Source organism: Urtica dioica, chromosome 2 (assembly GCF_054948205.1).
Source record: "Urtica dioica subsp. dioica isolate 48M chromosome 2, U.dioica_male_clone48M_v1_H2, whole genome shotgun sequence".
NCBI lineage: Eukaryota > Viridiplantae > Streptophyta > Magnoliopsida > Rosales > Urticaceae > Urtica > Urtica dioica.
Window position 1 is genome coordinate 19563369 of NC_142757.1, and position 71610 is coordinate 19634978.

A 71610-nucleotide genomic window follows, 5' to 3' on the forward strand; every position below is an offset into this window, starting at 1 on the left:
GGCCTACCATGAAGAGAGATGCTTATGACTGGGCAAGGCGCTGCGACAAGTGCCAACGCTTCTCAGAAATCCCGCGATAGCCGCCAACCCCATTAAGCAGCATCGTCGTCCCGTGTCCCTTTGCTAAATGGGGCGTGGACATCATTGGCAAGCTCCCTAGAGCACCGTTGCAATATGAGTATGCCATAATTCCATAGACTACTTCACTAAGTGGGTAGAGGCCGAGCCACTCGCCAGAATAACTGAAGCAAACACGAAAAACTTCATCTGGAAAAGCATCATATGCAGGCACGGTATCCCCGCCTTGATTGTGACCGATAATGGCGCACAATTCGATAACACGCGAGTAAGACATATCTGCGATCAACTAAAGATCAGCAAGACCTTCTCCTCGCCGAGTCATCCTCAGGGCAATGGCCAGGTCAAAGTAGTCAACAAGACTATCAAGAGCAATCTTAAAAAGAAGCTCGAAGACAGAAAAGGCGCTTGGGCTGAGGAATTGCCGTTCGTACTATGGGCTTACAGGACAACCGCGCGAAACGCCACCGGCGAAACGCCATTCTCCCTCGCATATGGGATCAAGGCCGTGGTTCCGATCGAAACCGAGATCCCTACATTCCAAGTCGATACATTCGACGAAGCAAACAATGACGAAGCCATGCGCCTGGAGTTGGATTTGATCGACGAAAAGAGGTCAGAAGCGCAAGGTTGAATGATATTACAACTCCAAGATCAAAAGGCGAACCTTTGCCGTCGGAAGCCTTGTACTCAGACGGGTGTTTCAGAATACACCAGTAGCTAGCATTCCCCACGTTTTATCGCTTTCATTTCCCATTTTCAATAAGGCATGCGAGCCAATGTTTTAGGATTTTAAATTTTTTGCAAACGTAATAAAATTCTAGTTTTCCCTTTCAAAATTCGTTTCGTGCAAGTTTTCCGGTTATCAAAAATAAAACTAATAACCCTAAAACTTGGGGGGGCTAGCAACGGTAAGAAAACCCTCAAAAGAACACGCTCCACCAAAAATTCTTAAGACGCCTACATGGCGCACGTAAGACGCCTACATGGCGCAACCAAGCTGTCTCTCGAGACGCACCTAAGACGCCTACATGGCGCACTTAAGACGCCTACATGGCGCACCGAAGACGCCTACATGGCGCACGTAAGACGCCTACATGGCGCAACCAAGCCGTCTCTCGAGACGCACCTAAGACTCCTACATGGCGCACTTAAGACGCCTACATGGAGCACCGAAGATGTCTACATGGCGCACGTAAGACGCCTACATGGCGTAACCAAGTCGTCTCTCGAGACGCGCCTAAGATGCCTACATGGCGCACTTAAGACGCCTACATGGTGCACCCAAGACGCCTACATGGCGCAACCAAGTCGTCTCTCGAGACGCACCTAAGACGCCTACATGGCGCAATTAAGACGCCTACATGGCGCACCCTAGACGCCTACATGGCGCACGTAAGACGCCTACATGGCGCAACCAAGTCGTCTCTCGAGACGCGCCTAAGACGCCTACATGGCGCACTTAAGATGCCTACATGGCGCACTTAAGACGCCTACATGGCGCACGTAAGACGCCTACATGGTGCAACCAAGTCGTCCCTCGAGACGCCTTTAAGATGCCTACATGGCACACTTAAGACGCCTACATGGCGCACCTAAGACGCCTACATGGCGCACGTAAGATGCCTACATGGCGCAATCAAGACACCTACCTAGCATACATAAGGTGCCTACGTAGCATGGCTGACTCGCAGTTGAAAAAACTTACAGAACGCAAACCATCCAAGCGGCTGGTGCGTCTGAAGTGAGATCCTGCTGAGATAAAAGAACTGGCAAGACCATTGACACAAATACTTGCCTATCAAAGCATGCCATGACAAAAAAAAAATGATGAGCAAAAACGTTCATAAAAATAAATAATGTTTCATTAAAGAAAGGGCAACTGCCCCGAAAATCCTAGAAAGCAAACGCTAAAACAAGTGCGCTGAAAGGTAAAACCTAAAAGAAAGCATGCGCTAAACACTTGCGCGAAAAAATAATAATAAAGAAAATATATCACTCGGCGGGATCTTCGCCAATAGGATCGGCCCCGTCGAGTGGTGGGAACAGCGAGTCGAAGAAGTGGAAGGTGACCCCCCGAGAAGCATTCTCGGTAGCTGTGGCGTCCTGACACTCCACTGCCGCCGCATGTCTCGCCTCTTCGACCCCGACGTAAAAATCGTCTTGAAGGTCGGACACAAGCTGTTCCGCTGCAGCTTTCTCCGCGGTGACCCGAGCCACTTCCTCCGTCAAGAAGTCGCGCTCACGCTCCGCTCGAACACGGGCAGCTTCGCTCGATGAAAGTTGGCCATGAAGAATACCTATTTCTTCTGTACGCGACTCCAACTGGCGTCGAAGGTCCCGCACCTCGCTCCGTAAGACCTCCGTCGATCGATCGCCACTTCGAGAGCTTGACGTTCCGACGTTAGCTCCTCAGCCATTTTCACCACGACCGACTGAGCAGGGTCACACTTGCCGCGGGTAACCCCCAACTCCACGCGGGCCTCTTGAAGCTGCTCGCGGAGACTCGCGAACTCTTCCTTTGAGTGAGAGCCTCGCTCGACACGGTCCAGCTGAGACTTCGCTTGAGCAAGCTCCTCTTGGGCAAGGCCCATCCGTCGAATAAGGTCGTGAAGGATCTTCACGCCCCGGGTCGCTCGAGCAAGCACCTGAGAAGGCGGAGAGACAAGTCAGCAAAAAACAAGGCCTTAGCAGAACAAAGTAGGAGGGTAAAAGCGAGAGAAACTTACTCTTTGTGCGTCAGAGACGCCATGATGAAAGAACTCCACGTCGCTGCTGGCCACGACGCTCTTCCACATCTTCATCGAAGATTGAGCGAGGCCCAGGGAACATTCCCCTCTAACCTCCGCGGCCTCCACTTCGACCATCGAATTTACGCACTTCGAGTCCGAAGACGTGTCTGGAAGAGCCGAGGAAGAGGGTCGCTTCAAAGAAGCACGAGGGCCGCTCTCCGTCGGATAGCCGGTATCGGGCTTCTCTCGACCATTTCGTGCCGCGATCCGAGAACGGATTGCCGCCAAAGACTTCGGGTCCCGAGAGGCCATCACTAAGCGCGCCCGAGCCCTCGCCCTAGTCGAGGAGGCTACAAAAGCAACAAAGTCAAAACCCTAGACTAAAAGCAAAAAACAGAAAGAGCAAAAGTCGAAATACCTGGAAGACAGCTGCTCGAGGGGGATGACACAACGATGGGGGCGCTCTCCGCCCGCTGACTGTCGTCACGGCCAGGAGGAAAAGGCGGGAACCATCCGGTAGAAGCCATCAGCTCAGGTGAACAGAATCGTTCAACAGTCTTCCGAGCCTCCGACATTCCCCGGATCTCATTCACGAAGTTGAGATCATCGGCCACCGCGTCGGCAAAAAACTCGGTCAAGGGACCGAACCGAAGTGGTGCATCGCCAAAGGCCTCGGCCTAAACCCACACCCACGGTCTCCGATTATGCTTCTCCGAGTCCGTGATCAGCTTAGTGTTACGGCGATCGCGGCCCATGAAGAAACTGGGTTGCCCGGGCGCGGGAAAGACCGCGACGAGATTGTGGAAGTCACTCACGGTCATCGCCCGCTCGGTCTGACAATGCCACTACATGTGACACATTGCCACGATGCGATAAACGCCAGACTCATCTGACAGGCATGCACCCCCAATCGTGCGAGGAGCTGCTGAATGATGGGTTGGAACGGCAATCGCAACCCGCAGTTGAGACTCGCAACCGAAACTGCGGCGAATCCACGGCGAGGGCAAAAAGGACGATCACCCTGTAAGGGGCGGAGGAGCGCCACGGACGATGGAATGGCAAATGCCTCCCTGAGACCGATGAATGTCCGGTACGTGAGCAAGCTCAAAGCATCGACCCCCAAACAATCGAAGCCCTCGGGAGCAGCAAAGCCTTCCTCGGGATACCACTCCGTCCTAGCAAGCGACCTCGCCAACACTATCACCTCTGCGTAAGGGGTCTCAGGCTGAGCACCCCCTGGCTCCAAGGAAGGGCCTTCACCCTCCAACACGGCCGCAGCAGTCGCCACCGGCCCCTCAGGACGCTCCGGTGCAAGGCCCTCGGCCCCCGGACATGTCTCTGAATTACGTCTGGGATCTTCCGACTCGGGACCAAATTCGTCCACGCAGTCAATCTCTTCGAGGACCGACTCTAGCGGAGTCATCTCATTCGCACCCTCAACGTCTCCCGGTGTGCCATGAGAATCCAAGTCGGACTTTGGCACGTCAGGACGGGGCTTGTCGTGTGCCCCCTCGCCGACCAAGTTGATCACAAGGCGAGGTGCAGGTTCCCCGGACGTAGGAGGGTCGGCATCTCCATCTGTGCCACGCCCAGTCGGCACGCACTCATCCCGAGGCTGAGGAACGGGTGCAGTCGCGCCCGGCTCGCCTTCTTCAAGCCACTGCTCCACTCCACTTGGATTCTCTTCCACGTGCAAAGGAATTTCCCCCAATTCCGCGAAGAGGTCATCCTCTACATGTTCAGAGTCCTAAAACAAGAGAGAGAAATCAATCTCGGGATCCTCAGTTGAGAAAAGGGAAGGGATATCCATAATGCGAGCGTGTAGAAAAAAAAAAGTGTAGAGAAAGAGAGAAAAAATAAAGTGGAAGAATGAGGGAGGGGAAGGGCTTATTTATAGGCTCCTAGGGGGGTAGGAGTCCAAATCCTACTCCCACAAGGAAAAAAACGGAGGAAAACCTCCAAAAAAGTCGAACTCCCCGCGCACGGGGCGCGCCGCGCACCACCAGTGCGCGTCGCGCTGTCCAGGGGGCGCGCCGCGCAGTTGCACAAAAAAAAAAAGAGAGAAAGAATTGGAAGGAGAAAACTTTCCTTGGGTGACGGGGATTTTGAATAAGTTTTCCTCAAACACCCAACAAAAAAACTTAAAGTTCATCGCCAGGGACCTCCCGGCAACAAACTTGGGGGGCTAATGTTGTCGGTCATTTTCGGAAAACCCTAAACGTCAAGAAAGGCACGCCGCTTGAAGGGCCGATGGTCAGGCCGGAGGTCCTGGAAAGCGGCAAGCCCTCCATCACGTGTCGACCGGCAAGTCCTCACGCCGAACTCTTAGCCCTTTGAGTCGAGCTTAGCCCCTCGAGTCGAGACTTGAATCAACCCGTTGAGTCGAGCCTCGCTCCTCGAGTTGAGACTTGAGTCAGTGTCCTCGAGTCGAGCCTCGCTCCTCGAGTTGAGGTTCGAGTCGGTCTCCTCAAGTCGAGCCTAGCTCCTCGAGTCGAACCTCGAGTCATTCTCCTCGAATCGAGCCTCGCTCCTCGAGTCGAGACCGGAGTCGATCCCCTCGAGACGAGCCTCGAGTCGGATCCCACCCTTCAAATGGGTACATTCGTGTCGCAAACGCGGGATGCAAAACCCATGACGACTTGACGGGCCCGCTAGAATGACGGGTCCCGCCGCGCGCCGCGCATGGCGCGCCGCACACCCCTTGTGCGCCTCCACTTGATGAGGTGCACGCCTCTAGTCCCACATGGACGCCGAAGGACCCTCTCAAGGCCCTCAAACACCTATAAAAACCCCCTCCCACTGAGGGGAGAAGCAATCCAATTTTCTCCTATCGATACTCTCGAATTCTCACTCTCCTCTGCTTCTTTTGATGCCAACTTTGGCCTGAAGCATTCCCACAAGTCTCTCTCGTTCTCAGAGGTTTTGAAGCACTCTCGGGGACTCCCAGACGTCGCTCCCTCTGATCGAACGCCCTTCAGTGCCCAGGCACGCTCCTAAGGTTCTCAACTAGAGTCCCTTAACGCGTCTAACACGCTAGACGCATACGCGATCTCCGAAGTTCTGAGATGTCTCCGAGGACTCCTCCGCACACCGTCTCCTTCGTCGAGCACGCTTCTCCATCAAGGCTCCGCGCCTCACGTTGCGTCACGCACGCCCTGAACTACGTTCTGACCTGATCCCACACACGGGTACGTAGGCAGCCTACACCACAAAGGCAAGGTCACCCATCCTCCTCACCCTTTCCCTCTTTCGAGGGACGGGTTGATCGGAGAAAGCCTAGCTCGAGACTTTCGAGTTCACACTTTTGGCCCGGGTGCGATCACTTGGTCCGGCCTTGGATCGAACCGCCCGAGGTATTCAATCGTTGTTCATTTTCGTGCGACAACATATATAATAAACATACATGAATGAAGTTTATTTTAATTCTTGTGTTTTGAGTATTAATGTGATTTTATTTCATTATTTTAGGTGCTATTGTAATTTTGTATTGTACTCTTATTTTCTAATATTAATAGCATGTGTGTTATGTTTGTTTTTATTCATCCACTGGTATATGTTTCAATTTATTGAATTAAAATGAATCTAATCAAAACAAATTTGTCTTTATGTACCAAAAATAAAATATTGTATTATATTTTAAAAAATTGGGTCAAACTTAACAACTTAAATGAAAAAGAGAGATTACAAAAATTGAAAATAAAATAAAATGAAATTTTTTAGGGTCCAACATCGCACCCTAAAATTTGAGGTTCCATTATAGCACACCCTCAAAACAAGGTATAGAGAGTGTACGTGTGAAGCCTTTAAATTCTCAAGAGGATAATTTAACGGTCTCTATTAGAGATGCCCGTAAGTTATCAGGTGGCGGAGATCCTCATATAGAGTATATCAAGTTTGACATTTCATCGGCTTGTAAACCCATGCATTTTAACAATTAGTTTGCAGTGGATTATTAGAGATTTTTCTCGTAACATTATATTGTTAGAGCTACTTGGTATGATATGTAGTGTTGCTCTCGTTTAGTTAACTGTTTTCCTCATTTTTTGACAACTATTAAAGAACCAGGGCAGTTTGATCCATGACTCATAAATTCCTTACCTTTCTCTCGGACTGAACGGTCTATTTATAGATATTAGACATCGCACTCTAGAGTTTTGGAAACCCTTCATATTCAGTGTGGACGTAGTCATCCACGTGGCCGAGGCATGGAGGCCAGCCGGTCATGGGCAGGCGGCCGAGAGGTCAGGACCTATTCAACCCAGAGACCGGAGGCTGAGACCTTCTGGCCCAAAGTCGGAGAGGCCCGGACCTGTCCGACCCGAAGACCGGTCGTCGCGGCCTCTCTGGCCGAAACACCGATGACCAGAACTTGGTGGACCAGGAGACCGAGAGACCTTGATATGTCCGACCCACAGACAGGTACCCGGGACCTTTCCAGCCCAAAAACATGAGGCCGAAAGGACGGGACTTTTCTGGCGCAGAAACCGGAGGCCAAGACTTAGTGGCCAGGAGATCTAGAGGTCGGGACTTATCCGGCCCAGAGACCGATGGCCGGACCTATCCGGCCAGAGACTTGAGGCCAAGATCTGGTGGGCCAGGGGGCCAAGAAGGAGAGACCTGTTTGGCCCAGAGACCGGTGGACGGGACCCTTCTGGCTAGGAGACTCAAGGCTGAGACCTTGTGGGCCAAGAAGCCAAGACCAGTGGCCGAGACCTGTCCGGCTCAGAGACAAAGTCCGATACCCGGACGACTTAGAGACTGAATACTGCCCGGCTGGGAACTTGGCAGCTGAGGCTTGGACGGCCCAGAGGCCTGATCGTGCCCGGTTGGGAGCTTGGCGGCTGAGGCGGTAGGTGGATCCTGCTCCGCTGGGAGCTCTCGACCGACAGGTGGAGGCCTTCGGCCAGGAGTACGACGATTGAGGCCTGGAGGCCGAGTCCTGTTCGGTCGATAGACCGAGTGGTCATAAACCTGGCCCATTCGTGTATGGATCTTCGCAGGCCTGCCCGATCATGTCCCGATCCTCGTGGGCCGAGGCCTTGTTGCGATAAAATCACACACACAAACATACGTATCGCCCAAGTAATATAGACTTGTAAGTAAGGATATCGAACCCACGAGGACTAACGAAAATTAGCGAAATACTCTAACTTGGTACGAATTTATTCTAAGGACAAGAGTAAGTGGTTTGGTACAATAAAAAAATTCAACAAAACAAATAAATAATATTCATGAGTTTTCAATAAAGGGAAAGTGAGAGTCAGGATTTCACCGAAACTAACTAGGTCGGGGGTTTCGGGTTTAAACAACAAAATCTACTCATATGGATGCTAATCTCACTCTCTCAAAGATATCCACTAGCCTCTCTCGAGTGTTCCAACAAACCTATGTAATTGACAGATTGTTATCCTCTCGGCCTCTAATCATATTCAAACAATTACATGCAATACGACAAGGGTTCAAACGATACATAAATTGCCTAGGTTTTCAACTAACCTAGGTCAACTATGAAGACATGGATAAAAGCATGATAATTTTACTCTCTCTCGAGTAGCAAACAATCCAATATAACAGTTTTAATGATGATCAAGCTCTATAAAGCATTAAACACAATTCATATCAAGCAATTCATAATATTGAAGCAAACAAGCATAATCTAATCTTAACAAACCCCAAACCATTATCAATCCCAGCAACATCGCAACCCCATAAGAAACCTAGCATCTAATGGTATTCATGATCATCAATAAACATAGAACAACAATTGAAAGCATTAAGATAAACAAGGAAAAGAAGAAGAAATCCATATTAAATAAAACTAGGTTCAATAATAATCTAGAGCAATAAAATAAATCAGAGAAGAGAATAAAGAAGAATGAATGAAGTCGGAGAAGAAGCACTCGTCGGGTTGCAATTCCGTTGAGAATCCACTATATACTCTTCCAAAAGCTTTCAAAAGCTAGCAAATACTAATGAAAACAAAAAATAAAAATAAAGGAAAGATGTGTTTTGGAGGTCCTAAATTCGTTTATATAGGGCTTAGGGTAATTTCGGAGCTATTTGGACCCTTATACGAGATACTAGGGGAAAAAACACTTAAAAATTGGGAAAATTGACCAAAATAGTTTTGACACCGCGGAGCGCTGATGGCCGTGTTTTGGCGCAGTTTGTGTCAAGATTTCAGCGCGCCACACTGAAAGTAAGCGCAGTGCGCTGAAACTGTGTAGCTACGCAGTTATTTTGAATCAGTTGTAACTTCTTGCTCCGATGCTCGATTTTTGCAAATGAACATGCGTTGGAAAGCTAAAAAAACACTCTATCCAATGGTAAAGAGGAATATATCCAAAATCTTCACTTCAAAATCTTAAATCATGCAGAAGAAGACGCCATGTTTCTTGATTAGCTCTAGCTTGTCCGAAAAGTCTTGAAATCATCCTAAAATTGCTCCATTGCCCTAAAAACACTTGGAATCATGAAAAACCTATAAAATCGAAGAAAAATAAAAAAAATGATATAAAAAAACATCTAGGATTCACTTTGATTCAAGCCCGGGAATGAGCGATTCGTACTCATTGAGCCTTGCCGGGCATTTTTAGGTTTCATGATTCGTGATCAGAGCTGAATTCCGAAGAGCCGGTCATGATTCACATCGCGTATTTCTGCCGTTTTAAATAGCCCAATAACATTAACTTCTATTAGTGTTGAACAATGGTATAAAAGTCAATAATTTGAATCAGTAATACTCAACCCTGGACTAATAATCCCGTTGAAACTCTTCTTCATTACGTTTTTCTGTGTAATAACGCCAAATGTTATGAATTCGTAATCTTGCTGTATTATTAGAAAGTTTAGTTTGGTCTGGGATTGAATGGTTTCTATGTTCGGTAATATTCTTTGAAACCCTCTCTGGCAAGTATGAAAATGACGAGGGACTCAACAGGCGTTTGGACGTGAACACAGAATTAAAAGAGACAGCACCGAGACTAGATTTCGTCCCAAAACTCACCTGCGCAGATATTGGCGAAGAAAATCAAATCTGTAAAGTGAGAACTGAAAATGATAACTGAACTGCTAACAGCAATACGAATGTAGCACCAACAAAAAAAAGACGAAAAAACAAAAAAACAAAAAAACAAAACAAAAACTGGAAAAAAGGGACAGATTTTGTTGTCTTCTTATGAGCTCCTAGAGGATGATTCTTTAGCAGAAGAGGGAGCCATTCCAAGGCATAGTGCCTCAGCCAAAGGCCCGCCTGGAGGCGAACCATTATCCCATGACTCTGAGTTCCATTGAGACCTCATCAAAAGATCGCTTTCGATACCGAAACCCATACGACCATTTTCACGGCTCTCTTCGTCGCCGTGGATGGATAGAGAGAGCGCCGACGGGAATGGAGCGCTCTTTGCAGAGCCTCTGAGTCCGCTCGCATGGTCTCTCTCTGTCAGGGCAGAGTCAGACCAAGTATCGATGTAGTGTCTAGTCTCGTCAAGAAAGAAGTTCTGAGGACTGAAATCCTCCGGGGTCCGGATTGAGCCTCCTTGTTGTGGCTTGGTCTGGAAAATCTGGTGCCAGTCCTGGTTTGGATTCGCCGCTGGATTGTGGCCTTTCACGAACCAGTCCAAACTCCTTGAGATGGGTGGATCAAAGGACAAAGTAAGTCACCCAGAAGAGCATTGAAAGGCAGAGGAACAAAACAAAGGATAATTTGATGTTGTGTTTACTCATTGGACGCACCTGGGTTGGTCATGTGGTGTGGCAGAGAAGGCAGGTTGGGGTTTCTCTCGCTGCTCTGCGAAGCTTGAGGGCTTTGAATATGGAAAGTTGTTGGTTGTGTTGTTGAAGTGGGAATTCTGTTGTTCCACATGCTTTCTTGAACGGGGACGAGTCTTGTGAGAGTGTCGCTCGCAGTACTTTTGCTCAGGAATCACGTTTCTTGAGCACCTCCATTTTTTCCCATCTGTTCTCTTACATCTCCAGGGCTCCGAGTCCGAGCTGTTGCTTGAGATTCCCAGTTCCAAAGACCCTGCTAACCCATTAACAAATAAAAAACATTCAATACCTTTTAACATGTAACAGAAAAGAGGAGAATAAAGAAACAAAATATAATAATAAATAAATAAATAAAAACATACTGTTGGTGAAATTCGGTGTGGTCTTGGTGATGGGTATGAGTAACTGAGGAGGCACAGGAACTGAGGCCATCATGTACTTGTATATCATTGTCTGTGTCTCAAGCTCTTGCTTTTGAGAGGCTGTGAATGGAATGCTGTGTCTCACATTTGCACCACTCACCATAACTCCTGCTCAACCCCAAAACCACATTAGAGAGAGAGAGAGAGAGAGAGAGAGAGAGAGAGAGTTTTGATTTACCTGAGGAATGATAGGACAAATAAGTGTCGGTGCTAGGGAAGAGAAGAGAACCAACATCGTATATATCGCTCATGGAAGTAGCGTTGTTGCTTGTGTTGCAAAACAATGGTCCACCACCACAATGTTGTTGCTCTTCGCCGAAGCCTCCATTGCTAACCAGAAGACGGCTTGGATCATCATGATGATCCATCATCATCATCGTCTTCTTAGTACCACCCAATGATATGTTTGTGTTGGTGGTGCTGGTTTTAGTTGTTTTTTGCATCCTCAGACCCAACCCAACATCACACTCTTTTTCTGCTCCCTTCTCTGAAGCCACAAACCCAATTCTTGTCCCCATGAACTCAACCACACAAATTAAAAATGATGATAGAGAAATCAAATAAACAAATACAAAAGTTGAAAAAGAACTAACCTTTCCCACTACCCAACCCAGCCCCCAAAACAAAACAAATACACCAAAAAGCAAGGAAAAAAAAAAAAAAAAAAAAAAAAAGAAAAGAAAAAAAAGCACGACCTTGGCTACAACCCACGCTATGTATAGCAATAGCTATATCCCTCACTATCCACTCCTTAGACGCAAGAATGGCTTCTATCTATGTCACTCAAAAAATAAAAATCAATCTCTCTTTCTTTCTTTTTTTTTCTCCCTTTCTGTTTCTCTCAATTGTATTAAGGTGGGTTTTATTTTATGAATTTTGAATTGTAATTTTATGGCTAGGCCAAGGCGGTGCCGCCATTTTAAGCCATGCGTTTTAGCCTCTTGCTTCCTAAGCTTCCAACATTCGTTCCTCTTAAGGAATATAGACAAAAACAAAACCACTAGTTCTGTACCACACCACCCAGCTAGCTAAGGTCCACTCTCTCTCTCTTTTTTTCATTTTTGACGTTTTCTTCACGTCAAGAATCTTAACAGTGTTAAAACCCGAACGTCTCAACCTTTGACTTTCCTTGCTGACTCGCTTTTTCAACCACAAACACATATCCTATATATGTGACATAGGCATCCATTGGCCGAGTGACTCGTTTCCAGTTCCATGGCTTAGGTGACTCAAAAGTCAGGTTTTCTTTTGCTCTTTGACTTTGTTGACTGACAGTCTCCGTCAGGCGTTATTTTGCTTTCTAAATGATGTGTAATATTTTTATTTGAAAAAACAAATGTCTAAGCATTGGGAACCGTGATTTGGGCCCACTTTTGGTTTCGTGTGAGGATGTGGAGGGACCACTAAAATGGTCCTCTCTCTCTCTCTCAAAGAATAAGATGTAGTAACCAATTTTTCCTCTTCTCGCTCGTATAATTTCTTCTTCTATTCTTTTGTTGCTTGTCCACAAAATTAATTTCTTTTATGTGTTTTTTCCTTGTTACCGAGAATGTTGGTGGGTTTAATAAAAATATGAGACGGTGCTAATAATTGGATTATATTTATATATACGATGTTGACCCTTTGAAATGTATCGGATTTTTAATTGGATTCGGTAGATCCGTAGAGGCAAGCAAACCTCATGTTTTCCTACAATACCCTACTACTACTATCGACGAGTGGTCGCCAGCTTACACTATGCAATATATATGATAAAGCAAAAAATGGTTTTGCAATAGAGCCAGTTCTATGGTTCGTAAATTCCGATGCATCGTGTGACACAAGTCAAGCTACCTAAGGTTTTGGTAGGTTTTAGGTTCCACACAGGCCAAGTGAGAATGTAAAAGGCAAAGGTTGTCCATTTATCTAAATGTATGCCATTTTTATATAAATTATTTCCATATAAACTGTCCATATAAACTAATATTTGACGTTTCATTTGAACTGTTGTTCAGAATCTTATGTAAGCAAGTGCACTCCATCTCTGTCTTTTGAATCTTCATATGAATCTTCATTATCTTCATTATTCCGATACAAAAACAGGAATAAAAAACACATTATTGTTCGAGCACTCATCTATCTCTTTTAAAATATCGATAATGGTTGGTAGATGACAGATTATGATTCTTAATATATGGACTTGAAACTTTTTTTATTTTTGTCTAGAATTTTATATTGTTATTTATGATTAAAAAATGATTTTAAAAGTTATTAAAACACTTTTGTTACAAAGTAATTTGTTATTGTTGTGATAATTTTCTTTTTTGTTCAATATAATAACAATAAATTAGTTAAGACTTAATCATTATTATCATAATTTAGGTTATTTTAATGCACTCCATCTCTGTCTTTTGAATCTTCATATGAATCTTCATTATTCCGACACAAAAACAGGAATAAAAAGCACATTATAGTTCGAGCACTCATCTATCTCTTTTAAAATACCGATAATGGTTGGTAGATGACAGATTATGGTTCTTAATATATGGACTTGAAACTTTTTTTTATTTTTGTCTAGAATTTTATATTGTTATTTATGATTAAAAAATGGTTTTAAAAGTTATTAAAACACTTTTGTTACAAAGTAATTTGTTATTGTTGTGATAATTTTCTTTTTTGTTCAATATAATAACAATAAATTAGTTAAGACTTAATAATTATTATCATAATTTAGGTTATTTTAATGCTTGGGTAATTTCAATATATTAATTTAAACTAATATGTCTGAGTATTTTAATACAATTCATTTCAATACATTCAATCTAATATGCTAAATATATAATTGAATAATATGTTTTGAATGTTGGACATTCTCAATGTTCTTAAATTTGTTAAATATAGTATAATTAAAAGAGAGAAATCAGACAAAACAAGACACTTAAGTTTAAGGCATTTTTGTAATATAGCTAATGTTTCTTTTTTGTTCAAAGAACAAGACAAATTGGCACTTAAAGACGAGACGAGCATCAACAACAGCTAAGGGACTTGCCCCCTCGGTTTCAAGAGGCGGCCGGACACGGCCCCTCGCCGGGGATAGGGTCGCCCTCGGGGATGATGGGGCCGATAGCCGAAGCGCTCGCTGGACAATCCGGCCAATGGCGACCTCGCCCCGCCAAGCGCCGAGTGTAGACTTGAGAGAGCGCCTAACGGCGCAGAGAAACTCCTGAGGGGAGGATCTCCGCCAAAGGCTCAACTACCGGAGAGACGCACTCCCCGCCACCACTCTTGGCCGACCTCAGGCCAATGCCGGGGACCAAGCGTCCAACGAGCGTCAACAGGCGACTCCCGCGGTCCCGGCGATCAGCGCGGCTAACGGGCTCGACATGGTAACGATGATCCAGAGCCTCCAAAACCAGATCATCGAGATGAGGGAGTCGGGGAGGCAAAGGCCTTATGGAGGGATCGAGGAATCATACTCTCCCTTCGCCGCTCAAATCCTCGCGCAGCCTTGCGTTGGGAATTTCAAGTTACCATCCATCCCTCCTTACGACGGACAAACGGACCCAAACTTCCACATCCAACATTACGAGGCGTGGATGACAATGCAAGGACAGTCGGACACCACCCTGTGTCAAGCCTTCAGCCTGACCCTCACAGGGTCGAGATTCGAATGGTTCCGGAGTCTAAGACCGGGGAGCATCTCGTCCTTCTGGGCCTTGCGAGAGGCATGCCTTGCTTGTTTCGCCACTCTCGTGGCACAAAAGAAGTCGAAAACCTACCTCTTGTCTATCCGGCAGGGGAGAGACGAGACCTTGAGGCAATACCTCGCTCGCTTCACAGAAGAGTCCCACAAGGTTGAAGGGTTCGACGACAAGGACGCCATCACGGCGATCACAGAGGGAGCTCGCATGAGCGACTTCCTCAAGTCTAGTGTTGGAAAGGTTCCGCGGGACATGGCTTAGCTGATGTCGAGAGCCTGCACCTACATGGGGATCGAGGACTACCTCGATGGCTGAGACGGCCGAAAGACTGGGGGACAAAGCGGTCCCCGTCGCGACGATCAGGACGAAGATCGTTCCGACCCTCGAAAGAGGAGGAACAAGGGAGGCCATGCCCCTAATGGTCGTTCCCTCCCCGGGCCAAGACCCTCACATGCCGATAGCTTCCGAAAGTTTTCGGCGTTCTCCCCCCTGAACACTCCGCAAGAGCGGATCCTGGCTCTGCACCACGACAAGCTAGGAAGTCCCGCTCCACTCACGAAGGATCCCGCGAAGCGGTACCGAAGTAAATTCTGTGAATACCACCAAGACCATGTGCACCTAACGTCCGAATGTTACCAGCTCAAACGTCAGATCGAAGCCCTCATTCAAGATGGGAAGTTGAAAGAATACGTCCTTAGAACGATCGGGACAGCCGTGGCAAACGGAGAACGCTCGCGGCAGGAAAAGAAAGGTCCGGCGACGGTTACCGTCATAGATCGGACGACGAACCAAGAGCCGGAGAGCTCGCAAATGCACGTCGTGGGCTCGATCATGGACGGCCTGGAGTTCGGGGACTCGAGCACGCAAAGAAAGAAATACGTGCGAGAAGTCTCCCAAGGGAAGATAGCACACTACATCAACCACACATACGAGGCTCCCCCTCCGGCCCCATTCGACTCCATGTTTTTCACTAGCCAAGAGGCGGTGCAAGTGCTCCACCTGCACGATGATGCGATAGTCGTCTCGGCCCCGGTCGACAATCTTGTCCGGAGAATCCTGATCGACAACGGCAGCTCTGCCGACATCATCTTCAAATCGGCATTGGACAGGATGAAGTTGACCGGGCTGAGACCGACCCCGATCTCGACCCCACTCTTCGGCTTCTCCGGGGAGAGGGTCATGACGGAGGGCACCATCGACCTCCCGGTTACCTTCGGAACACCGGGGGGGATCGAGGTCACCCACATCGTGTCGTTCGTGGTTGTGGACCAGCCCTCGGCGTACAACATCATCATAGGCCGCCTGACTCTCAATCGGTTGAAGGCCATAACGTCTACCTACCACCTGATGATGAAATTCCCGACCGAGAAGGGGATCGCCATAATGTTGGGAGACCAATCAATGGAAAGGATGTGCTATATCCAGGGTGTGGACGGTAAGGCGAAACAGAAGATGGTGAGCACCATTTTCCAGCTCGGAGACAAATTCCCATGCAAGATCGAGGAAGGGGGCACGTTCGAAGAGTTGGACCAGAGGGACGATGTCGAGCGTCGGAAGGTGGAGACACCGGATGACCTCGTTCCAGTCGTGCTGGACGACGCCAAGCCTGACCAGGTAGTCAACGTAGGCTCCCAGCTCCCGTCCAAAATCCGGCTCCAGCTCGCAACCTTCCTCCGCGAATTCAAAGACGTCTTCGCGTGGACACATGCTGACATGCCGGGGATCAACCCCGAGATAATGGTCCACCGCCTCAACAACGACAAGAGGGTGACCGAGCGCGTCCAACCAAGACGGGCGTTCAGCGGAGAGAGGTACCAGGCCATTGGTGAAGAAGTTGACAAACATCTCGCCGCCAACTTCATCAGGGAGGCGGAACACCCCAAGTGGGTGTCCAATGTCGTCATGGTAAAGAAGCCAAACTGGAAGTGGCGGATTTGTATCGACTACAAAGACCTCAACAAGGCCTGCTCGAAAGACAGTTTCCCTCTCCCAAGAATCGAGCAACTCGTTGACGCTACGTGTTGTCGCTGTTTTTCGGACAACTATTTAGAAGCCTCAAACGGTTCGACCCAAGGTCGGACCAAGTGGTCGCGTTCGGGCTTGAGCGTGTCGGACTTGGTATCCCGAGTCTTCCCTTAGCTGTGATTGGTGTTTGCTTCGTTCGTCGTTCGTCCTGCAAGAGAAGGTAACGATGAACTACAAAGGGAAAACAGAGGGGTTGCCTCTATTTACCTCTCCGACGCTCAACATTAGTAGGGTTGAGGTAGATTGTAGAGAGTTAGGTGTTTAGGGGCCGAGACTTGAGAGAAACGAGCGAGGTACGAGTTCGACAGCGTTTCAGTACCCAAATTCGGATTACCTGGACCAAGGGAAGGACCCCGGTATTTATAGGCGACCAAGGGGTGTTTTGGGCATCCCCTTGCCCGAAGGCCGGCTCTGAGCCGGCCATGGAGGCGAAGGCCGGCCCTGGGTCGGCCATGGCCGGGCGAAGGCCGGCTCTGGGTCGGCCATGGAGGCGAAGGCCGGCCCTGGGTCGGCCGTGGAGGCGAAGGCCGGCCCTGGGTCGGCCGTGGAGGCGAAGGCCGGCCCTGGGTCGGCTGTGGAGGCGAAGGCCGGCCCTGGGTCGGCCATGGCCGGGCAAAGGCCGGCCCTGGGTCGGCCGTGGAGGCGAAGGCCGGCCCTGGGTCGGCCGTGGAGGCGAAGGCCGGCCCTGGGTCGGCCGTGGAGGCGAAGGCCGGCCCTGGGTCGGCCGTGGCCGAGCGCCGGCTCTGAGTCGGCCGTGTGCCGGGGGAATCCTAGGACGGCCGCTATCGTGGCCGTCGCCCCTTTACCAGGCCGAGACGGACCGGTAACATTAGCCCCCCGAGTTTATCATCGGGCGTAAGTCGCGTGGTAAACTCAAAGTTTGTCGTCGGGCCATTGGAGTAGCCCGTCGCCGAGAGGTATGTTCCGACGTCTTTTAATAATATTATTATTTTTTTGTCGATCATTTTAGCCTCGTTATTCGCGCCCATGGACCCAATTAACCGCCTATCGGGGTGTGGGACCATTGAAGATGACTTGCTTCACTTGTTCGGGGATAACCACGTAGATTTAGACAATTTTTGGGCCCAATTTTTGCCTCCTTCAACGATGTCCGACATACGACACTCGTCGAACTCGAACCACGCGATTGAGATGACCGGGGAAGACCTCTCTCTAGTGGAGGCGTGGCTGACCGGCGAGGGAGAGGACGCGCGTGCCGGAGATGGCCAGCGCCGGCTGGTGGACGCTGAAGATGGCCCGCGCGCCGGAGGAGGCGCCTTGGCCCGGGGCGGCGCCGGCAGTGCTGGAGGTGTCGGGGAAGACCTACCCAGACCGGGGAACGACGCCCAACCACCTACAGGCGGCCTGGGTGGCGCGCGCGTGTTAGAGGAAGCCGCGCTGGGAGCGGCCGGTGCCGGGGGAGACGCGCCGGGGGGAGCCGACGCCGGGGAGGACATCCTGTCCGGGGGCGGCGCGATCTGGGTCGACCCCAGCGCCGAGGAAGCCCCCACTCGACTGTGTGGGGTCGTCTGGGTGACCACCAGGCGCGCCAGCGAGGAGGAACGCCCGGGCGGAGCGAGCGAGTCCGGGGCGGCCGCGCACGGCGAAGCCGGTGCCGAAAGGCATGCGTAGGCCGGTGTCGACGTCCTCTGGGCCGGTCCCAACGCGGGGGAGGCCTTTGCTCGGCAGGGTGATGCCGTCGGGTGGCTTGCAGATCGCGCCCAGGAGGAGAGCCCCCCGGGCCTGGCCGCGCCAGCGATGACGCGTGCTGCCGGAGAGCCGCCGGCGTCGGGCGACGTTGCCCATGGGGGGCCGGCGCCGGGCAGGAGGTGGCACCGGCGAGGGGGAGGCGGTCTGCCCTACCCCTGGGCAAACCCTAGGCCCAACTGGGCCAGGCCTGCGTGGTGAGGGCCCAGCCGGCCAGGAACCGGGCTGGGCTGCCGGCTTGGGCGCGCGCGAGGAAGGCCCAGCCGGCTAGGGGCTGGACGGGGCCGCTGGGCCGGGCGCGCACGAGGAGGGCCCAAACGGCTGGGAGCCGAACCAGGCCGTCGGGCCGGACGTGCTTAGGGTGAGCGCTGGGATGCTCGGGCAGGGCCCACGGGCCGGTGATGTTGGAATCGATCTAGGGTTTAAGAAAATAATTAACGCTTCGGTAAGCGGCGGAATTTTAAAAAATTTCTTTTACAAGTAAAACCAGTTTTTACTAACCTAGACAAAAGAGCAAGTACACGTAATTAAAAACTATTATAAGCTAAGAAGTTTACTAACCTTTCTTGAAGCTTGATCTTTGAGAAGCTCTTAGAAAGTTGCAACGCTCGTCTCCCCTCGCCGCACGTCCCTCTTTCTTTCCTCGGCACCTTGAGCAACCACGAAAGTTTCTATCACTAAATCACTCGAGAGAAAAGGAATTAGTGAGTGGGCACTTTTAAACACTACGACTTAAGAACGAGTCTTGAAGTCGCAGAGCTAAAATCTAGGTCAAATGAGGACCTAGGTGCCAAAACAATAAAACGAAATTGAAGAGAGAGGGAGAGAGAGGATCGGCCAAGTCTAGAGAGAGAAGCTCTCAATCTCTAAAACTTTGGAATGAATGAAATGTGTGGAATGAGGCTCCTATTTATAGGAGAGGTCTTACCTTCAATAAGGTAGTTTCCTCTTCTATAGAATATCACATATTGATGAGCCAATTTCCTTATTTCCTCTTTCATTTTGGGCGGCCAAGAGGTTCCATGCATAGCTTGGATCTGTTTCCTCTTTTATTTACTTATCCCTTGATCCACTTGGCCGAATTTCCCTTTTCCTCTTTGAGGAAATTTGTTTCCTCTTTTTCTTTTGGCAAGTATCTTGATACATTTATGCACAAAATAATCTCTCTTTCTCTTGGGTATTTGGGCGCCTATAGCATTCTAGAAAAGGCTTCTAGAAGCTTTTCCATTTGTTCATGACAACATGGAAAAGGCCCATTAAGAATTTTCAATAAAATTCTTATGAAATGAAATTAATCCACAAGGCCCAATTAATCATATTATGGCCGAGTATTACTTGTCATCAAATGACCATGTCAAAAAAAAAATTTATTGACATTCATTTCATCCTATGTCTCAAAAGACAAAAATACCCTTTTGACAATTTTCGTTCTTGTTTTGACTTAGCTTCCAGTTTAACTATTCCTAATCGATGTGATTCGTGACAGTGACCTCATGGACCCAAATGAACAAAGCTTGAGCTAAACACTTGGACTAAAAAGTTCACAAACCTTTTCCTAGTTTAGCTTAATGCCAACTGACTCCACTAAAGAGTTGGCACTGAAAATCTCTCGGTTCAAATGAATTTATTTTCTACTCAAGAATTCAACCTAATTATGATGAGCAGATCCACTGAATATTATCTATGTTTACCCTTCATGAATGTCATCAGCTAGTCGGGATTTACTAAATTACCATTTTACCCTTCTAGCTGTTATTTCCTCAACTCCTTTGTCGCTTGTGAATAAGTTAGAAACAATGTATTGACGAGGAGCTAACAAGTCACGTTGTTTCATCCAAAAGAGTCAAGACTCAATTTGGACACTGGCCAGTTCATTTATTCACACTCCAAGGAACAAAGCATGAGGTGATATACATTGCATTTCAGCAATCTTGTACATGAATTCCATATCTATGAGAACTTCACAAAGTTACTCATGACATTCTCACAACTTAGTACTTCACCAATAGGCCCTGTTCGGAATCACATAGTGAGTCCGAACTCTGACTTTCTGAAATGAGAATACTAAGGTGTGAAATGACATGTCTCATTTCAGGATTAAGGTAAGCACGATGCAATTCATACGTAGTGACTTCGAGACATAAGAGGTTAAATGGTTTGTTCTTATCTTGTCTCTAGAAGTGCACTGGTCAATTCAGTACCTTCGGAAGATACCTAGAAGAACTATAGAGTCTCCAACTCTCAATGCCTCATAACCAGACATCATAGATTCTTCTAACAATCGTACTGAGGTCAATAGTCCTTTGACCCTAAGATTGCGAATATATTGTTTTAAGCAGACTACGAAGAGTTTGTTCATGTAAATCTACATTTGTCTCTTCGTAAGTTGTTAAGTTTGTTTATGGACTAAAAGACTAAGGTTTTATCATAAAGCTTCAAACAAAGAAAGAATGAATGAACGTTTCAACTTTTTATTAATGAATAAGCAATTACAAGCAAGAGTCTTCGTAAGACTATATGACATCAAATGTACATAAATACACACTACAACTCTTCTTGTGGGCACCATTGACAACAGGTGACCCATCTGGCCGAGAGCTGGGCCGAGCTGACGGGCCAGACGCGCGCGCTGAAAGCCGAGGGTCGCCTGGGCCGGGCCTGCTTGTGGAGGAGCCTCCCAGCCAGGAGATGGGCTGGGTCCTCGGGCTGGACGCGTGTACAGGAGGGAGCGCGGCGGGCCACGGGCTGGGCCGGCCTGACGGCGGCGGCCCGGCCGGCCGGCAGCCAGGTGCGCGCTCGGGCAACCATGCCGAGGTCGAGAGGAGTCGCCCGGCTCGAGTGGGCGGCCGTGAGGGGGTCTCCCCCTTCCCGAGCAATGCTCCAGACGCCGAGCGCTCGAGCGATTCGTCGAGCCGTCACGTCACACCTGCGGCGACACTTTCCTCAACCGCGCGGGAGGAAACGCGGGCCTTAACCTTCCCGATTGGAGAATCGGCCATACGGGGCGACCTTGACTGCTCGGTTGTTGACGTCCCGAGTTCGCTCTCGATTATCAGCTTTAAGAGCCTGAGGAAACGCTACAACATCCCGGAGTTCGTGTCGATCCTACGGCCATTACCCGACGACCTTCCGACTCGCCCGCGAAGGGGGTATACCGCGGTCCACGTGGCGAGTCTTCGCGGAGGACTGAGGTTGCCTTTCCAACCGGTCATCCAGGAGTTGCTGACTCGATTAGGGGTACATGCTTCGCAGATGTCCCCGTTCTTTTATCGAGTGGTTGCGGCGTGCCATATGATGCTCTATCGAGCAAAGAAGAGGGCCTTCACCGCGGACGACATTCAGGACCTCATAACGGTGCGAGGGGTCCCCGGGAGGACGGGATCCTACCTAGTATCACACCGGAAGCGCCTAGCCATCATCACCAGGGTCACTTTGAAGCACAGGTACCCCTGGGTGTGGGTGTCCGAGTCGGCTTTCGGGGCGGCGCCCCGCATCTTTGGTCCCGCGGCCGATTTTCCACCGGTAAGCGACGTCGAGGACTCCGAGCTCGACTCGGTGATCAGGGCGGTCCCGGAGTCGAGATGGCAAGGATCACTCTTCGAGTCCCCAGACCTGATGGCGAGGACTGGGTGGTTCGTCCCCGGCGACGACGCTCCTCCATGCTCCGGTCTCGACGCGGAGGTTGCGGAGGATCCTGAATCAGAGGCGGGGGGTTCGTCCGCCCCCTCCCCCAATGCGGGGGGTACTAGCCATGCATATGCTTTCTGTTATCTTACGTTTCGCTGTATTATGCTTATTGTTGTGTTCTAATCGACTGACGACCTTTCTCTTTTGCAGATACCATGACCTGACATCGATCCCGCGCACGAGTGCCAAGAGTGGCACCCACCGCCGAAGCTATGACCGCGTCTCGTCCCCGAGCTGAGGCTCACCGTGAGGGGTCGCCATCGCGGGCGAGGAACGAGGCGATCTCTTCCACCAAGCGACCGTTGTCGTCGACCTCCTTCGGGTCACCCTCCGGCCACAAGCGTGCCCACACATCGGCGGTGCCGGATAGCATGGATTCGATGCTCCTAGCGGGGGCGGCGGAGCTGAGGGATCAGTGCTCCCGAGGGATCCTTGAAACCTCTCTGCGGGACTTCAAGGGTCTGCTGACGATAAGCGATCTTGAGCATTTCCAAAATGGGATCGGCGACGCCTGAAAGGTACGATTCGTCTGCTTGTCTTATGCGTAATCATTATGCTTATTCCGATTATGTGTATATCACCTGTTCCCACAGATGCTCGCACGCCAAGAGCGAAGTGACCGCATTCTCCGGGACCTGCTGCGGCGCATGCAGATCATGGAAAAGGACAAGGAGAGCACGGCGGCCGCTCATGCCGTTGCTCTAGCGGGGGTCCGCACTGCCCGAGAGTTCCAAGCACTCGAGGAGGAGCTGAAGCAAGCTCGCGAGGAGTCGGCGGCCGAGAAATTGCTCCGCATGGCAGAGTAGGCATCTCGGGAGAAGGCGGAGCAGGCGGCCGACACCTTCTTGGGGGAGACGAAGAAGCTCCAGGCGGTGCTTTTGAGCCGTGACGAGGAGTTGAGCATCGTCCATGCTCGACTGTCGGCGAGGGAGATTTCTCGGGTCAAGGCCGAGAGGGAGAGGGACACTTTGCGGGCGGACGATGCCGTGCAATCCAAGACAGACTTGGAGGACGACTGGGACCTCGCGTTGGAGGTGGCTCGTTACGAGTCGGCCATATGGGTCCGAGACGCGACCGCGAAGGAGAACGCGTCTCGCGGAACCACCTTTTCCTTCTTCGACGCCATGTTCCCTCCTCTGGATGATGAGACGCCGGAGGACGACCCGCTTCCTCAAGTCCCCGCAGAGGCGGCTCAGTCGACGAACCGACAGTTTGATGGAGAAGCCATCGGCGGGTCCGGTGCCCCCCGCCCCGAGGAGGATGAGGAGCAGATCGACTTTGGCTCGGAATAGCCAATTTTATTTTATCTTCCGCGCACTTGTTTAGCTCTCGCTTTATGCTTTCTTTCGGGTATCTGTTATGCTTTTCTTTCGTTTGACATTTGTCGTACTCTCGTACATTACTCGACATTGTTTGCTTTGGTTAAAGCTTTTCGTATTGATTATGCGTCTTATTTTCTCGACTTGCTATGCTTAGCGTAGTCGATTTGCGCAACCTGTTTAGTGCGCGTCTTACGAACTTAGTTTACTATATCTAGCGTAACCGGCTTGCACGGCTTACTGCCACATTTGGCGGCGAAGTTTCCCGCAGACGCTGGCTAGACCAGTTTCGTCCGGCGGGTGCGACCCTCTGCCATCCATTCGTGACTCGCTGCCTATCGGCAGGTGCGAGCTGGGTGGCTGTCGCGCCAATCTTCCGACGAGCATGCTACCTATCGGTGTGCGCACTATGCATCGGGACGGGCCTGTTGTAGACGTAGTTCCCAGTGAGCGCGGTACCTGTTGGTATGCGTGTCATGTTTTGGGTTTTGACTGCCGGGATCGATGGTCCGGTGCGCGGATGCGATCCACCGACACCCCCGCTGCCTATCGGTGTGCGGGGCGTGGAATCGTGCGAGAGCGTCACGCGAGGGTCGGAGGTCCGGTGCGCGGATCCGACTTGTTGATGTTTCGCTACCTTTCGGCGCGTGAAACGTGGCATCGCGCGAAAAATGAGCCTGTTACCCTTATTTTATCTTCATTAGCCCCCCGAGTTTCTTGTGTACTCGTAGAGGAGACTAGAAATTATAATACAATAGGGCAAAGGTTTCAAAGCGAAATGTAACTCAATCATAATGTTGAAATAGTTAAAAAATTACATTCCCAGGCCGTTGGCCGTACTTGAAATTTGAATTTGTCTTTTGCTAAAATTGAAAACAAGATGAAGATAACAAAACATAGGGCGAGCGAGAACGGGAATCTATTGATAGTATTGTAGAAGGTGCTCCGCATTCCACGGGTGCGTGAATACGAGTTCCTCCAGGTTCTCGAGCTCGTAAGTGTCGTTGTGGTTGGCTCGGCGCACACGGTACGGGTCTTCCCAGGTGGGGCCCAGAACTCCCGCGCCTTGCACCTTGGTGTTTTGGAACACCCTTCTAAGGACGAGGCTCCCGTCGGCGAACTTCCGCAGCTTGATCTTGGAGTTGTAGTACTTCTCGACCTTTCTCTTTTGTGCGGCGAGGCGGGAGAGTGCGTCCGCCCTTTTCTCGTCTATGAGGTCCAGCTCGAGCCTGACTGCGTCGTCGTTGGCGGCTTCTTCATACTCCTCGATTCGCAGGGTCGGTAGCTTGGTCTCGACAGGTACCACGGCCTCGACGCCGAACGCGAGAGCGAAAGGGGTTTCGCCGGTCGCGTTTCGTGCGGTGGTCCGGTACGCCCACAAGACCATGGGAAGCTCGTCGGCCCAAGCCCCCTTTCTTTCTTCCAGCTTCTTCTTCAGGTTTTCCTTGATCGTTTTGTTGACCGCCTCGACTTGACCGTTGGCCTGTGGATGACGGGGAGAAGAGAAAGTCTTGCTAATGCCCAACTGCCCGCACATGTCTCGGAGGCGCGCGTTGTCAAATTGCTTTCCGTTGTCGGTTACAATCGACGCGGGGATCCCGAAGCGGCAGACGATGTTCTTCCAGATGAAGCTCGTTGTGTTCGCCTCGGTGATCTTCGCCAGTGGTTCGGCCTCTACCCACTTTGTGAAATAGTCGATTGCCATGATCGCATGCTTGTATTGCCTCGGGGCCATGGGCAGCTCACCGATGAGGTCGATTCCCCATTTCGCGAAGGGTCGCGGCACAACGATCGGGTATAGCGGGGCCGGCGCTTGGCGCGGGATGTGGGCGAACCTTTGACATTTGTCGCATTTTTTGGCCCACTCGTGGGAGTCCTTTTTCAAGGTTGGCCAAAAATATCCGAGTCTTAGGAGCTTCAATGCCAAAGATTGTCCGGCGGCATGGTTTCCGCACTCCCCTTCGTGCACTTCGCGGAGTGCTTTCTTCGCCTCGACTTCGGTCAAGCAATGGAGAGTGGCATGGAGTAACCTCTCTTGAACAAGATGTCTTCCCTCATTGTGTATTTCGGCGCCAAGCTTCTCAGCTTTTTGGCCTCTTCTTTGTCTTCGGGGACGACTCCTCGCTTAAGGAATTCCATGAGCGGCGTCATCCAAGAGGGGGGAGGAGTCCCGTCTACTACCCCTACGTCGTCTCTCGAGACGTAGGGTCGGGTCAATACTTCTATCGGGACGTTGCCTTCTCCCTCCTCGTCTATCCCGGACGCGAGGCGCGCCAGGGCGTCAGCGTCGATGTTCACTTCTCGGGGAACTTGGACGATCTCAAACCATGACAGGGCCTCTAGGTTCTTTTGGGCCTTGGACAACTACGCGATCATGTTTGGCTCTTTAGCGGCGTAGTCGCCCTTAACCTGGTTCACGATCAACTGCGAGTCGCAGTGGATGCGCAGGTTTCGAACGCCTAGCTTGTTCGCCAGCTCCAAGCCAACGATCAGAGCCTCGTACTCCGCCTCGTTGTTGGAAGCCTTGAACTCGAACCGCAGGGCGTATCTCAATTTTTCCCTATCGGGATTTGTGAGCACAACGCCGGCGCCAGCCCCCTGGGCGTTTGACGCGCCATCTACGTGCAAGTCCCAGACCGGCCCTATCGGGCTGTTGGTCCTCTTCTTCGACGACCCGTTGTGGTCGTTCTCCTTGTCTTCCTTGTTCTCATTGTCTTTTTCACCCTCGTCAGTTGAGGGTGCGCTTGTAAATTCGGCTATGAAGTCGGCGAGGGCTTGGCCCTTGATGGCGGTTCTCGGTTGGAACTTGACCCCGTACTCGCCCAACTCTTGGGACCATAAGGCCATTCGAGAGGAGGTCCCTTTTTGCAGGGCCTTCTCGATGGATGTCCCGTGCGCACCACGATGGGGTGCGCTTGGAAGTAGGGTCGGAGCTTTCTCACACTCATGACAAGGGCGAGGGACAATCTCTCAATTTCTGGGTATCGGGTCTCGGCGTCGAGGAGCGCCTTGCTAACGTAATAGACCGACCATTGCACCTTGTCTTCTTCGCGTATGAGAATCGCGCTCACGGCCCTATCGGAAACCGTGAGGTAAATGTACAAGGTCTTGCCATCCTTCGGCTTCGCGAGGAACGGGGGGGAGGTGAAATAGGCTTTCATTTCGCGGAACGCTTCCTCGCACGGTCTTCTTCAATGCCTTGAAAAACGGTTGGCAGCTATCGGTTGCCTTGGAGACGAATCGCGTCAGGGCGGCGATTCTCCCTGTCAAACTCTGTACTTCTTTCACCTTTTGTGGCGACCTCATCTCTAAGATCGCCCTAATCTTCTTAGGATTGGCCTCAATCCCGCGACGGCTCACCATGTAGCCCAAGAATTTCCCGGACTCGACCCCAAAGGCGCACTTGTTGGGGTTGAGCTTCATCTTGTAGCGTCGCAGGATCGTGAACATCTCTCTAAGGTCTCGAACGTGGTCGTGGACCTTGAGGCTTTTGACAAGCATATCATCCACGTAGACCTCCATAGTTACCAATTTGATTGGCGAACATTCGGTTCACCAACCTTTGATACGTTGCTCCCGCGTTTTTGAGGCCAAATGGCATGACCTTGTAACAGTAGAGCCTGCGGTTCATAACAAAGGTGGTCTTTATCTGATCCGGCTCATGCATGCGGATCTGATTGTAGCCCGAGTAGGCGTCCATGAAGCTCAACAACTCATGGCCCGCCGTGGCGTCCACAAGTTGCTCGATCCTCGGGAGAGGGAAGCTGTCTTTCGGGCAGGCTTTGTTGAGATCTTTGTAATCGATACAGATCCGCCACTTCCCGTTTGGCTTATTGACCATCACCACATTGGACACCCATTTGGGGTGCTCCGCCTCCCTGATGAAGTCGGCGGCGAGAAGTTTGTCAACCTCTTCACCAATGGCTTGGTACCTCTCTCCGCTGAACGCCCATCGCGGTTGAACGCGCTCAGTCACTCTCTTGTCGTCGTTGAGACGGTGAACCATTATCTCGGGGTCGATCCCCGGCATGTCAGCGTGTATCCACGCAAAGACATCTTTGAACTCGCGGAGGAAGGCGGCGAGTTGTGTTCGGACCTCGGACGGGAGTTGGGCGCCTAAAGTGACTACTTGGTCAGGCTTGGCGTCGTCCAACACGACGGGAACGAGGTCGTCCGGTGTCTCCACCTTTCGACGCTCGACATCGTCCCTTTGGTCCAGCTCTCCGAAGGTGCCTCCTTCCTCTGTCTTGCATGGGAGCTTGTCCCCAAGCTGGAAGACGGTGCTCACCATCTTTCCCTTCTCTTTCCCGTCCACGCCTTGAATGTAGCAAATTCTTGCCATCGATTGGTCTCCCAACATCATGGCTATTCCCTTGTCAGTCGGGAATTTCATCATCAGGTGGTAAGTGGACGTAATGGCCTTCAATCGGTTGAGGGTCGGGCGGCCGATTATGATGTTGTAAGCCGAGGGCTGGTCCACAACCAGGAACGACACGATGTGGGTGACCTCGAGCCCCCCGGTGTCCCGAAGTTACCGGGAGGTCGATGGTTCCCTCCGTCATGACCCTCTCCCCGGAGAAGCCGAAGAGTGGAGTCGAGATCGGGGTCGGTCTCATTCCGGATAGCTTCATCCTGTCCAGCGCCGACTTGAAGATTATATCGGCGGAGCTTCCATTGTCGATTCGGATTCTCCGGACTAGGTTGTTGGCGACCGGGGCCGAAACGACTATCGCGTCGTTGTGTGGGTGGAGGACTCGCGCCGCCTCTTGGCCAGTGAAAAACATGGACTCGAATGGGGTCGGAGGAGGAGCCCCGTACGTGTGGTTGATGTAGTGCGCTATTTTCCCTTGGGAAACTTCACGCACGTACTTCTTCCTTTGCGTGGCCGAGTCTCCGAACTCCGGGCCGCCCATGATTGAGCCCACGACATGCAGTTGTGAGCTCTCCGGCTCTTCAATTGCTGCTCGATCCGTGACGGTCACCGTCGCCGGACCCTTTCTTTCTTGCCGCGGGCGTTCTCCGTGCGCCGCGGCCGTCCCGACCGTTCTCAGGACATATTCTTTCAGCTTCCCATCTTGAATCAGGGCCTCGATCAGACGCTTGAGTTGGTAACATTCGGACGTCAGATGCTCGTGATCTTGATGGTATTCACAGTACTTGCTTCGATCCCGCTTCGTGGGATCCTTCGTGAGAGGAGTTGGACTTCCTAGCTTGTCACGGTGCAGAGCCAGGATCCGCTCTTGGGGGGTATTCAGGGGGGTAAATGTCGAGAACTTTCGGAAGCTATCGACATGCGGTGGCCTCGGCCCGGGGAGGGAGCGACCGTTAGGGGCCTGGCCTCCCTTGTTCCTCCTCTTTCGAGGGTCCGGACGATCTCCATCCTGGTCGTCGCGGCGGCGACTACCCTGTCCCCCTGACTTCCGGCCGTCTCGGCCATCGAGATAGTCCTCGATTCCCATATACGTGCGGGCTCTCGACATTAGCTCCGCCATGTCTCGTGGGACTTTTCCAACAATAGACTTGAGTAAGTCGCTCGTGCGAACCCCCTCGGTGATTGCCGTGATGGCATCCTTGTCGTCGAAACCTTCGACCTTGTGAGATTCCTCGGTGAAGCGAGCAAGGTATTGTCTCAACGTCTCGTCTCTCCCGGATGGAGAGGAGGTGGGTCTTCGATTTCTTTTGTGCCATGAGAGTGGCGAATCGCGCTAGGAAACCCTCTCGCAGAGCCTGGAAGGACGAGATGCTCCCCGGTCTCAAACTTCGGAACCATTCGAATCCCGACCCTGTGAGGGTCAGGCTGAAGGCTTGACAGAGAGTCGCGTCCGACTGTCCTTGCATTGTCATCCACGTCTCATAGTGTTGGATGTGGAAGTTCGGGTCCGTCCGCCCATCGTAGGGGGTAATGGACGGTAGCTTGAAGTTCCCCACGGAAGGCTGCGCCAGGATTTGAGCGGCGAAGGGAGAGTATGACTCCTCAATCCCTCCGTATGGTCTCTGCCTCCCTGACTCCCTCATCTCGATGATTTGGTTTTGAAGGCTTTGAATCATCGTGACCATGTCAAGACCGTTAGTTGGGCTGACCGCCGGGACCGCGTGAGTCGCCTGTTGGCGCTCGTTGGACGCTTGGTCCCCGGCATTGGCCTGAGGTCGGCCGAGAGTCACGGCGAGGAGAGCGTCCCTCCGAGAATTGAGCCTTTGGCGGAGATCCTCCCCTCGGGAATTTCTCTGCGCCGTCAGGCGTTCTCTAAGGTCCACGCTCGTCGCTCGGCGGGGTGAGGTCGCCCTTGGTCGGACCGTCCGGCGAGCGCTTCGGCTATTGGCCCCATCGTCCACCAGAGTCGCTCTCTCCTCGGCGAGGGGCTGTGTCCGGCCGCCTCTTGAAACCGAAGGGGCGAGTCCCCGGGGCTGTGTCCGGCCGCCCTCTCGGACCGCGACGGGGCGAGGCCTTGTGTTGCCTCATCGGTCCTTGACTCCCCCACATAGTCGGGGTCGGAGTTATCTCGGGCGGACCTATCCTTGACGTCGTAGCCGAGGAGATTGGCGATCAGCGAGCCGTCGACACCGGGACGGTCTAGAAGCTCCGCGAGCCATCGGGCCGTGTCCTCTCGAAGTGCGGCCTCGGGGTCGTTCGCCCGGTCTTGGGGCTGGCTCTCGTTATCACGAGGTTGCCCTTCAAGACGGTGAGCGAGGTTTCGGAGACCGTACCTCGAGCTCGTCGCTCGAGTGCCAACGGAGGTTGTAGCAATGTGACTCATCTTTCGAGAGTCGTAAATGTAGTGAAAGTGTGGAATGGAAGGGAGAGCGTGCTAAGGTCGGTGGTCCCCTCCTTCTAGCGCCAAAAATGTTGTCGTTGTTTTTTGGACAACTATTTAGAAGCCCCAAACGGTTCGACCCAAGGCCGGACCAAGTGGTCGCGTTCGGGCTTGAGCGTGTCGGACTCGGTATCCCGAGTCTTCCCTTAGCTGTGATTGGTGTTTGCTTCGTCCGTCAAGAGAAGGTAACGATGAACTACAAAGAGGAAACAGAGGGGTTGCCTCTGTTTACCTCTCCGACGCTCAACATTAGTAGGGTTGAGGTAGATTGTAGAGAGTTAGGTGTTTAGGGGCCGAGACTTGAGAGAAACGAGCGAGGTATGAGTTCGACAGCGTTTCAGTACCCAAATTCGGATTACCTGGACCAGGGGAAGGACCCCGGTATTTATAGGCGACCAAGGGGTGTTTTGGGCATCCCCTTGGCCAAAGGCCGGCTCTGAGCCGGCCATGGAGGTGAAGGCTGGCCCTGGGTCGGCCATGGCCAGGCGAAGGCCGGCTCAGGGTCGGCCGTGGAGGCGAAGGCCGGCCCTGGGTCGGCCGTGGAGGCGAAGGCCGGCCCTGGGTCGGCCGTGGAGGCGAAGGCCGGCTCTGGGTCGGCCGTTTAGGCGAAGGCCGGCCCTGGGTCGGCCGTGGAGGCGAAGGCCGGCCCTAGGTCGGCCGTGGCCGGGCGAAGGCCGTCTCTGGGTCGGCCGTGGAGGCGAAGGCCGGCCCTGGGTCGGCCGTGGAGGCGAAGGCCGACCCTGGGTCGGCCGTGGAGGCGAAGGCTGGCTCTGGGTTGGCTGTGGCCGAGCGCAGGCTCTGAGTCGGCCGTGTGCCGGGGGAATCCTAGGACGGCCGCTATCGCGGCCGTCGCCGCTTTACCGGGCCGAGACGGACCGATAACACTACGGCGGGCCATGAGCTGCTAAGCTTCATGGATGCCTGCTCGGGCTACAATCAGATCCACATGCACGAGCCGGATCAGATCAAAACCACCTTTGTTATGAACCGCAGACTCTATTGCTACAAGGTCATGCCCTTTGGCCTCAAAAACGCGGGAGCAACGTATCAAAGGCTGGTGAACCGAATGTTCGCCAATCAAATTGGCAAAACAATGGAGGTCTACGTGGACAACATTCTAGTCAAGAGCCTCAAGGCCCACGACCACGTTCGAGACCTCAGCGAGATGTTCAAAATTTTGCGGCACTACAAGATGAAGCTCAATCCCAATAAGTGCGCTTTTGGGGTTGAGTCCAAAAAATTCATGGGCTACATGGTGAGCCGCTGCGGGATCGAAGCTAATCCCGAGAAGATTAAGGCGATCTTAGAGATGAGGTCGCCACAAAAAGTCAAAGAAGTACAGAGTTTGATGGGAAGGATCGCCGCCTTAACACGATTCGTTTCCAAGGCAACCGATAGGTGCCAACCAGTTTTCAAAGCATTGAAGAAGACCGACGGGTTTGTGTGGATGAAGGAGTGCGAGGAGGCATTCCGCGAAATGAAAACCTACTTCAGCTCCCCTCCGTTCCTTGCAAAATTGAAGGATGGCGAGACCTTGTATGTCTACCTCGCGGTTTCCGACAGGGCCGTGAGCGCAGTTCTAATACGCGAGGAATACAAGGTATAATGGCAGGTTTACTACGTTAGCAAGGCGCTCCTTGACGCCGTGATTCGATACCCGGAAATCGAGAGATTTTCCCTTGCCCTTGTCATGAGCGCGAGAAAACTTCGCCCCTACTTCTAAGCGCATCCAATCGTGGTGCGCACAGGACATCCCATCGAGAAGGCCTAACAAAAAGGAACCTAATCTCGAATGGCCATATGGTCCCAAGAGCTGGGTGAGTACGGGGTCGAGTTTCAACCGAGTTTCACCAACGCGCCCTCAACAGACAAGGGCAACAAAGACAACGAGAACGAGGAAGACAAGGAGAACGACCACGAAGGGTCGTCGAAGAAGAGAACCATTGACATGATAGGGCCGGTCTGGGACTTACATGTAGATGGCGCATCGAATGCCCGAGGGGCTGGCGCCGGCGTCGTGCACACGAATCTCGATAGGGAAAAACTGAGATACGCCCTGCGATTCGAGTTCAAGGCCTCCAACAATGAGGCAGAGTACGAAGCTCTGATCGTTGGCTTGGAGTTGGCAAACAAGCTAGGAGTCCAAAACCTGCGCATCCACTGTGACTCACAGTTGATCGTGAACTAGGTTAAAGGCGACTATGCAGCCAAGGAGCCGAACATGGTCGCATATCTGTCAAAGACTCAGAAAAATCTGGAGGCCCTGTCATGGTTCAAAATAGTCCAGGTTCCCCGAGAGGCGAACATTGACGCCGACGCCCTGGCGCGCCTTGCGTCAGGGATAGACGAAGAGGGGGAAGGCAATGTCCTAATAGAAGTACTAACTCGGCCCTACGTCTCGAGGTGCGACGTGGGAGTGGTTGACAAAACTCCGCCTCCCTCATGGATGACGCCACTCGTGGAGTACATCAAGCGAGGAGTCGTCCCTGAAGACAAAGAAGAGGCTAGAAAGCTGAGAAGCTTGGCGCCGAAATACATAATGAGGGAAGACAACCTGTTCAAGAGAGGATACTCTATGCCCCTTCTCCGATGCCTGACCGGGGTCGAGGCGAAGAAAGCGCTTCGCGAGGTGCACGAAGAGGTGTGCGGAAACCACCCCGCCGGTCTGTCCTTGGCCCTGAAGCTGCTAAGGCTCGGGTACTTTTCGCCTACCTTGAAAAAGGACACCCACGAAGGGGCCAAAATGTGCGACAAATGCCAAAGGTTCGCCCATGTCCCGCGCCAAGCGTCGGCCCCACTATGCCCAATCGTCGTACCCCGACCCTTCACGAAGTGGGGAATCGACCTCATCGGTGAACTACCCACGGCCCCGAGACAATACAAGCATGCGATCGTGGCTATCGATCACTTCACAAAATGGGTAGAGGCCGAACCACTAGCAAAGATCACGGAGGCGAACACGACTAGCTTCATCAAGAAGAACATTGTCTGCCGCTTAGGAATCCCCGCATCGATTGTGACCGACAATGGAAAGCAATTCGATAATGCGTGCCTCCGGGACATATGTGAACAGTTGGGTATCAGCAAGACTTTCTCCTCTCCCCGTCTGTTGGAATTGATCTAGGGTTTAAGAAAAAGTTTAACGCTTCGTAAAGCGGCGGAATTTTAAAAATTTTCTTTTCAAGTAAAAACAGTTTTTTACTAACCTAGACAAAGAGCAAGTACATATACATAAAAACTATTATGAGCTAAGAAATTTACTAACCTTTCTTGAAGCTTGAACTTTGAAGAAGCTTTTGGAAAGTTTGCAACGCTCGTCTCCCCTCGCAGCACGTCTCTCTTTCTTTCCTCGGCACCTCGAGCAACCACAAAAGTTTCTATCACTAAATCACTCGAAATAAAAGGAATCAGTGAGTGGGCACTTTTAAACACTACGACTTAAGAACGAGTCTTGAAGTCGCAGAGCTAAACTCTAGGTCAAATGAGGACCTAGGTGCCAAAACAAAAAACGAAAATAAACTAGAGAGAGAGAGGGAGGGGCGGCAACCACAAGTTCTAGAGAGAGAGGCTCTGAATCTCTAACTTATGTGGAATGAGAAAAATGAGAGGAATGAGGCTCCTATTTATAGGAGAGGTCTTACCTTCAATAAGGTAGTTTCCTCTTCTATAGAATATCACATATTCATGAGCCAATTTCCTATTTTCCTCTATGACATACTCGGCCAAGGTAGGCTTCATTAAGCCTTGGATTTGTTTCCTTTTTTGTTCCTTGCCTTGCTTCTTTCTCAACTTGGGCGCCTACCTCATTTCCCTTAGAGGAAATTTGTTTCCTATTTTTCTTTTGGCAAGTATCTTCATACATTTATGCACAAAATATTCTCTCTATCTCTTGGGTATGTTGGGCGCCTATCTCATTCAAGGAAGGCCTTCTAGAAGCTTTTCCACTTGTTCATGACAACATGAAAAAGGCCCATTAAGAATTTTCAATAAAATTCTTATGAAATGAAATTAATCCACAAGGCCCAATGATCAAGTCATGGCCGAGTGACATTAAGTCATCAAATGAACATGTCAAAAAATTTATTGACATTCATTTCATCCTTTGTCTCAAAAGACAAAAATACCCTTTTGACTATTTTCGTTCTTGTTTTGACTTAGCTTCCAGTTTAACTATTCCTATTCGATGTGATTCGTGAAAGTGACCTCATGGATCCAAATGAACAAAGCTTGAGCTAAATACTTGGACTCAAAAGTTCACAAACCTTTTCCAAGTTTAGCTTAATGTCAACTGACTCCACTAAAGAGTTGACACTGAAAATCTCTCGGTTCAAATGAATTTATTTTCTACTCAAGAATTCAACCTAATTGTAATGAGCGGATCCACAGAATATTATCAGTGTTTACCCTTCATGAATATCATCAGCTAGTCAGGATTTACAAAATTACCATTTTACCCTTCTAGCTGTTATTTCCTCAATTCCTTTGTCGCCTGTGAATAAGTTAGAAACAATGTATTGACGAGGAGCTAACAAGTCACGTTGTTTCATCCAAAAGAGTCAAGACTCAATTTGGACACTGGCCAGTTCATTTATTCACACTCCAAGGAACAAAGCATGAGGTGATATACATTGCATTTCAGCAATCTTGTACATGAATTCCATATCTATGAGAACTTCACAAAGTTACTCATGACATTCTCACAACATAGTACTTCACCAATAGGCCTTTTTCGGAATCACATAGTGAGTCCGAACTCTGAGTTTCTCAAATGAGAATACTAAGGTGTGAAATGAGATGTCTCATTTCAGGATTAAGGTAAGCACGATGCAATTCATACGTAGTGACTTCGAGACATAAGAGGTTAAATGGTTTGTTCTTATCTTGTCTCTAGAAGTGCACTGGTCAATTCAGTACCTTCGGAAGATACCTAGAAGAACAATAGAGTCTCCAACTCTCAATGCCTCATAACCAGACATCATAGATTCTTCTAACAATCATACTGAGGTCAATAGTCCTTTGACCCTTAGATTGCGAATATATCGTTTTAAGCAAACTACGAAGAGTTTGTTCATGCAAATCTACATTTGTCTCTTCGTAAGTTGTTTAGTTTGTTTATGGACTAAAGACTAATGTTTTATCATAAAGCTTCAGACAAGGAAGATTGAATGAACGTTTCAACTTTTAATTAATGAATAAGCAATTACAAGCAAGAGTCTTCATGAGACTTTATTACATCAAATGTAGAATATAAAGATTACAACTCTTCTAGTGGGCACCATTGACGACAAACTCCCACTTGACTCAAAGAAGATGTGTGTAGTCTTTCATGCCTAATCCCTCTCGATTTTGGTCGAAGACCTTGTTCGCTAGGGCCTTGGTGAATGGATCTGCCTGAGATCTACTTCACCTCCACGTCTCCGTGCTGCGCGATCTCTCGAATCAAATGGTATTTCCTCTCAATATGTTTAGAGCGCTTATGGCTTCGATGTTCCTTTGAGTTAGCGACAGCCCCACTATTATCACAATAAAGGGTCATGGGCTCGTCGACGTTTGGAACAATTTCCAAATACTTAAGGAATTTTCTAAGCCATACAGCTTCTTTGGATGCTTCACAAGCAGCCACATATTCTGCTTCCATTGTGGAGTCAGCAATGCAAGATTGCTTAATACTTCTCCACACAACAGCTCCACCATTAAGGATGAATACAGATCCCGAAGTGGATTTCCTGGAATCCTTATCCGCTTGAAAATCGGAGTAGGTATATCCCGTCATAGACAGGTCAGTACCTGAGTATGTAAGCATCAAGTTCCTAGTTCTTCGAAGATACTTAAGAACATGCTTAAAAGAAATCCAGTGCTCGAGTCCATGGTTGGATTGGAAACGGCTAACTACGCCAACGGCGAAACATATATCAGGTCTAGTGCAAAGCATAGCATACATGAAACTTCCTACGGCAAAGGCGTAAGGAATTTTCCTCATGTCTTCAATCTCTTGTGCAGTCTTAGGAGACTGGTCCTTAGAGAGTGAGACTCCATGCCTAAAGGGTGTTTGACCCTTCTTGGAGTCTTTCATCGAGAAGCGATCCATCACCTTATCAATATAAGATGCTTGAGAGAGCGACAGGGTCCGGTTTTTCCTATCTCGAAAGATTTAGATCCCCAAAATGTACGCGGCTTCTCCTAGATCCTTCATATCGAATTGCTTTGCCAGCCACACCTTAACCTCAGATAACTTACCCACGTCATTACCAATGAGTAGTATATCATCGACATATAGTACCAGAAACACAACTTTTCCTTCGTGTATTAACTTGTAAACACAAGGCTCATCTATTGACTGTTCAACGCCGAAGCTCTTTACAGTTTCATCGAATCTAATATTCCATGACCTAGATGCTTGCTTTAGTGCATAAATGGACTTAAGTAACTCACAAACCTTGGTCTCTTGACCTTCTTCCACAAAACAGTCTGGTTGAGCCATGTAAATTCGCTCGTCAAGATTGCCATTCTGGAAGGCTATCTTGACATCCATTTGCCAGATCTCGTAGTCGAGAGCTGCAGCTATGCATAGGAGTATGCGGATGGATTTAAGCATCGCGACTGGCGAGAAGGTTTCTTCATAGTCAATCCCTTCTTGTTGGGTATAACCCTTCGCCACAAGTCATGCTTTGAACGTCTCGACGTTCCCATCAGGACCCCTTTTTTCTTGTATATCCACTTACACCCTACGGGTCTAATCCCTTCAGGAAGGTCTACAAGTTTCCAGACTTTGTTGACATACATCGAGTGCATCTCAACTTTCATGGCGTCAAGCCAAAGGTTTGATTCAGAACAAGCCATCGCTTGGCTATAGGAAACAGGATCATCCATGCCAGAGACGGCTACGAGAGAGTCTCCATAAGACATGTACCTGTCAGGCTTTTGAGTAGCCCTCCCACTACGTCAAAGTACTACTTGATTAGATTCTGATGAGTTAGGTTGTGTTTCAGTTGAGGTAAGAATAGTTCTTACAGATGAGGTAGAAGCTTCCTCACCCAACTTTTCTTCAAGCACAATTTTGCTTCTAGGTTTTGCATCCTTCATAAAGTCCTCCTCAAGGAAATGAGCATTCGTGCTAACGAAAGTCTTATCGTCCTCGGGACTATAGAAGATGAAACCCTTGGTTTCCTTTGGATATCCCACAAACAAGCACAATTCTGACCTACTAGCCAACTTGCTAGTCTTTTGCCTTAGCACGTGTGCAGGGCAACCCCAAATTCTGATGTGGCCAAGATTCACTTTACGGCCAGTCCATCGTTCATAAGGAGTACCAGGAACCGGCTTGGACGGAATTTGGTTCAGAATATAAGCGGCTGTTTCGAGGGCATATCCCCAAAAGGAAAGAGGGAGTGATGAGTAACTCATCATTGATCTAACCATCTCTATAAGAGTTCGGTTTCTTCTCTCTGACACTCCGTTTTGTTGAGGTGTGCCAGGTGCGGTAAGCTGAGAAGTGATACCTTCTTCTTTAAGAAAGTCATCGAACTCTCCAGACATATACTCACCACCTCGATCGGATCGAAGGGTTTTGATCACTTTGCCAGTTTGCTTTTCCACTAAAGCCCTAAAGACCTTAAATACGTTAAAGGTCTCGGATTTGTGTTTGAGCAAATAGACAAAACCATATAGTGAGTAATCATCGGTGAAGGTAACGAAGTATTCGTATCCTCCACGTGCCTGTTGGCTGAGCGGACCACATACATCAGAATGTACTAGTTCCAGCAACTCAGTGGCTCTTCGACCTTTATCGGAGAAAGGTCGCTTGGTCATTTTTCCTCCTATGCAAGATTCACAAGTAGGTAGTGAACCTATTGCAGAGGCTTGGAGTGGACCGTCCCTCACAAGTCGCTTAATCCTATCTAGACTGATATGACCAAGTCTCAAGTGCCAGAGGTATGTTGATTTTGTTAGATTGGAGGATTCAGAAAGTTTGATCCTCTTTGGTTCCCTAATTAGATCATTATCTATTTCGGTGTCTAAAAGAGAAGGTTGAGTGGGATAGATGTAAAAAAGAGCATTCTTCATACATGCATCAGTGACAAAAGAATTATCAGGAAACGAAATACGAATTCCATTCTTAATGAACTTTAAACAATAATCTTGCTCAAGAAGACGAGCAACGGATATTAAATTCTTCCCAAATTTAGGAACAAAATAAACATTATTCAAGTTTAAAGTGCGGTCTTCAAAAGACAGCGTCACGGATCCCACAGCCTTCGCAGACACCAGGCTCCCAGCACCCCCCATTTGAAATAGAACTCGCCTTCCTCTAAGCTTTTGGTTTTCTTGAAACCATTCAAGGAACAAAAAATATGGTTAGTAGCAGCGGAGTCAAGAATCCACGTTGATACATTATCAGCTACTAAGCATGCTTCGGTAACTAGTACAATACTATGTTCCTTTGTTTTGAGATAGGCAGTACAGTTCTTTTTATCGGCCTTGTGAGGTCTCTTCTTAGTTCCAGAGGAGGAGGCTTTTTGCTCAGTAGCATGTGCCTCTCCTTGATTCCTCTTTTTCTCAGCGAGACCTACAGCAGTGTGAAGTTCCATCATAAGCTTGGTAACAATGTACTCTAGCTTGTTTATGGAGTAGTTCATCTTGGAGGTATCAAGAGATGTGGGGAGAGTTTCTAAGATCATATCTATGATATTCTTCCCATCAATCTCAGATCCTAGGATTTCCATTCTATTTAGAAAACTAATGATCAGTATCATAAAGTCTCCAAAAGGAGTCCTAGCCTTCATATGACAGTTCATAAACTGGCGGACTGCTTGTTGCCTTGTTTGACGCCTTTGCCCTCCAAACATCTCAAGGAGATTGTAGAGCATGTTGGTGGCAGTCTCGATGTCACGATGTTGCTTTTTCAGCATATTGTTCATAGATGCTAAGATATAGCACCTCACAATCTCATCGGAGCAGAGCCAGGCCGCCAAGGTGTCTTTGTCCTCTTGAGTTGAATCATTATTTGTCAGAGGAGGACACGGGGTGGTGAGTACCCATTTGTACTTGGTAAGGATAATGTCGAGGTTATGTTTCGAATCTACGCAGTTTTTGTTTTCGAGTTTGTTCGAGGAAAGGATGAACGAGAGAAGGTTGAGAGACATATTGCCTATTTAAGTTGAAACAAGTTTATGATTAGTCTTTGGTTTAGGATTTAAGTTTTATTTAAGACTTTGATAAAATCCAAAGGTGTTATAAACCAAACGATAATTTACTCTCTCAAGAGAAGGCCGCAAAAAATCTCCATTTATAAGTAAATGACACATCATTAATGCTTAGCCAAGATGTCAATACATCAATTTTGACTAGCCACCTTTTAAATTGGTTTGATCACTCACATCCTTTCGCAGAGCCTCAAGGGAGGATTACTAGGGATTGAGCCTAAGTGTGCAACCAACCACTTAGTCCAAAAGATCAACTTTGAAAAACAATCCCCCAAGGGGAGGCCTTGTCATCATCGTCTCACTCTCGGACGTAGCTCATTGAGCAATGATCGAAGCAAGAACGCCTTGGAGTACTCCCATTTAAGTGAGGGTCGCAAGAGCGGCTCTTAGTCCCACGTTAATTGCTTCTTTCATTAGTGTTGGGGATCGCGGGTTACAAACAATAAGTATAACCCTCCCACTTAGTTTTTGGAGTTGGTACATCGACTCTTATAAGTTCGAAAACAGATTTCCTAGTTAGAGAGCGACAGAGCGGACAACTAGAAGAGAATCCTAGATCGACATGTTCAGAGCAGTGTTAGTGCATAAAGGCACAAGGTACATACTCGATCTTTTCCTATTTTCTATTTAGGGAAAGTGCATGAGGGAAGTGTGAACTTCAACTCACTCTAAAACTTGAAAGTTTGAGATTACACATCTTTTTATTTTTCGGCTTGTCTACAAGGAGACCTCCCACTCAAATTTTCAAGAGCATATAGATTTTGAACATATGTGATATAGATATAGTTTTGAAAACATTTTGAAAATTTATTTGATTTGAATGACAAAATATTTTTCAAGTTTGAAAGTGAAAACGGTTTTTCAAAATTCAAACTAGTTTTGTAAAAATTCAATTTCAATTAAACTTTCAAAAATCAAAACATTTTAATCTTACACATCATGTTTATAATCATATGAAAAACATTTTTGCTCAAGAAAATTTTCTCATTAGAGTTCTATAACTCATGGTAGTGGGTTTGAAAATCCGGATTTCTAAAAAACTGGAGTTTCAGCACAGCCGCGCACCTCAGAGTAAAATCGCGATATCTGGCGGCTCCGATGTCCTTTTGAGCCGAAATCGGTGGCATTGGACAGAGGACAGACAGAGCTTTAATTTGATTCAAGAATTATTAAATTTAGATTTCTGAGCAGAGAGTTATCCCACGTTTAATGCGGGTTTACTCCAGCTCGAAGAAAAAGAAATAATTAAAGCTTGGTCCTTTTTAGGTGCGAAAAAGAATCGAGTGTAACGGAACGTTTTATGAAGGTTGTTAAAGCTTTTATTTGTGTTTTATTAGCAAGGTAATAACAAGGCATAAAATAAATAACAACAAGCATAAAACGATTCAAGTAAAAATAAGAAACTAGTAAGACAAGAAAACTAGTCACAAAATTTTACTCGAAATTTCTCAAACCTTTAAAACACGTTTTTCAATAGAAAAAATTAAAAAGTTTTAGAACTGATTCTAATGTGTTTAAAAAACATCCCAAACTCATAGAAAAACAACATGATTTTTAATTTAAAGGCAAGAGCAATAAATTAAACAAAGACAACGAGAACGAGGAAGACAAGGAGAACGACCACGAGGGGTCGTCGAAGAAGAGAACCATTGACATGATAGGGCCGGTCTGAGACTTACATGTAGATGGCGCATCAAATGCCCGGGGGGCTGGCGCTGGCGTCGTGCTCACGAATATCGATAGGGAAAAACTGAGATACGCCCTGCGATTCGAGTTCAAGGCCTCCAACAACGAGGCAGAGTACGAAGCTCTGATCGTTGGCTTGGAGTTGGCAAACAAGCTAGGAGTCCAAAACCTGCGCATCCACTGTGACTCACAGTTGATCGTGAACCAGGTTAAAGGCGACTATGCAGCCAAGGAGCCGAACATGGTCGCATATCTGTCAAAGACTCAGAAAAATCTGGAGGCCCTGTCATGGTTCAAAATAGTCCAGGTTCCCCGAGAGGCGAACATTGACGCCGACGCCCTGGCGCGCCTTGCGTCAGGGATAGACGAAGAGGGGGAAGGCAATGTCCTAATAGAAGTACTAACTCGGCCCTACGTCTCGAGGTGCGACGTGGGAGTGGTTGACAAAACTCCGCCTCCCTCATGGATGACGCCACTCGTGGAGTACATCAAGCGAGGAGTCGTCCCTGAAGACAAAGAAGAGGCTAGAAAGTTGAGAAGCTTGGCGTCGAAATACATAATGAGGGAAGACAACCTGTTCAAGAGAGGATACTCTATGCCCCTTCTCCGATGCCTGACCGGGGTCGAGGCGAAGAAAGCGCTTCGCGAGGTGCACGAAGAGGTGTGCGGAAACCACCCCGCCGGTCTGTCCTTGGCCCTGAAGCTGCTAAGGCTCGGGTACTTTTCGCCTACCTTGATAAAGGACACCCATGAAGGGGCCAAAATGTGCGACAAATGCCAAAGGTTCGCCCATGTCCCGCGCCAAGCGTCGGCCCCACTATGCCCAATCGTCGTACCCCGACCCTTCGCGAAGTGGGGAATCGACCTCATCGGTGAACTACCCACGGCCCCGAGACAATACAAGCATGCGATCGTGGCTATCGATCACTTCACAAAATGGGTAGAGGCCGAACCACTAGCAAAGATCACGGAGGCGAACACGACTAGCTTCATCAAGAAGAACATTGTCTGCCGCTTAGGAATCCCCGCATCGATTGTGACCGACAATGGAAAGCAATTCGATAATGCATGCCTCCGGGACATATGTGAACAGTTGGGTATCAGCAAGACTTTCTCCTCTCCCCGTCTGTTGGAATTGATCTAGGGTTTAAGAAAAAGTTTAACGCTTCGCAAAGCGGCGGAATTTTAAAAATTTTCTTTTCAAGTAAAAACAGTTTTTTACTAACCTAGACAAAGAGCAAGTACATATAAATAAAAACTACTATGAGCTAAGAAGTTTACTAACCTTTCTTGAAGCTTGAACTTTGAAGAAGCTTTTGGAAAGTTTGCAACGCTCGTCTCCCCTCGCAGCACGTCTCTCTTTCTTTCCTCGGCACCTCGAGCAACCACGAAAGTTTCTATCACTAAATCACTCGAAATAAAAGGAATCAGTGAGTGGGCACTTTTAAACACTACGACTTAAGAACGAGTCTTGAAGTCGCAGAGCTAAACTCTAGGTCAAATGAGGACCTAGGTGCCAAAACAAAAAACGAAAATAAACTAGAGAGAGAGAGGGAGGGGCGGCAACCACAAGTTCTAGAGAGAGAGGCTCTGAATCTCTAACTTATGTGGAATGAGAAAAATGAGAGGAATGAGGCTCCTATTTATAGGAGAGGTCTTACCTTCAATAAGGTAGTTTCCTCTTCTATAGAATATCACATATTCATGAGCCAATTTCCTATTTTCCTCTATGACATACTCGGCCAAGGTAGGCTTCATTAAGCCTTGGATTTGTTTCCTTTTTTGTTCCTTGCCTTGCTTCTTTCTCAACTTGGGCGCCTACCTCATTTCCCTTAGAGGAAATTTGTTTCCTCTTTTTCTTTTGGCAAGTATCTTCATACATTTATGCACAAAATATTCTCTCTATCTCTTGGGTATGTTGGGCGCCTATCTCATTCAAGGAAGGCCTTCTAGAAGCTTTTCCACTTGTTCATGACAACATGAAAAAGGCCCATTAAGAATTTTCAATAAAATTCTTATGAAATGAAATTAATCCACAAGGCCCAATGATCAAGTCATGGCCGAGTGACATTAAGTCATCAAATGAACTTGTCAAAAAATTTATTGACATTCATTTCATCCTTTGTCTCAAAAGACAAAAATACCCTTTTGACTATTTTCGTTCTTGTTTTGACTTAGCTTCCAGTTTAACTATTCCTATTCGATGTGATTCGTGACAGTGACCTCATGGATCCAAATGAACAAAGCTTGAGCTAAATACTTGGACTCAAAAGTTAACAAACCTTTTCCAAGTTTAGCTTAATGTCAACTGACTCCACTAAAGAGTTGACACTGAAAATCTCTCGGTTCAAATGAATTTATTTTCTACTCAAGAATTCAACCTAATTGTAATGAGCGGATCCATAGAATATTATCAGTGTTTACCCTTCATGAATATCATCAGCTAGTCGGGATTTACAAAATTACCATTTTACCCTTCTAGCTGTTATTTCCTCAACTCCTTTGTCGCTTGTGAATAAGTTAGAAACAATGTATTGACGAGGAGCTAACAAGTCACGTTGTTTCATCCAAAAGAGTCAAGACTCAATTTGGACACTGGCCAGTTCATTTATTCACAGTCCAAGGAACAAAGCATGAGGTGATATACATTGCATTTCAGCAATCTTGTACATGAATTCCATATCTATGAGAACTTCACAAAGTTACTCATGACATTCTCACAACTTAGTACTTCACCAATAGGCCTTGTTCAGAATCACATAGTGAGTCCGAACTCTGACTTTCTCAAATGAGAATACTAAGGTGTGAAATGACATGTCTCATTTCAGGAGTAAGGTAAGCACGATGCAATTCATACGTAGTGACTTCGAGACATAAGAGGTTAAATGGTTTGTTCTTATCTTGTCTCTAGAAGTGCACTGGTCAATTCAGTACCTTCAGAAGATACCTAGAAGAACAATAGAGTCTCCAACTCTCAATGCCTCATAACCAGACATCATAGATTCTTCTAACAATCAGACTGAGGTCAATAGTCCTTTGACCCTTAGATTGCGAATATATCGTTTTAAGCAAACTACAAAGAGTTTGTTCATGCAAATCTACATTTGTCTCTTCGTAAGTTGTTTAGTTTGTTTATGGACTAAAGACTAATGTTTTATCATAAAGCTTCAGACAAGGAAGATTGAATGAACGTTTCAACTTTTAATTAATGAATAAGCAATTACAAGCAAGAGTCTTCATGAGACTTTATTACATCAAATGTAGAATATAAAGATTACAACTCTTCTTGTGGGCACCATTGACAACACTGTCATCCTCAAGCCAACGGTGAAGTTGAGGCGGTTAACAAAACGATCAAAGAAAACTTGAAGAAGAAGCTGGAAGAGAGAAAGGGGGCATGGGCCGAAGAGCTCCCCATGGTCCTCTGGGCGTACCGGACCACCACGCGGAATGCAATCGGCGAGACCCCTTTCGCTCTTGCATTCGGCATCGAACCCATGGTACCTGTCGAGACCAAGCTGTCGAACTTTCGCATCGAAGAGTACGAAGAAGCCGCCAACAACGAAGCGATTAGGCTCGAATTGGACCTCATAGATGAGAAGAGGGCGAATGCACTCACTCGCCTTGCCGCACAAAAGAGGAAGGTCGAGAAGTACTACAATTCCATGGTCAAGCTGCGGAAATTCGCCGACGGGAGCCTCGTCCGCAGAAGGGTGTTCCAAAACACCAAAGTGCAGGGCGCGGGAGTCCTGGGCCCCACCTGGGATGGCCCGTATCGTGTACGCCGAGCCATACACAACGGCACGTACGAGCTCGAGAACCTGGAAGTGCTCGTGTTCGCTCACCCGTGGAATGCAGAACATTTGCGGCAATACTACCAATAGAAGTCCGCTCCCAATTTCTTTATGTTTTGTTCCTTTTGCCTTATTTCTGGTTTTAGTGAAAGACAATTTTTAGTTTAAGCAAGGCCCACGGTTTGGGAATGTAATTTTTGCACACATTTTCACGTGGTAATCGGATTACATTTTGCCTCGAAACCTTTATCCTATAGTGTTATAATTTCTAGTCTCCTCTGCGAGTACACAAGAAACTCGGGGGGCTAATGGGTAACAGGTAACAGGCACACATTTTTCGCGCGACGCCCTCGCACGATTCAATGCTTCGCGCACCGAAAGGTAGCGAAACGTCAACGGGCGGATCCGCGCATCGGACCTCTGACCCTACACATCTTTCGCGCGACGCTCTCGCGCGATTCCACGCCTCGGACCGTTGATCTTGGCAGCCAAAACCCAAAACATGATACGCGTACCGACAGGTATCGCACTCGCTGGGAACTGCGCTCGCCTCGAGCCCGCTCCGGCACACAACATGCACGCCGACATGTAGCGTACGTGCCGGAAGATGGGCGCGACAGCCGTTCAGCTCGCGTACACTGATAGGCAGAGTCACAAATGAACGGCAAAGACTCGCATCCGCATGGCGAAACTGGTCTAGCCAGCGTCCGCGCAAAACCTCGCCGCCAAGTGTGGCACTAAGACGTGCAAACCGGTTACGCTAGATACACTAAACCGGGGGTCGTAAGACACGCACTAGTCGGATTGCGCGAATCGATTACGCTAAGCATAGTAAGTCGAAAAAATAAGATGCATGATAAACCGGAAAAACAAGCTTTAGCAAAAAAAAGAAATGTTGCGGAAAGAACTCAACGGAAACAAAAGAAAATGTAACAAACATCCGAAAGGAAAAACAAGGCAAGCGCTATAAAGCCGACTATTCGGAACCGAACTTGATCTGCTCCTCATCGTTCTCTGGGAAGGGGACGCCCGACCCCTCGGTGGCCTCTCCATCGAGCGGGCAGTTCGTCGATTGAGCTGCCTCCGCGGGAACCTGGGGACGTGGGTCATCCACCTGTGGCGCGTCGTCCAAAGAAGGAAACATGGCATCGAAGAAGGAAAAGGTGGTTCCGCGAGATGCGTTCTCCTTCGCGGTCGTGTCTCGAACCCGTATGGTCGCCGCGTAACGAGCCTCCTCCAGTGCGAGGTCCCAGTCATCCTCTAGGTCCGCCTTGGATCGCACGGCGTCGTCCTTTTCTTCATTGAGGGTCTGCATCTCCACTAGTAGAGAATCCCTCTCATTCTCCGCCTTGACGCGAGAGATCTCGCTCGCCGATAGTCGAGCATGGACGATCTTCAGCTCCTCGTCTCGGCCTGAGAGCGCCGCTTGAAGTTTCTTCATCTCCCCCAAGAAAGTATCGGCCGCTTGTTCCACCTTCTCCCGAGACGCCTGCTCAGCCACACGCAGTGATCTCTCAGCGGTCAATTCCTCGTGGGTTCGCTTCGACTCCTCCTCTAGGGCCTGAAACTCCTGAGCAGTCTGGACCCCCACTAGGGCGGCGGCGTGGTCGGTCGCCGCACTCTCCATGTCCCTCGTCATGATCTGCATTCGCCGCAACAAGTCTCGGAGAACGCGGTCGCCTCGCTCTTGACATGCGAGCATCTGTAAAAGAGGGCGACGTACGTACAATCAGGATAAGTATAATGGCTGCATGTAAGTCAAACAAGCGGATCGTACCTTTCGAGCGTCGTTGATCCCGTTTTGAAAGTACTCGAGGTCGCTCGTCGTCAGGAGACCCTCAAAGTCTCGCAGGGGGGCTTCGAGGACCCCCTAGGAACACTGGCCCCTCAACTCCGGCGCCTCCGCTAGGAGCATCGAGTCCATGCCATCTGGCACCGCCGACGTGTGAGCGCGCTTTCGGCTGGAGGGTGGACTGAGGGAGATCGATGACGACGGTCGCTTGTTCTAAGAGATCGCCTGGTTCCTTGCTCGCACCGGGGATCCCCTGCAGCGAGCCTCAACTCGAGAATGAGCCGCAGCGACAGCTTCAGCGGTGGGTTCCACCCTCGGCACCCGCGCACGCGAACGATCCCGAGCCATAGTATCTATTGCAAAGAACGAAAATTGGTTAGAGCATAATGATAAACATGAACGAAGGAATACCAAAATAGCATAAAAGGCGCGTGTGTGGATAGTACCCCCTGCATCGGGGAGAGGAGCAGAGGAACCCCTCTCCTCAGATTCGGGGCCCTCTGTCCCGAATCACCACCAGGTCGTGGATGAACCACCAGGTCGTCGCCATTAAGTCCGGGGACTCAAAGAGCGATCCATGCCGCCTCGAATCCGAGACCGCCCTGATCACCATTTAAAGCTCAGAGCCCTCGATATCGCATACGGGTGAGAAGTCGGCCGCGGGACCGAACGCGAGGGGCGCCACCCCGAAAGCAGACTCAGACACCCACACCCAAGGATATCTGTGCTTCGAAGTGACCTTAGTGATGATGGCGAGGCGCTTCCGGTGTGCCACTAGATAGGAACTGTTACCGGTCGTTTTCGGGAAACCGGAAATTAAAAAAGAATTTAAGGCCGGCCGGGCTTCGCCGGCCGGAAAGCCCAATGGGTCCCGGCCTATTAGGCCCGAGCGCCCTAGCACACCCATGAATCGACAAGCCCACACGTGCGCCAGCTTGCCTGCGCCCCCGGGCTGCCCGTGCACCTGCACCCCCGGCCCAGTGTGCCTGCGGGCGTGCCCTAGTGCTCCAGGCCGTCCCGGCCCGCGCGCGCCCTGGCGCTCCCGGCCGTTCCGGCCTGCGCGCGCCCTGGCGCTCCCGGTCGTCCCGGCCCGCGCAGGCCGTGCGCCCTTGGCTGTCCCGGCCCGCGCGCGCTCCTGCGCCCCCGGGCGTCTTGGCCCGCGCGCGCTCCTGCGCACCCAGGCATCCCTGCCCGCGCGCGCCCTGCAGCCCGGGCGTCCCGGCCCGGTCACGTCCCTGCTGCCTCGGCCGGTCGCCCCTGCTGCCCCGGCCGAGTGCACTTGCTGCCTCGGCCGGGCGCCTCTGTTGCTCTGGCCGAGTGCACCTGCTGCCTCGGCCGGGCGCCTCTGCAGCCCCAGCCGAGCGCACATGCTGCCTCGGCCGGGTGCCTCTGCTGCCCCGGCCGAGCGCACCTGCTGCCTCGGCGGGCGTCCCTGCTGCCATGGCCGAGCGCTCCTACGGCCTCGACCGGGTGTCCCTGCTGCCCGGACCGAGAGCTTCTGCTGCCTCGACCGGGCACACGTGTTGCCTCAGCTGGGCACCCCGCGCCCATCCAAACGTTTCGTCCTGCACGCCTCGCACCCATTCAAACGCTTCGCCCCGCGCCCGTCCAGGGAGCACGCCTTGCGCGCCCCGTGCCTGTCCGGGTGTTGAGTCTCGCGCGCCCCGCTCCCGGCCACCCGGTGGGCCTTGAGGGGGCCGGCCCAAGGCCTCCTCCACACTATAAATACCCCCCCTGGGGAGGGAAAATTAATTCCAAAAAAACCATCCAACACCTCTGTCTCTCTCGAGAACTCTCTCCTCTACCGTGGTCTTGTGACATTCGAAGAGCGCGTGCTCCTCCTCCCTCGGCTCAGAAATTCAAGGACCCCTCCACGAGAGGGAGCACACTCCTCTTCTGCGACCCGAGTCTCTGCAGTACACACTGCTCTCCTGCTTCTTGGCCCTTGAGATAGAACTCCGAGCTACGAGGCAAGTGACCCCTCTAAAGTCTTCGCTAGAAGCTACGAGCCGGGTCCTACTCTAAAGCCTTGGATTCTCAAGCCTCCGAGCCCAAGATAGCCCCTAATATTCAAACTGAACTACGTTCTGACCTGATCCCGACTAAAGGGTACGTAGGCAGCCAACCTTTGGCACGGTCACACCCCCCAAAACACACCTCAGGGTCTGGAGGGTGCAACTCGGTCTGCGAGTTCCCATTTTTGGCCCGGGCGAGGTCACTTAGTCCGGCCTTGGATCGAACCGCCCGAGGTATTTAATCGTTGTTCATTTTCGTCCGACAACATTTTGGATGCTAGAAGGAGGGGGCTTCCCGACTTACACAGCCCAAAATCCCTGCTACAACTCGACCCCTTTCTTCTCAACTTGAGAAAGACATGAGTCGTCAACCACCCGTTCATTCCGAGGGCGTGAATAACCCCAAAAACGCAACTGGGGTGAAGAAATACTTCCTGCGCTCTCGAGCGCAAGGCGACGAGGAGTCTGTCAACGACGAGAGCCACACTCCCTCGCCCCCTCCACCTCAAGACAATCAGGACGACCGCATCCTTGAGATGGAGGAGAAAATCCGCCAACTAAAGATAGCCAATGCAAGGTACCACCGCCAACTGGCGGGCAAGGTGCCTGCGCAAGGCACCCTCCACGGGGAATCCGAGGACCTTATGTATGAGGGACATGACTATGACCCCGACTATGAAGGCTTGGAAATTTCAGCGGACATCAAGACTTCTCTCACCAAAGACGGGGAACTCCCTGTTGAGATCGAAGCCGGTCCGTCGAACCCGCCGCCTAAAACAAAGGCAATACCGGTCTCCTCTTAAGAAGAGACCTCCTGACGTTCAGCCCATGACCGAACTCGGTCAAAGAGGCAATGTCAGGGAAGGTCCAACGACTCGACAAGTGAGGCGTGTGGCTCGAAGCTCACGCCCCCATACCGCCGGGCCGGATCTTAGAGATCGACTTACCGCCCAACGGAATGACCGTGGCGAGGACCTCCGGGAGAGGTTAAGTGCTCGCAAGGGTCACAACCCTGCGGCCCCAATCAATAGGGACCTTTGCAAGGCTCAAGGTTCGTATGAAAGCCGCCAGGTGACTCCTCCTGAAATAGGAGTGACCCCCAACACTGGCCTCGATGTCGTCACCATGATTCACAACCTTTGTAATGAAGTACATGATCTGCATGAGGGCGGCCTGGCCGGTGACACATACGGGGTCATAGAAGAACATTCCTCGCCCTTCACTGCCCAAATCCTTGCTGAGGTGTGCACGAGAAACTTCAAACTCCCGAATATCCCTCCCAACAATGGGAAAACTGATCCCACATATCACATCCAACATTACGAAACTTGGATGACGATGCAGGGTGTTTCACCTGGGGCTCTATGCCAGGCTTTTAGTCTTACCCTCATCGGACCCGGTTTTGAGTGGTTTAAGAGTTTAAGATCAAGGAGCGTCCAATCGTTCAAAGACCTGAAGGACACGTTCCTAGCACGATTTGCTACATCGATGGTCCAAAAGAAGACAAAAATTTTGTTGTCAATGTTGCCCACAAGAAGAGTTATAGTCTTTATTTTGTACATTTGATGTAATAAAGTCTCACGAAGACTGTTGTCGCTGATTTTCGGACAACTATTTAGGAGCCCAGAGTGGTTAGACCCAAGGCCGGACCAAGTGGTCTCACTCCGGCTCGAGCGTGTCGGACTTGGTATACCAAGTCGTCCCTTAGCTGTGGGTGAAGCTCACCTCGTCTCGATACCTGAAAAGCAAGAAAGAGATTGTGAACTACAAAGGGGAAACAGGGGGGGTGCCCCTGTTTACCTCTCCGACGCTCAACATTAGTGGCATTGAGGTGGAGTATAGAAGTTTTAGGGGTGGTGAGAGGCCAAAGATGAGCGAAACGAGTGAAGTACGAGTTCGATAGCATTTCGGGACTCAAAATTGGATTACCTGGACTAGGGGAGAGACCCCTATATTTATAGGCAACCAAGGGGCATCATGAACAACCCTTTGGCCGAGGGCTGCCTCTGACCCGGCCATAGACGGCTCTGACTCGGCCATGGCCGGCTCTGACTCGGCCATGGCCGGCTCTAACTCGGCCGTGGAGGCCATGGCCGGCTCTGACTCGGCCATGGCTAGCTCTGACTCGGCCGTGGAGGCCATGGCCGGCTCTGACTCGGCCGTGGAGGCCATGGCCGCCTCTGACTCGGCCATGGCCGTCTCTGACACGGTCGTGGAGGCCATGGCCGGCTCTGACTCGGCCATGGAGGGCTCTGACTCGGCCGTGGAGGCCATGGCCGGCTCTGACTTGGCCATGTCCGGCTCTGACTCGGCCGTGGAGGCCATGGCCGGCTCTGACTCGGCCATGGCGGGCTCTGACTCGGCCGTGGAGGTCATGGCCGGCTCTGCCTTGGCCATGGCCGGCTCTGACTCGGCCGTGGGGGCCATGGCCGGCTCTGAGGTGGCCGTGCGCCAGGAAAGACTCGGGGAAGCCGCCATATGTTGTCGTTGCCGTACCGGGCCGGAATGGACCTGTAACATTAGCCCCCCGAGTTTCCGGTCGAGCGTAGGTCGAGTGGAAACTCAAAGTCAACGCTTTCATGCGGATACGGGATGAATGCTCTCGGGTTTATGTCACGGGGGACGGCCTTTGTGCATCGCGAGGGACGGCCTTTGCGCGTCGCGAGGGACGGCCTTTGCGCGTCGTGAGGGACGGCCTTTGTGCGTCACGAGGGATGGAGTTGGTGCATCACGAGGGACGGCCTTTGTGCGTCGCGAGGGACGGCCTTTGTGCGTCACGAGGGACGGAGTTGGTGCGTCACGAGGGACGGCCTTTGTGCGTCGCGAGGGACGGCCTTTGTGCATCACGAGGAACGGCCTTTGTGCGTCACGAGGGACGGCCTTTGTGCATCACGAAGGATGGCTTTTGTGTGTCACGAGGGACGGCCTTTGTGCATCACGAGGGATGACTTTTGTGCGTCACGAGGGACGGCCTTTGTGCGTCGCGAGGGACGACTTTTGTTCTGGGTTGATTGTGCGTGGCTTATTTTCTTGACCCACCAATGAAGGCGTGGTCGATTTGCACGGCTTTACTGTGCGTGGCTTATTTTCTTGACCTACCAGCGAAGGCGTGATTGATTAGCACGGCTTGGGCCTCGGGGGGCCTTGGTGTCACATTTGTGTGACTGGGCTTTTCGCGGACGCTGGCTAGACCAAGTACGTCCGGCGGATGCAAGCCTTTGAAACCCATTTGAAACTCGCTGCCTTTCAGCTCCCGAGCTGGGCGGCGAGCGCGATGCCACATTTGCGTGGCTAGATTCCCCGTGGACGCTGGCTAGACCAGATACGCCCTGGCGGACGCAAGCCTTGAACCCATTTGTAACTCGTTGCCTATCGGCTCACGAGCTGGGCGGCGAGCGTGATGCCATATTTGTGTGGCCAGGTTTCCCGTGGACGCTGGCTAGACCAAATACGCCCAGCGGACGCAAGCCTTGAACCCATTTGTAACTCGTTGCCTATCGGCTCACGAGCTGGGCGGCGAATGTGATGCCACATTTGCGCGGCCAGGTTTCCCGTGGACGCTGACTAGACCAGATACGCCCAGCGGACGCAAGCCTTGAACCCATTTGTAACTTGTTGCCCATCGGCTCACGAGCTGGGCGGCGAGCGCGATGCCACATTTGTGTGGCCAGGTTTCCCGTGGACGCTGGCTAGACCAGATACGCCCAGTGGATGCAAGCCTTGAACCCATTTGTAACTTGTTGCCTATCGGCTCACGAGCTGGGCGGCGAGCGCGATGCCACATTTGTGTGGCCAGGTTTCCCGTGGACGCTGGCTAGACCAGATATGCCCAGCGGACGCAAGCCTTGAACCCATTTGAACTCGTTGCCCATCGGCTCACGAGCTGGGCGGCGAGCGCGATGCCACATTTGTGTGGCCAGGTTTCCCGTGGACGCTGGCTAGACCAGATACGACCAGCGGACGCAAGCCTTGAACCCATTTGTAACTCGTTGCTTATCGGCTCACGAGCTGGGCGGCGAGCGCGATGCCACATTTGCGTGGCCAGGTTTCCCGTGGACGCTGGCTAGACCAGATACGCCCAGCGGACGCAAGCCTTGAACCCATTTGTAACTCGTTTCCCATCGGCTCACGAGCTGGGCGACGAGCGCGATGCCACATTTGTGCGGCCAGGTTTCCCGTGGACGCTGGCTAGACCAGATACGCCCAGCGGACGCAAACCTTGAACCCATTTGTAACTCGTTGCCTATCGGCTCACGAGCTGGTCGGCGAGACCGAACTCAAGACTCAGCTCGAGGACTCATGTAGAGCCTGCACGAGAAGTAGTTAGTTAACTTGTGGACTCGGGACTCAACTCGAGGGCCCATGTAGAGCCTGCACGAGGAGTGGTTAGTTGGCTTGTGGGCTCGATACTCAACTCGAGGAATGAACTCGTCTCGAGGAGACATGTGGAGTCGCCATGAGGAGTAGCTTGTCGACTCGCGGACTCGGAGCTCGACTCGAGAAATGAACTCATCTCGAGGAGACATGTGAAGAGTCGGCACGAGGAGTATCAGTCGACTCGTGGACTCGAACTCGACTCGAGGACTCACGTAGAGCCTGCACGAGGAGTTTCGTGAAGAGTAGGTGCGAGGAGTATCGGTTGACTCGCGGACTCGGAGCTCGACTCGAGGAATGAACTCATCTCGAGGAGACATGTGAAGAGTCGGCACGAGGAGTACCAGTCGACTCGTGGACTCGAACTCGGCTCGAGGGCTTATGTAGGCTGCACGAGGAGTTTCGTGAAGAGTCGGTGCGAGGAGTATCGGTCGACTCGCGGACTCGGAGCTCGACTCGAGGAATGAACTCATCTCGAGAAGACATGTGGAGTCGGCACGAGGAGTAGCTTGTCGACTCGTGGACTCGAACTCGACTCGAGGACTCACGTAGAGCCTGCACGAGGAGTTTCGTGAAGAGTCGGTGCGAGGAGTATCGGTCGACTCGCGGACTCGGAGCTCGACTTGAGGAATGAACTCATCTCGAGGAGACATGTGAAGAGTCGGCACGAGGAGTACCAGTCGATTTGTGGACTCGGGACTCGACTCGAGGACTCACGTAGAGCCTGCACGAGGAGTTTCGTGAAGAGTAGGTGCGAGGAGTATCGGTCGACTCGCGGACTCGGAGCTCGACTCGAGGAATGAACTCATCTCGAGGAGACATGTGAAGAGTCGGCACGAGGAGTATCAGTCGACTCGTGGACTCGGGACTCGACTCGAGGACTCATGTAGAGCCTGCACGAGGAGTTTCGTGAAGAATCGGCACGAGGAGTATCGGTCGACTCGTGGATTCGAAACTCGACTCGAGGAATGAACTCGTCTCGAGGAGTTACGTGAGAAGTCTTTCTTTGGGACCTCCGGCCTAACCAACGTCCCTTGTGTTGGAATCGATCTAGGGTTTAAGAAAAAGTTTAAACGCTTCGGGAAGCGGCGGAATTTTAAAAATTTTCTTTTTAAGTAAAACTAGTTTTTACTAACCTAGACAAGAGCATATGCATGTAAATAAAAACTAATATGAGCTATAAAAGTTACTAACCTTTTTGATGCTTGAACGTTGATGAGCCTTTGGAAGGTTGGCAACGTTCGTCTCCCCTCGCAGCACGTCTCTCTTTTCTTTCCTCGGCACCTCGAGCAACCACGAAAGTTTCTATCACTAAATCACTCGAAAAGAAGGAATCAGTGAGTGGGCACTTTTAAACACTACGACTTGAGAACGAGTCTCGAAGTCGCAGAGCTAAAGACTAGGTCGAGTGAGGACCTAGGTGCCAAGACAAGAAAAATCGAAAATAGAAACTAGAAAGAGAGAGAAGAGGGGCGGCCAACAATGTCTAGAGAGAGAGTCTCTCAATCTCTAACTTATGTTGAATGAATGGAATGAGAGGAATGAGGGTCCTATTTATAGGAGAAGGGTTGGCCTTGGAAAGAAGTAGTTTCCTCTTATTTTCCAAGCCTTTATGAGGAAATCTTATTTCCTCTTTTTCCCTTGCTTTGCACGTCCAACATGTGCTTCAATAAGCCTTGGATTTGTTTCCTCATTTAGTTTGTCTCTCTCTTTCCCTTGTGTTGGCCGAACTTATGCTTTCCTCATAGAGGAAATTTGTTTCCTCTTTTTCTTTTGGCAAGTATCTTGATACATTTATGCACAAAATAAATTCTCTTTCCCTTGGGTATTTGGGCGCCCATTTCACATCTAGAAGGAGCTTCTAGAAGCTTCTTCATTTGTTCATGACAACATGTGAAAGGCCCATTAAGAATTTTCAATAAAATTCTTATGAAATGAAATTAATTCACAAGGCCCAATTAATCATATTATGGCCGAGTGACATTAAGTCATCAAATGAACTTGTCAAAATTTATTGACATCCATTTCATCCTTATGTCTCAAAAGACAAAATTACCCTTTCGACAATTTTCGTTCTTGTTTTGACTTAGCTTCCAGTTTAACTATTCCTATCGATGTGATTCGTGACAGTGACCTCATGGACCCAAATGAACAAAGCTTTAGCTAAACACTTGGACTCAAAAGTTCACAAACCTTTTCCAAGTTTAGCTTAATGCCAACTGACTCCACTAAAGAGCTGACACTGAAAATCTCTCGGTTCAAATGAATTTATTTTCTACTCAAGAATTCGACCTAATTATGATGAGCGGATCCACTGAATATTATCTATGTTTACCCTTCATGAATGTCATCAGCTAGTCGGGATTTACTAAATTACCATTTTACCCTTCTAGCTGTTATTTCCTCAACTCCTTTGTCGCTTGTGAATAAGTTAGAAACAATGTATTGACGAGGAGCTAACAAGTCACATTGTTTCATCCAAAAGAGTCAGGACTCAATTTGGACACTGGCCAGTTCATTTATTCACACTCCAAGGAACAAAGCATGAGGTGACATACATTGCATTTCAGCAATCTTGTACATGAATTCCATATCTATGAGAACTTCACAAAGTTACTCATGACAGACTCACAACTTAGTACTTCACCAATAGGCCTTGTTCGGAATCACATAGTGAGTCCGAACTTTGACTTTCTCAAATGAGAATACTAAGGTGTGAAATGGCATGTCTCATTTCAGGATTAAGGTAAGCATGATGCAATTCATACATAGTGACTTCGAGACATAAGAGGTTAAATGGTTTGTTCTTATATTGTCTCTAGAAGTGCACTGGTCAATTCAGTACCTTCGGAAGATACCTAGAAGAACTATAGAGTCCCCAACTCTCAATGCCTCATAACCAGACATCATAGATTCTTCTAACAATAATACTGAGGTCAATAGTCCTTTGACCCTAAGATTGCGAATATATCGTTTTAAGCAAACTACGAAGAGTTTGTTCATGCAAATCTACATTTGTCTCTTCGTAAGTTGTTAAGTTTGTTTATGGACTAAAAGACTATGGTTTTATCATAAAGCTTCAGACAAGGAAGATTGAATGAACGTTTCAACTTTATTAATGAATGAATAGGCAATTACAAGCAAGAGTCTTCATGAGACTTTATTACATCAAATGTTCAAAATAAAGACTACAACTCTTCTTGTGGGCACCATTGACAACACCTTGAGACTTTATTATTATTATTTTTTGAGTTGTTGTTGAGTTGTTTTTGATTGAGCATTGATCCCTGTTAGCCCCCCGAGTTTCTTGCGTTTGTGAGACGAAGGCCAAGAAACTCTCGCGTTGGAGGTATATAAAAAGGTTGTCATGTGTAGAATAACTTTTTATTGCAATAAAGGGGGTCGTTACAGGTAGTCATGGCACTTGGCCTTCTTTGAAAAAGGAAGAAATTACATTTTCGAAATAAAAGTGATCACGAAGCCGAGAGTGGTTCGGGCGTGAGTTTAAAGGTCGAAGTCGCGACAATCATGGCTTGCTAGCAGATGCGACGAATTCCTTGAAGTCTCCACCTCGAATTAGGGAGTCAATTCGCTTCTTAAGCTGGTTGCATTCGATCGTCACGTGCCCGTGATCTTTGTGGTATTCACAGAACCTACTTCGATCTCGCTTCGCGGGGTCCTTTGTGAGTGGAGCGGGGCTTCCCAGCTCATCGCGGCGTAAGCTCAGGATCCGGTCGGGCGTTGTGTTGAGCGGGACGAAGGATCGCTTCGGGGCTGGAGAAGGGTGGTCATTAAGGACTTGACCCTTCCGACGCCTTTTTCTTCGTGACTCGGGACCAACGGCCGGTATCACAAGTGCGGCTGCGCGCTCCTGGTGGGGTGCTCGATCAATGTTGGGTGGTCGCTGCCTCAAGACGATCGCGGTCTCGCATTGAGCGTCGAGTTTTTCTCTCAAGTCAAACTCGTGATCCTCTCTTTGAGAGCTGAGGCGGTCCCTCAAGTCTCCGGAGGCCGTCCCTATCACCCTTGTTAAGGGCGTGTCATTCAGGCGACGCCTTTAGCGGAGGCCGCGATCATCGACGTTGTCACCTTCACAAGTGTTTTGGACGCGGATGGTGAGCCTGGAGCGTCCCTTTCGGGACCTCGAGATTGAGCGTCCTTGGGTATTGTGCGAGCTTTGACGCCTTGACGTGGTCGCCCGAGGGTGTCCCCTCGAGGGCGCGTGCGCGTGCTCATCATAAAGTTGACGTCCCGGCGCGGTCGCCCGAGGGTGTCCCCTTGGAAGCGTGCGCGTGCGTCCCCTTTCGTGAACAGCGTGGTCGAGGTTGGTCTCGTGGTTGACGTCGTCGACGTCGTTGGAGTCGAGGAGGTCAGCGATGAGCGCGCCGGTGACGCCAGGGCGGTCTAGGAGCTCGGCGAGCCTTCGAGCCGTGTCCTTTCGGACTGCGGCCTCGGGGTCATTCGCCGGGTCTCGGGGCTGGCTCTCATTATCATGAGGTTGCCCTTCGAGACCGTGCGCAGAGCTTTGGAGGCCGTGCCTCGAGCTAGTTGCTCGGGCGCCCACGGAAGTGGCAGGCACATGACTCATCTCTCGAGAGTCGTAGGTGTAGTGATAGAGGAATGGAAGGGAGAGCGTCGAGGTCCCCTCCTTCTAGCGCCAAAATGTTGTCGCTGATTTTTGGACAACTATTTAGGAGCCCAGAGTGGTTAGACCCAAGGCCGGACCAAGTGGTCTCACTCTGGCTCGAGCGTGTCGGACTTGGTATCCCAAGTCGTCCCTTAGCTGTGGGTGAAGCTCACCTCGTCTCGATACCTGAAAAGCAAGAAAGAGATTGTGAACTACAAAGGGGAAACAGGGGGGGTGCCCATGTTTACCTCTCCGACGCTCAACATTAGTGGGATTGAGGTGGAGTATAGAGGTTTTAGGGGTGGTGAGAGGCCAAAGATGAGCGAAACGAGTGAAGTACGAGTTCGACAGCGTTTCGGGACTCAAAATTGGATTACCTGGACTAGGGGAGAGACCCCTATATTTATAGGCAACCAAGGGGCGTCATGAACAACCCCTTGGCCGAGGGCTGCCTCTGACCCGGCCATGGACGGCTCTGACTCGGCCATGGCCGGCTCTGACTCGGCCGTGGAGGCCATGGCCGGCTCTGACTCGGCCATGACCGGCTCTGACTCGGCCGTGGAGGCCATGGCCGGCTCTGACTCGGCCGTGGAGGCCATGGCCGGCTCTGACTCGGCCGTGGAGGCCATGGCCGGCTCTGACTCGGCCATGGCCGGCTCTGACTTAGCCATGGCCGGCTCTGACTCGGCCGTGGAGGCCATGGCCGGCTCTGACTCGGCCATGGCCGGCTCTAACTCGGTTGTGGAGGCCATGGCCGGCTCTGACTCGGCCATGGCTGGCTCTGACTCGGCCGTGGAGGCCATGGCCGGCTCTGACTCGGCCGTGGGGGCCATGGCCGGCTCTGAGGTGGCCGTGCGCCGGGAAAGACTCGGGGAAGCCGCCATATGTTGTCGTTGCCGTACCGGGCCGGAATGGACCGGTAACAAAGACTCTTGCTTGTAATTGCTTATTTATTAATAAAAGTTGAAACATTCATTCAATCTTCCTTGTCTGAAGCTTTATGATAAAACCTTAGTCTTTTAGTCCATAAACAAACCTAACAACACATGAAGAGACAAATGTAGATTTGCATGAACAAACTCTTCATGGTTTGCTTAAAACGATATATACGCAATCTAAGGGTCAAAGGACTATTGACCTTAGTACGATTGTTAGGAGAATCTATGATGTCTGGTTATGGGGCATTGAGAGTTGGAGACTCTATAGTTCTTCTAGGTATCTTCCGAAGGTACTGAATTGACTAGTGCACTTCTAGAGACAAAATAAGAAAAAACCATTTAACCTCTTATGTCTCGAAGTCACTACGTATGAATTGCATCGTGCTTAACTTAATCCTGAAATGAGACATGCCATTTCACAGCTTACGTATTCTCATTTGAGAAAGTCAGAGTTGGGACTCACTATGTGATTCTGAATAGGGCCTATTGGTGAAGTACTAAGTTGTGAGAATGTCATGAGTAACTTTGTGAAGTTCTCATAGATATGGAATTCATGTACAAGATTGCTGAAATGCAATGTATATCACCTCATGCTTTGTTCCTTGGAGTGTGAATAAATGAACTGGCCAGTGTCCAAATTGAGTCTTGACTCTGTTGGATGAAACAATGTGACCTGTTAGCTCCTCGTCAATACATTGTTTCTGACTTATTCACAAGCGACAAAGGAGTTGAGGAAATAACAGCTAGAAGGGTAAAATGGTAATTTCGTAAATCCCGACTAGCTGATGATATTCATGAAGGGTAAACATAGATAATATTCAGTGGATCCGCTCATCATAATTTGGTTGAATTCTTGAGTATAAAATAAATTCATTTGAACTGAGAGATTTTCAGTGTCAACTCTTTAGTGGAGTCAGTTGACATTAAGCTAAACTTGGAAAAGGTTTGTGAACTTTTGAGTCCAAGTGTTTAGCTCAAGCTTTGTTCATTTGGATCCATGAGGTCACTGCCACAAATCACATCGAGTAGGAATAGTTTAACTAGAAGCTAAGTCAAAACAAGAACGAGACAAGTTTTATGAAAATTGTCAAAATGGTAATTTTGTCTTTTTGGACATGGCATGAAATGAATGTCAATAAATTTTTTTGACATGGTCATACGATGTCCTAAGTCACTCGGCCATGATATGTTCATTGGGCCTTGTGAATTAATTTCATTTCAAAGAATTTTACTTGAAAATTCTTAATGGGCTTTTCTTATGTTGTCATGAACAAGTAAAGAAAAATCTAGAAAGCCTTTCTAGAAGGGTTTTGGCCGTCCAACCCAAGGAAATGGGAGATAAAATTCGTGCAGCCCCTAGTGTGAAAGAGAGTTTATTTTGTGCATTAATGCATGAAGATACTTGCCAAAAGAAAAAGAGGAAACAAATTTGCTTCTAGAAGCAAGGGAATTTCGGCCAACTAAGAGAGAGTAAATGAGGAAACAAATCCAAGGCTTTGTTGGAGAAGTTTGGACGTGCAAAGCAAGGGAAAAAAGAGGAAATAAGATTTCCTCATGAATATTTTATATTCTATAGAAAAGAGGAAACTACCTTTTGAAGGTAATCCTCCTCCTATGAATACCCCACCTCACTTCTCTCATTTTATTGATTCCACATAAGTTAGAGATTGAGAGACTCTCTCTCTAGACCTTGTGGCCGATTTCTCATCTCTCTCTAGTTATTTTTCGTTTTTGTTTTGGCACCTAGGTCCTAATTTGACCTAGTGGTTTTAGCTCTTCAACTCTGAGACTTGTTCTCGAGTCGTCGTGTTTAAAAGTGACCACTCACTAATTCCTTATTTCTCGAGTGATTCATGTGATAGAAACTTTCGTGGTTGCTCGAGTTGGCGAGGAAAGAAGAGAGACGTGCTGCGAGGGGAGACGAACGTTGCAACTTTCCAAAATCTTCTCAACGTTCAAGCTTCTAAAAGGGTTAGTAATCTTTTATGCTCATAATGGTTTTTATTTACATGTGCTTGCTCTTTGTCTAGGTTAGTAAAATCATTTGACTTCTTAAAAGAAAATTTTTAAAATTCCGCCGCTTACCGAAGCGTTAAACTTTTTCTTAAACCCTAGATCAATTCCAACAAATGTACTTATGGTCAATCAGGCAAGAGAATAACGAGTCCTTGAGACAGTATCTCACCCGATTCATCGCATAATCAAATAAGGTTGACCGCTTTGACGACAGTGACGCAGTTACAGCCATCATTTAGGGCTTGCGCACTGGGGACTTCCTAAGGTCCGTCGTCGGCAGAGTCCCTTCTACGATGGCAGAGTTAATGAACCGAGCCAAAACCTTCATGGGGGTGGAAGATTACCTCGACGGCCGTAGGAGCAGCAACCAAAGCTCCCGCCGCCGGGATGAGTCCGGCAATGAGCCGGGCAACCCCCACAAAAGAATGAATAAGGGAGGTCAAGCTTCCTATAGCCGACCCCCTATGTCTCGAAAGCCACGTCTTGTGAGCAATTTCAGAGACTACTCAAATTACACCCCTTTGAACGCCCCGGTAGAGCAGATCTACGCTGTGCCGCGTGACAAGTTCACCGGGATTACGGTCACACGAGCGCTCAATGCTACCATCTTAGGAGGCAAATTGAGACATTAATCCAAAAAGGCGAGCTCAAAGAGTTTGTCCTTCGCATGGTAGGTGATGCGGTCCCCGCCGACAACAGGCCACAGCCTGAGAAAGGTGGAGGGTCCAACGCTAACACCGATCGCACCACGGTCGCGGCTACGGCCGATGCGCAACTCCACGTCGTCACCACCATCCTAGGTGGGTTGCAAGACGGGGATTCAGCCCGGCAAAGAAAAAAGCTTCTCAGGGCTGCCTCTCAGGAAGGCCTTGCCGGGCAGGTTAACCTCACCTATGAGGAACCTCCGAACGTACCGCACGAGACGATACAATTCACCAATGAAGTGGCCAAGCGAATTGTGCACCCGCATAATAAAGCTATAGTCCTTAAGGCCCAGGTGGCCAACAATCTGGTAAAAAGAGATCTTATTGATAACGGCAGCGCGGCCGATATAATCTTTAAGACCACCCTAGAGCGCATGAAGCTCAGGGGGCTCCGCCCTGTCCCGACCTAGACGCCTCTGTTTGGGTTCACGGGAGAAAAGATCATGACTAAAGGAATCATTGATTTACCAGTCACATTCGGAACTACCAGAGGTATAGAACTCGTTCACATGGTCCCCTTTCTTGTGGTCGACCAGGAGTCGCCCTACAATGTTATAATTGGGCGACCCACGTTAAACAGACTAAGGGCCATCACATCCACGTATCACCTACTGGTGAAATTCCACACCGAGGAGGGGATCGGCGTCATGACTGGTGATCAAACCCGAGCGAGGATATGCTACGTCCAAGGCGTGGATGGCAAGCCCGTTGAAAAAAGGGTTAACACGATCTACCAACTGAAAAAAGGGTTAACACGATCTAAGAAGACGACTACCCGTGTGATAAAAAAGACGCACGGCAACTCGCGGAACTAGACCCCCGTGACGAAATTGAGAGGTTGAAAGTTGACACCTGTTACCGATCCATCTCGGCCCGGTAGACCAGCGACGGCCGCGATAGCAACCACCCCGGGACTCCCCCGACGCATGGCCGACATCCGGCCTCATGTGCTCGGCCTCCAGCTCCATGGCCGACCTTCGGCCTCACGAGCTCGACCTCGGCCTCATAAGCTCAACCTCGGCCTCACGAGCTCGACCTCGGCCTCGCGAGCTCGACCTCGGCCTCGCGGGCTCGACCTCGGCCTCGCGGGCTCGACCTCGGCCTCGCGGGCTCGACCTCGGCCTCGCGGGCTCGATCTCGGCCTCGCGGGCTCGATCTCGGCCTCACGAGCTCGACCTCGGCCTCACGAGATCGACCTCGGCCTCACGAGATCGACCTCGGCCTCACGAGCTCGACCTCGGCAGCTCGACCTCGGCCTCACGAGCTCGACCTCGGCCTCACGAGCTCGACCTCGGCCTCACGAGCTCGACCTCGACCTCACGAGTTCGGCTATCCTCGGCCATCCTATGCTATCCTCGGCCGAGCCTATGCTATCCTCGGCCAAGGGCCGAGCCTATGTTATCCTCGGCCAAGGGGCCCACCAATGACGCCATCCTATGCTATCCTCGGCCGAGCCTATGCTATCCTCGGCCAAGGGCCGAGCCTATGTTATCCTCGGCCAAGGGGCCCACCAATGACCCCTTGGTCGCCTATAAATACAAGAGGCCCTCCCTCTTCAAAAGGTAATCCATTCTTGAGACTGAAACGCTGCCGAACTCACCTCTCGCTCGTTTCTCTCAAGTCTCGGCCCTTAAACACATAAAACCTCTATTCTCCACCTCAATCCCACTAATGTTGAGCGTCGGAGAGGTAAACAGAGGCACCCCCTCTGTTTTCCCTTTGTAGTTCATGTGTTCTTTCTTCCTCTTCAGGTGCTTGGACGAACTCAGGGGACATTCACAGCTAAGGGAAGGCTCGGGATACCGAGTCCGACACGCTCGAGCCCGAACGCGACCACTTGGTCCGGCCTCGGGTCGAACCGTTCGGGCTCCTAAATCGTTGTCCGAAAATGAGCGACAACATTTTGGCGCTAGAAGGAGGGGCTCTCGAGAACAACCACGAGCTCTCCACCGGCAAACTCACTTCCTCCATGGAAGACCTCGAAAAATCAAAGCCAACAATTTCCTCTCCAAACATATTCTCTCTCCCATTTTATTCTTCAGCCACAAAACAAAAGAAAGAAAAATAGATTCCTCTCTGGTCTTCATCTCAGACTCTCCAGCGAAAAAAAAGGGAGAAGAGAGAGAAGAATGGAAAGAGAAGGAGACGGCGGCCACATCGATGCTCTCGGCGACGACCATGACTCTTGTGACTTCTGCGCCCCCGCACGACGACGGTCACAGCTCCTTCACCCACCTCGTCGCTCCGGCAACGAGGTCTGGTCCGTGCTCACCTTACCTCTCCAGCGACGATCGTGGAGACACGGAAGAAGGGTCCAGAGCTTGCGTCGACGGAGATCTGGGACCACTGAACGAGCTTACAGCCACGCGAAGAGGAGGAGCGGGTCTCCTCGGGCCAGCTGATCATCGGGCGCTGCAAATCCACGCGATCCCTCTGTGCGTGAACCAACCCCGACACCCGCCGAAGTCTCGACTCCCGCCGGCGCTGCAGATCTGATCGGCCCCAGCACGCGCAAGCCGACTCCGGTGCTCGCTGAAGCTTCCATCCCAACCGACGCTGCAGATCCAGCCGACCCCGGCGCTCGCGAGCCAGCCTCGACGCTCGCCAAGACCTCGCCCCCAATCGGCCCGCCACGAACGCCGGCGGGAAGAGCTCCTCCCACTACTCTCGCAACTTTGGAACGATGAGTCTCATTCCCGCTACCCCCGCGGGTACTCGAGCGACGAGCTCGAGGTACGGTCTCCGACGCCTCGCGCACCGTCTTGAAGGGCAACCTCGCGATAGCGAGAGCCAGCCCCAAGACCCGGTGAATGACCCCGAGGCCGAGCTCCGAGAGGACACGGCCCGGCGGCTTGCAGAGCTCCTTGACCATCCCGACGTCACCGGCACGCTCATCGCCGACCTCCTCGACTCCAACAACATCGACGACGTCAACCACGATGAGAAAGACCCCGATTACGTGGAAAAGTCAGGCAACCAGACCGACCTCCGCCACGCTCTTCACGAAAGGGGACGCACGCGCACGCTTCCAAGGGGACACCCTCGGACGGCCGCGTCTAGACGTCAACTTTCTAATGGGCACACGCACGCGCCCTCGAGGGGACACCCTCGGGCGACCACGCCAAGGCGTCAAGGGTCGAGTAATACTCGGGGACACTCGACCTCTAGGTCCCGAAAGGGACGCTCCAAGCTCACCATCCGCGTCCAAAACCCCCGGGGAGATGACGACGTCAGTGGCCGTGGCGTCTGTCGAGGACGTCACCCGAATGACGTATCCTTGCCTAAAGTAATAGGGACGGCCACCGGAGACTTGAGAGATCGCCTCAATTCCCGAAGGGAATCTCATGGGAGCGACATGAGAGAAAAACTCAACGCCCGACGCGGGGTCGATAGAGAATTCCTCTTGGGACATCAACCACCCAACGTTGCTGACCGCGCATCCAACAAAAAGCGCGCCGCCCCACTCATGGCGCCGGCCACCGGTCCCGGCTCGCGAAGGAAGAGGCGTAGAAGCGGTCGAGTCCCTAATGACCATCTGTCTCCAGCCCCGAAGCAATCCTTCGTCCCACTCAACACAGCGCCCGACCGGATCCTGAGCTTAAACAAGGAGAAGCTAGGATCTCCGGCCCCGTTAAAGACGGACCCCGCGACGAGGGACGAGAGCAAGCAATTCGAATATCACCATGACCACGGGCACGCGACAACAGAATGCTACCAGCTTAGGAAGCGAATTGATTCCCTAGTTCAAAGTGGGGACTTCAAGGAATTCGTCGCATCTGCTAGCAAGCCATGATTTTCGCAGCTTCCACCCTAAAACTCACGACCGAACTCGATCGACCTCGTGATCGCTTTTATTTAAAAAAAAAGTAATTTTCTTTTTAAAAAAAGGCCAAGTGCCATGACTACCTGTAACGACCCCCTTATTGCAATAAAGAATTATTCTAACACACTATTGTATAACTCCAACACGAGAGTTTCTTGGCCTTCGTCTCACAAATGCAAGAAACACGGGGGCTAATGGGGATCAATGCTCAATCAAAAACAAAAACAACTCAAAAATAAAAAATAATAAATATAAAAAAAAAGTCCCAAGGGGCTGATGGTCAGGCCGGAGGTCCCAAAGAGAGACAATCTTCACATAACTCCTCGAGTTGAGTTCACTCCTCGAGTCGAACACCGAGTCCACGGGTCGATAAGCTAATCCTCGTGCCGACTCTACGTTTCTCCTCGAGTTGAGTTCACTCCTCAAGTCGAGTACCGAGTCCACGAGTCAACAAGCTACTCCTCGTGACGACTCTACGTTTCTCCTCGAGTTGAGTTCACTCCTCGAGTCGAGTACCGAGTCCACGAGTCGACAAGCTACTCCTCATGCCGACTCTACGTTTCTCCTCGAGTTGAGTTCACTCCTCGAGTCGAGAACCGAGTCCACGAGTCGACAAGCTACTCCTCGTGCCGACTCTACGTTTCTCCTCGAGTGGAGTTCACTCCTCGAGTCGAGTACCGAGTCCACGAGTCGACAAGCTACTCCTCGTGCCGACTCTACGTTTCTCCTCACGTTGAGTTCACTCTTCGAGTCGAGTACCGAGTCCACGAGTCGACAAGCTACTCCTCGTGCCGACTCTACGTTTCTCCTCGAGTTGAGTTCACTCCTCGAGTCGAGTACCAAGTCCACGAGTCGACAAGCTACTCCTCGTGCCGACTCTACATTTCTCCTCGAGTTGAGCTCACTCCTCGAGTCGAGAACCGAGTCCACGAGTCGACAAGCTACTCCTCGTGCCGACTCTACGTTTCTCCTCGAGTTGAGTTCACTCCTCGAGTCGAGTACCAAGTCCACGAGTCGACAAGCTACTCCTCGTGCCGACTCTACGTTTCTCCTCGAGTTGAGTTCACTCCTCGAGTCGAGTACCGAGCCCACGAGTCGACAAGCTACTCCTCGTGCCGACCCTACGTTTCTCCTCGAGTTGAGTTCACTCCTCGAGTCGAGTACCGAGTCCACGGGTCGATAAGCTACTCCTCGTTCCGACTCTACATTTCTCCTCGAGTTGAGTTCACTCCTCGAGTCGAGTACCGAGTCCACGAGTCGACAAGCTACTACTCGTGCGGACTCTACGTTTCTCCTCGAGTTGAGTTCACTCCTCGAGTCGAGTACCGAGCCCACGAGTCGACAAGCTACTCCTCGTGCCGACTCTACGTTTCTCCTCGAGTGGAGTTCACTCCTCGAGTCGAGAACCGAGTCCTCGAGTCGACAAGCTACACCTCGTGCCGACTCTACGTTTCTCCTCGAGTGGAGTTCACTCCTCGAGTCGAGTACCGAGTCCACGAGTCAACAAGCAACTCCTCGTTCCAACTCTACGTTTCTCCTCGAGTTGAGTTCACTCCTCGAGTCGAGTAACGAGCCCACGAGTCGACAAGCTACTCCTCGTGCCGACCCTACGTTTCTCCTCGAGTTGAGTTCACTCCTCGAGTCTAGTACCGAGGCCACGGGTCGATAAGCTACTCCTCGTGCCGACTCTACGTTTCTCCTCGGGTTGAGTTCACTCCTCGAGTCGAGTACCGAGTCCACGAGTCGACAAGCTACTCCTCGTACCGACTCTACGTTTCTCCTCGAGTTGAGTTCACTCCTCGAGTTGAGTAACGAGTCCACGAGTCGACAAGCTACTCCTCGTGCCGACTCTACGTTTCTCCTCGAGTTGAGTTCACTCCTCGAGTCGAGAACCGAGTCCACGAGTCGATAAGCTACTCCTCGTGCCGACTCTCCGTTTCTCCTCGAGTGGAGTTCACTCCTCGAGTCGAGTACCAAGTCCACGAGTCGACAAGCTACTCCTCGTGCCGACTCTACGTTTCTCCTCGAGTTGAGTTCACTCCTCGAGTCGAGTACCGAGTCCACGATTCGACAAGCTACTCCTCGTGCCGACTCTACATTTCTCCTCGAGTTGAGCTCACACCTCGAGTCGAGTACCGAGCCCACGAGTCGACAAGCTACTCCTCTAGCCGATTCAACATTTCTCCTCGAGTTGAGTTCACTCCTCGAGTCGAGAACCGAGTCCACGAGTCGACAAGCTACTCCTCGTGCCGACTCTACGTTTTTCCTCGAGTGTAGTTCACTCCTCGAGTCGAGTACCGATTCGACGAGTCGACAAGCTACTCCTCGTGCCGACCCTACGTTTCTCCTCGAGTTGAGTTCACTCCTCGAGTCGAGTACCGAGTCCACGGGTTGATAAGCTACTCCTCGTGCCGACTCTACGTTTCTCCTCGAGTTGAGTTCACTCCTCGAGTCAAGTACCGAGTCCACGAGTCGACAAGCTACTACTCATGCGGACTCTACGTTTCTCCTCGAGTTGAGTTCACTCCTCGAGTCGAGTACCGAGCCCACGAGTCGACAAGCTACTCCTCGTGCCGACTCTACGTTTTTCATCGAGTTGAGTTCACTCCTCGAGTCGAGAACCGAGTCCACGAGTCGACAAGCTACTCCTCATGCCGACTCTACGTTTCTCCTCGAGTGGAGTTCACTCCTCGAGTCGAGTACCGAGTCCACGAGTCAACAAGCAACTCCTCGTGCCGACTCTACGTTTCTCCTCGAGTTGAGTTCACTCCTCGAGTCGAGTAACGAGCCCACGAGTCGACAAGCTACTCCTCATGCCGACCCTACGTTTCTCCTCGAGTTGAGTTCACTCCTCGAGTCGAGTACCGAGTCCACGAGTCAACAAGCAACTCCTCGTGCCGACTCTACGTTTCTCCTCGAGTTGAGTTCACTCCTCGAGTCGAGTACCGAGCCCACGAGTCGACAAGTTACTCCTCGTGCCGACTCTACGTTTTTCCTCGAGTTGAGTTCACTCCTCGAGTCGAGTACCAAGCCCACGAGTCGACAAGCTACTCCTCGTGCCGACCCTACGTTTCTCCTCGAGTTGAGTTCACTCCTCGAGTCGAGTACCGAGTCCACGGGTCTATAAGCTACTCCTCGTGCCGAGTCTACGTTTCTCCTCGACTTGAGTTCACTCCTTGAGTCGAGTACCGAATCCACAAGTCGAAAAGCTACTACTCGTGCCGACTCTACGTTTCTCCTCGAGTGGAGTTCACTCCTCGAGTCGAGTACCGAGTCCACGAGTCAACAAGCAACTCGTCGTGCCGACTCTACATTTCTCCTCGAGTTGGGTTCACTCCTCGAGTCGAGTACCGAGTCCACGAGTCAACAAGCAACTCCTCTTGCCGACTCTATGTTTCTGCTCGAGTTGAGTTCACTCCCCGCGTCGAGTACCGAGCCCACGAGTCGACAAGCTACTCCTCGTGCCGACTCTACGTTTCTCCTCGAGTTGAGTTAACTCCTCGAGTCGAGTACCGAGGCCACGGGTCGATAAGCTACTCCTCGTGCCGACTCTACGTTTCTCCTCGAGTGGAGTTCACTCCTCGAGTCGAGTACCGAGTCCACGAGTCAACAAGCAACTCCTCGTGCTGACTCTACGTTTCTCCTCGAGTTGAGTTCACTCCCCGAGTCGAGTACCGAGTCCACGACTCGACAAGCTACTCCTCGTGCCGACCCTACGTTTCTCCTCGAGTTGAGTTCACTCCTCGAGTCGAGTACCGAGGCCACGGGTCGATAAGCTACTCCTCGTGCCGACTCTACGTTTCTCCTCGAGTTGAGTTCACTCGTCGAGTCGAGTACCGAGTCCACGAGTCGACAAGTTACTCCTCGTGCCGACTCTACGTTTTTCCCCGAGTTGAGTTCACTCCTCGAGTCGAGTACCGAGCCCACGAGTCGACAAGCTACACCTCGTGCCGACCCTACTTTTCTCCTCGAGTTGAGTTCACTACTCGAGTCGAGTACCGAGTCCACGGGTCGATAAGCTACTCCTCGTGCCGACTCTACGTTTCTCCTTGAGTTGAGTTCACTCCTCGAGTCGAGTACCGAGTCCACGAGTCGACAAGCTACTACTCGAGCGGACTCTACGTTTCTCCTCGAGTTGAGTTAACTCCTCGAGTCGAGTACCGAGCCAACGAGTCGACAAGCTACTCCTCGTGCCGACCCTACGTTTCTCCTCGAGTTGAGTTCACTCCTCGAGTCGAGAACCGAGTCCACGAGTCGACAAGCTACTCCTCATGCCGACTCTACGTTTCTCCTCGAGTGGAGTTCACTCCTCGAGTTGAGTACCGAGTCCACGAGTCAACAAGCAACTCCTCGTGCTGACTCTACGTTTCTCCTCGAGTTGAGTTCACTCCTCGAGTCGAGTAATGAGCCCACGAGTCGACAAGCTACTCCTCGTGCCGACCCTACGTTTCTCCTCGAGTTGAGTTCACTCCTCGAGTCGAGTACCGAGGCCACGGGTCGATAAGCTACTCCTCGTTCCGACTCTACGTTTCTCCTCGAGTTGAGTTCACTCCTCGAGTAGAGTACCGAGTCCACGAGTCGACAAGTTACTCCTCGTACGACTCTACGTTTCTCCTCGAGTTGAGTTCACTCCTCGAGTCGAGTACCGAGCCCACGAGTCGACAAGCTACTCCTCGTGCCGACTCTATGTTTCTCCCTGAGTTGAGTTCACTCCTCGAGTCGAGAACCGAGTCCACGACTCGACAAGCTACTCCTCGTGCCGACTCTACGTTTCTCCTCGAGGTGAGTTCACTCCTCGAGTCGAGTACCGAGTCCACGGGTCTATAAGCTACTCCTCGTGCCGAGTCTACGTTTCTCCTCGAGTTGAGTTCACTCCCCGAGTCGAGTACCGAGTCCACGGGTCGACAAGTTACTCCTCGTGCCGACTCTACGTTTCTCCTCGAGTTGAGTTCACTCCTCGAGTCGAGAACCGAGTCCACGAGTCGACAAGCTACTCCTCATGCCGACTCTACGTTTCTCCTCGAGTGGAGTTCACTCCTCGAGTCGAGTACCGAGTCCACGAGTCAACAAGCAACTCGTCGTGCCGACTCTACGTTTCTCCTCGAGTTGAGTTCACTCCTCGAGTCAAGAACCGAGTCCACGACTCGACAAGCTACTCCTCGTGCCGACTCTACGTTTCTCCTCGAGTGGAGTTCACTCCCCGAGTTGAGTACCGAGTCCACGACTCGACAAGCTAATCCTCGTGCCGACCCTACGTTTCTCCTCGAGTTGAGTTCACTCCTCGAGTCGAGTACCGAGGCCACGGGTCGATAAGCTACTCCTCGTTCCGACTCTACGTTTCTCCTCGAGTTGAGTTCACTCCTCGAGTCGAGTACCGAGGCCACGAGTCGACAAGCTACTCCTCATGCCGACTCTACGTTTCTCCTCGAGTTGAGTTCACTCCTCGAGTCGAGAACCGAGTCCACGAGTCGACAAGCTACTCCTCGTGTCGACTCTACGTTTCTCCTCGAGTGGAGTTCACTCCTCGAGTCGAGTACCGAGTCCACGAGTCGACAAGCTACTCCTCGTGCCGACTCTACGTTTCTCCTCACGTTGAGTTCACTCTTCGAGTCGAGTACCGAGTCCACGAGTCGACAAGCTACTCCTCGTGCCGACTCTACGTTTCTCCTCGAGTTGAGTTCACTCCTCGAGTCGAGTACCAAGTCCACGAGTCGACAAGCTACTCCTCGTGCCGACTCTACATTTCTCCTCGAGTTGAGCTCACTCCTCGAGTCGAGAACCGAGTCCACGAGTCGACAAGCTACTCCTCGTGCCGACTCTACGTTTCTCCTCGAGTTGAGTTCACTCCTCGAGTCGAGTACCAAGTCCACGAGTCGACAAGCTACTCCTCGTGCCGACTCTACGTTTCTCCTCGAGTTGAGTTCACTCCTCGAGTCGAGTACCGAGCCCACGAGTCGACAAGCTACTCCTCGTGCCGACCCTACGTTTCTCCTCGAGTTGAGTTCACTCCTCGAGTCGAGTACCGAGTCCACGGGTCGATAAGCTACTCCTCGTTCCGACTCTACATTTCTCCTCGAGTTGAGTTCACTCCTCGAGTCGAGTACCGAGTCCACGAGTCGACAAGCTACTACTCGTGCGGACTCTACGTTTCTCCTCGAGTTGAGTTCACTCCTCGAGTCGAGTACCGAGCCCACGAGTCGACAAGCTACTCCTCGTGCCGACTCTACGTTTCTCCTCGAGTGGAGTTCACTCCTCGAGTCGAGAACCGAGTCCTCGAGTCGACAAGCTACACCTCGTGCCGACTCTACGTTTCTCCTCGAGTGGAGTTCACTCCTCGAGTCGAGTACCGAGTCCACGAGTCAACAAGCAACTCCTCGTTCCAACTCTACGTTTCTCCTCGAGTTGA

The 71610-nt window shown here is 50.6% G+C and overlaps 1 protein-coding gene across 1 annotated transcript; it reads right to left on the bottom strand.

The window, feature by feature from the left end:
- Positions 1-9854: 9854 nt before the first annotated feature.
- LOC149404156 (growth-regulating factor 8-like) lies at positions 9855-11608 on the bottom strand. Its single transcript, XM_089605699.1, has 5 exons — positions 11596-11608; positions 11181-11489; positions 10943-11110; positions 10545-10836; positions 9855-10436 (listed from the first exon to the last, which is right to left on the bottom strand). The coding sequence occupies exons 2-5, from the start codon at positions 11443-11445 to the stop codon at positions 9986-9988; spliced, it is 1176 nt and encodes a 391-aa protein (XP_089461825.1). The 5' UTR covers positions 11446-11489; positions 11596-11608; the 3' UTR covers positions 9855-9985.
- Positions 11609-71610: the final 60002 nt, after the last annotated feature.

Excerpts from the sequence above, each read along its gene's own strand:
- LOC149404156 (XM_089605699.1), bottom strand. The coding sequence starts at position 11,445 with ATGCAAAAAACAACTAAAACCAGCACCACCAACACAAACATATCATTG. Across the intron at positions 11,111-11,180 it reads TTTGTCCTATCATTCCTCAG|GAGTTATGGTGAGTGGTGCA; the intron begins GTAAATCAAAAC and ends GGGGTTGAGCAG. Across the intron at positions 10,437-10,544 it reads ACACCACATGACCAACCCAG|GAGTTTGGACTGGTTCGTGA; the intron begins GTGCGTCCAATG and ends ACCCATCTCAAG.